This window comes from Nicotiana tabacum, chromosome 5 (assembly GCF_000715075.1).
Source record: "Nicotiana tabacum cultivar K326 chromosome 5, ASM71507v2, whole genome shotgun sequence".
NCBI lineage: Eukaryota > Viridiplantae > Streptophyta > Magnoliopsida > Solanales > Solanaceae > Nicotiana > Nicotiana tabacum.
The window spans coordinates 16,566,393-16,638,481 of NC_134084.1; the positions used below are offsets into that span (position 1 = coordinate 16,566,393).

Here is a 72,089-nt window from a genome sequence, read left to right on the forward strand (position 1 = left end):
GGTGTGCTTATTGGTTTAGCAAGTACCATGCTAGTCTTGGCAAGTAATTCTGCAGCCTACTTACTTTGATTCAGATGAATGCCTACAGTAAAGTATGTGACCTCGATCCCTGAAGAAGTACAGAGGACCAATGTCCTTCATAGCAAACTCTTTCTCTAGTTCACCAATGATTTCTGAAATTGGTGCAGTGTGACTCCCTGTGACAATTATATCATCAACATACAGAAGGAGAAAGATTGTGCCTCTTTAACAGTGCATCATAAAGAGTGAGGAGTCTGCCCTACTACACTTAAACCTAAGGTGAAGCAAATGTAGATTGAACCTATCAAACCAGGCTCTAGGTGCCTGCTTAAGGCCATACAATGATTTCTTTAGAAAGCACACACTGTCAGGATGTCTAGGATCTTTAAAACCTGGTGGCTGACTCATGTACACTTCCTTTTGTAGATGTCCATGCAGAAATGCATTCTTTACCTCTAGTTGCCTGATACACCAGTGAAGACTCACAGCTACTAAGGTGACTACTCTTATAGTGGTTGCTTTAATAACTGGACTAAAAGTTTCTTCAAAGTCTACTCCTTCAAGCTGTGAATATCCTTTGGCAACTAGTCTTGCCTTGTACCTATCAATGGATCCATAAGCCTTTAACTTGGTTTTAAACACCCACCTAGAGCCAACTATATTCATGCCAGGTGCCTTGGGTGAAGTGCATTACTCTCCTTTTGCATAGCTGCAAGCTATTCTGGTGAGCTAAGTGCCTCATTTATAGTCTGTGGCTCCTTAGCTGTTACTAGACACATGTGTCTCACTGGCAAGTATTTTTATTTCTATCTTGTCACCATGTGATGCTCTTGTGCATTTGATGTGTGCTCTGCTGGTTCTGCATCATTAGTAGGTTCTGCTTATGTTGGTATAACTTGTGTATCCTGACTAGGATCAGTGTTGAACCAATGAGACAAGTCAACTTCAAGATGAATTCCCTGTGGATCATAAACTGAAAACACATTAGAGTCAGAGGATGCATTATCCTTAGCTGAGCTGTTTGGTTCTTCACTTGATCCAGTGGACTGAGGTTCAGCAGCCGTATCAGTAGTGATGTGATCATCTATTCCTACAAGAACTGCTGCTAAAGGAGATTTAGCAGGCTCAACATTGTGGTCAATTGTTGGCGTAGGCTTAATAGTCTCATCAAGAGCATCAACTAGAGAATCAGCAAGAGCATCAACTGGAGAATCAGGTGTGGACTGATCACTTGGTGGTGGTGCATTCACATCAGCTGTGGCTGATCACCTTGATCACTTAATGGTGATCCATTAAACACTTCCCCTGAATTAGAAGAGTCCACATTTGAGCTTGAGATATCCTGCAACCTGGAGAAAAACTCATAGAAGGTAGCAATAGGAGTAGAATTACTTGAACTGTTTGGTGGTGCATCTGGTTGCACATAGGGTAATGTGTTCTCATCAAAGACCACATATCTTGAGAGAAACACTCTCCTGGTAAGTGGGTGGTAGAACCTACAACCTTTATGAAGGTTACTGTATCCAATAAACACACAAGGATAGGTCTTTGGAGAGAATTTTATTTTTCCTTTCAAGTAAGGAAAACACATGCATCGAAAGACTTATAGACTATTATAATCCAGATGCTCTCCAAAGAGCTTAAAGAATGGAGTTACCATTTGTAACATTGACGAAGGCATTATGTTAATTAAGAATACAACTATCAAGAAGGTTCTACCCAAAGATATTGTGGAAACTTTGCATGAAACAATAAAGTCAGACCAATTTCTACTATATGTCTGTGTTCCTCTCATAAACTCCATTCTGCTCAGGTGTGTGAGGACATGATATATTTATAACAATTTCATAGTTTTCTAGATGTTCAAAAAATGCAGTGTTGTTAAATTTACCACCTCCATCACACTAAAAAATCTTAATAGACTGTGTGAATTATTTTTTGACCATTTTTTGAAACTTAAAAAAAGTGTCATAGAATTCAGATTTCCTTCTTAGTGGATAGAGCCAGTCATATCTTGTACAGTCATCAATAAACACCACATAGTATTTCATATGTTGAGATGATTCAACAAGTGTTGGACCCCAAAGGTCACAGTGAATTTTGAGCAAAAGCTCTTTTTCAATCTTATTTATCAATTCAAATGGAAGCTAACATCCTTTCCCTAACTAACAACTAACATAGACAATAGGGAGTTTATTCCAGTACTTGACATCAATACACTTATTACTACTAAGAATCTTTAAAGACTTTAAACTAGGGAGTCCTAATCTAGCATGCCAAATACTGTCTGTATTCTTCCACTCCTTCGATGCAGATAGGGCGTAGAAGTTATTGTTCTCCAGTGCATATAGGTTATTCTTCTTAGATCCTTTGGGCAGAAGTCTCCTTGAGCTCTTGTCCTTTACAACAAAATCAGATTCATCAAACTCAAGTGTACAAAAATTATCCTTAACAAGCTTACTAACAGACAACAATTTCTTTTTAATCTTAGGAACAACAAGAATTTACTTGACATTAAGTCCAGATATTGTTGTATTGTCAATATGTGTGATATCAAGTTTAGAGCCATCTCCAACTATTATCTTATCAGAACCATTATAAGGTTGAAGGTTTGACAAATCACCTGTTGAATTGGTTATGTGACTGCTTGCACCAGAGTCAACATACATAGCTTCATCTTCAGCCTATGTATTCTACAGGTAAACAGTAGAAAAGGCCAGTGGCACATCCTCTGTAGCCTGGTAGGCTAGTCCCACCTGTAGAAGCATTTTAAAGCTGTGTGGTTGTTTCTTCCACATATTTGACAATTTTCCTTGCCCTTTGGTTGAATTTGTAGTATTTTAAGTAGCTTGATTAATTTGAATGTTGCCTTGTACCGCAGGTCTGAAACCTCTTCATCTTGAGGAGAAGTTTGAGTTCCCTCTTCTGTTAGAGTAACCCTCACGACCTCTTCCTCTTTGAGCAGCAAAGGCCATATTGTAGCCTTGTTGAGCCATTTCTTCTTCATCTTCTCTCATGTCAAATCCTCTAAGAGCATTGACAAACTAGTTCAAGGTAGGATATGGAACCTTTCCCCGGATGACAGTCCTAAATGTCTTGTACTTTGGACCAAATCCTCTAGCAAAGTTGATCACTTTACTGTCCTCATAAACTGGCTTGTGTATGGATGAAAGACCATCACATATTCCTTTGAACTCCTTCAGATATTCATCAAGTCTTTTGGTTCCTAGTTTGATGTTCTACAGTTGTTGCTTAAGTTGAAATTCCTTGTCTTTTGGTTGCCTGCATGTATGTTTCCTCCACGCATTCCCACATTTCTTTGGCAGTTGAACATCCCACAATGAGATACATGTTTTACTCAGTAATTGTAGGAGAGATCCAATTCCTCAAGAGCATATATTTCCTCCCAGTTAGTGTTGTCATCACTTTTGTCGACAACCTTATCAGCTCCAGCAGAGGTGGATGAACTGTTTGTGTCTGGCTTGCCTTCCTTGATCTAGTTTATCACCTTCATTACGTGAATCAACTAGAGTATTTGTGTCCTCTAGATTAGATAGTTCGATAGTTTCAACTTAACTGGACATGAGGCAAACAGATGATGCAAGAAAGTAGGTGATAGACACAAATGGGTTGAGGGTGTTGTTATGGCCATATTTGATCTTGTTTCTGGTGTGAGCAGCGTAGCTTCAGAAAGCTCTGATACCATGCAGAAAATCACAAGATTGGGAAAGAATTATGTTCAGCAACCGTGTGTTTTCACATACAAAGCCACAAGTGACTGCATTTATACAAGTCACAAACTAAATGAAAAACTAGGTTAAGTGATAGCTATTACAAGATGACTTATGGGCTTAGAGTTCTACTACATATATGACTACTACATTGAGTTAACTACAAACACTACAATACAATCTAACCATCCTTATCTCATGTAGACTTATCTTTATCATGATCAGCTTATTCAACACTTCCACTCAAGCTAGTGAGTGGTGGAGTTACCTCACCTAGCTTGCTTCGAAAACTTGCAAACATCTGCTTAGTCAATGCCTTAGTGTGAATGTTAGCTAGCTGGTCTTTGATCTAACAAACTTTTTGAGAGCTGACCACTAGCAACCTTTTCTCTAACAAAATGATAGTCCATCTCAACATGCTTGTTCTTGCATACATTACTGGATTGACTATCATATATAGTGCACGCAAGTTATCAAAGAACAATGTTGGTACAGTTTTTGAATGAACCCCAATGTTATTGAGAATGTAGGTTATCCATGTCATTTCAGTTGCTATCGAGGCCAGTGCTCTATACTCAGCTTCTGCACTAGACCTTGCCACTATGTTTTGCTTCTTGGATGTTCAAGATAAACAATTAGCTCCTAGGTAGATTTTGTAGCTTGTAGCTGATCTCCTAGTCATAGGGCACCCTCCCCAGTCTGCATAAGAGAAACCATATAACCTGAATGGTAACAGAGACAAAATTCTTAGATCATACTCAGTTGTGCCCTTCACATATCTAAGTATCCTTTTTACAGCTTGGTAATGAGTGTTGTTTGGACTTTGCATGAATTGACTTACCAAATTTACTGTATGATCTATGTTTGGCCTTGTGAGAGTTAAATACTACAGACTGCCAACAATACTCCTATATAGTGAAGCATCCACTGGATCATCTACAACTTCTTGTAGACCATGCTTTTGTGCTAGAGGTGTGCTTATTGGTTTATCAAGTGCCATGCTAGTCTTGGAAAGTAATTCTGCAGCATACTTACTTTGATTCAGATGAATGCCTCCAGTAAAGTATGTGACCTCGATCCCTGAAGAAGTACAGAGGACCAATGTCCTTCATAGCAAACTCTTTCTCTAGTTCACCAATGATTTCTGAAATTGGTGCAGTGTGACTCCCTGTGACAATATATCATCAACATACAGAAGGAGAAAGATTGTGCCTCTTTAACAGTGCATCATAAAGAGTGAGGAGTCTGCCCTACTACACTTAAACCTTCGGTGAAGCAAATGTAGATTGAACCTATCAAACCAGGCTCTAGGTGCCTGCTTAAGGCCATACAATGATTTCTTTAGAAAGCACACACTGTCAGGATGTCTAGGATCTTTAAAACCTGGTGGCTGACTCATGTACACTTATCCTGTAGATGTCCATGCAGAAATGCATTCTTTACATCTAGTTGCCTGATACACTAGTGGAGACTCACAGCTATTGAAAGAACTACTCTTATAGTGGTTGCCTTAACAACTGGACTGAAAGTTTCTTCAAAGTCTACTCCTTCAAGCTGTGAATACCCTTTGCCAACTAGTCTTGCCTTGTACCTTTCAATGGATCTATCAGCCTTTCACTTGGTTTTAAACACCGACCTAGAGCCAACTTTATTCATACCAGGTGCCTTGGGCACCAGTGTCCAGGTCTTGTTTTGGTGAAGTGCATTAATCTCCTTTTGTATAGCTGCAAGCCATTCTTGTGAGCTAAGTGCCTCATTTATAGTCTGTTGCTCCTTAGCTGTTACCAGACACATATGTATCACTATAAAGTATTTTGATTTCTATCTTGTAACCATGTGATGCTCCTATGCATTTGATGTGTGCTCTGTTGGTTCTGCATCATTAGTGGGTTCTGCTTGTGTTGGTATAACTTGTGTATCCTGATTAAGTTCAGTGTTGAACCAATGAGACAAGTCAACTTCAATCTAAATTCCCTGTGGATCATAAACTGAAAACACATTAGAGTCAAAGGATGCATTGTCCTTAGCTGAGCTGTTTGGTTATTCACTTGATCCAGTAGACTGAGGTTCAGCAGCTGCATCAGTAGTGATGTGATCATCTATTCCTGTAGGAACTGCTGCTAAAGGAGATTCAACAGGCTCAACATTGTGGTCAATTGTTGGTGTAGGCTCAACAATCTCATCAGGAGCATCAACTGGAGAATCACGTGTGGACTGATCACTATTGATACCCAATTTTTTCTTATAAATTTTAAATATGCATAAATACCTTTAAAATAGCATATATATATATGTATATATAAGCATGCACAAGGCTTTTATTATTTTTTCCATAATTTTAAGGGTTTAATTTGATTTATTTTCTCCCATTTTATCCATAAAATCCCCAATAATTATTTCCAAAATTATTGTTTTGATAATTCATTTATTTTATTTCTATACTTATGCAAAATATGACTAATGTAATTTTTATGTATTTTTCAATTACATTTAGTATTTTTTAAGCTAAATTGCATATAATTGCAATGTTAGCTCATTTTAAGGTATAATTATATTTTATATGCATAAAATGGGTCCCTATATTTTTAAAATATTAATTATGTATTTTAAATCATTTTGGAAACTTAAATTATTTTCCAAAAAATACCGATTATTTTTATAAATTAAAATAGGGAAAAATTGGCTATTTAAATAATAGTCAGATTTGGCTTTCAATTGTAGCCCAAATCGGACCAATCCCCAACCCAATTTCCTAATTAATAACCCGACCCAGGCCCCAATTATCCTTACCCAACCCAAGCCATTTTAAATCCTAGTCGTTGATCTTTAGATCAACGACCCTCATTCCTCATTTCCTTTTTAATTTCCAAACGACCCCTAACCCTACTCATTTTCCAAATCCCCGTCGCTTTCAGATGCTCTCATCTCCTCTCCTCTCTCAAACCTAACCCTAGACTCCATCAATCACCTCCTTCTCAAGTCATCTCCGGCGACCATCCTTTCAACCCAAGCCTCTAATGAGTCTCTCATCGCCTTGGTCATCATCTCTAAGACCTTCAAGGGTCCTGGGCTATGCTGATTTGGACCTAGGGTTTCTGTTTCTATTACTCATGGCTTCTCCGATGTGATTTTGGGAAAAATCACACCTTATATGTTACGATCAGTGAAGTCTGCAACAGGTTCTTTTGATTTCTATTTGGGTTTCCCTTTGAAACCCTAACTCTCTTCTGAATCTCTCATATCTGTATTATTTTTATATTTTAAGCGTGTTTCCTTCTATGATTTGCTATTTTCGAGCTTCTTTTGAAAGATCCTCTACTTTAAACTGTTTTTACTTTCTTTGAAAACTAGGGTTTCTCGGAGTTCCTTCTACGCTTGTTTTAACCGATTTCTTTATGATTAAACCTTTTTCCTTGCTTATTTTAACTGATTTTATGCTCCTACTACTTTTTAACTCGACTCTGTTAAAGCCCTAATTTTTAAGATTTTCTTTGCTTTGGTTCTGTGTGCTAGCATGATTTTCTTTGCTTTGGTTTTATGAGTTAGCATGATTTTCTTTGCTTTGGTTCTGTGAGTTAGCATGATTTCTTTGCTTTGGTTCTGTGTGCCAGCATGATTCTCTTTGCCTTGGTTCTATGTGTTAGCCTGTTTACTTGGTTCTTGTTGATCTCTTGTGGTCATCATGCTTCGAATGTATTTTACTGAATTCCTAGCCTACTTATGTCACTTCTGTGTGACTATGCTCATTTTGTTTGTTCATCTCTTGCTTCTTTCTGTCAATATGGATAACCTTGCATTTGCTACGTTTGTTGATCTCCTCCATTTATATGTCGAAAAATGTAGAATCACGACTCCCTCTTGATTGATTCTGACTTCCTTAATTGATGGCTTGATTGCAAGATTTTCTTTCAAAATCCTAAAATTCTACTCGTCTGTTTAAATTAACTGATTTCATTACCTTATCTGAATGATACTTTGTTTTACTGAGCCTTTTCTTAATTAGGTTTTTTCTGAATTTAGTCCTAATCGACTACTCTATGCTACTGAATCTTGAATCCTTCCTTATTTAGTCATGCACTGATTTTTTTTCTTGCCTTATATGATACTGAATCTCCCCGTTTGATTTGATTTCCTTAGCTTAAGGGAGTACTTCCTTGATTCCCTGATTGATTGATTCTGAGTTCTTAAATTAGTATACTACTATGATTTTTACCTTATTTCACTACCTACTTTCAACTATAAATACCCTAAGTCTTTCATTAACAAGCAAACACAGGGTTTTCAAAAACTACCTTTCTTACTAAAAATCCCTGCCCTCCGTCTCTCTCTTGTGTTGTTTGCTACTATTAGCCGGCTGAAAGCCAAGGCTAATCATCTGTGCTCATTGGTTTTTTCATTCTGGTTACTTCTATCTTCACTGGTATGTCCTAATTTAATTTAAAGCATCAGCAACAACATGTTTCTCTTTTTGTTTCAGTTTCTCTTATTTCTAGTCTGCTTCTACTTGTGGTTCTGTTGTGAAACTTGTAGTTGAGTTATATTACTAGCATGCTATTATGTCTCCCCTTCAATTTAGATTGATGTATTCCCTTATGTGTGTTTCAAAACATGTCTTGTCAATTGTCTTTTATTTACCATCTTATGAATCCCAAATCCATATCCCCCTCTATGTGATCATGTTCTCCCTGACTGATTTGTGATTATGCCAGTTTCAACTATTTCTGAGCATGTCCAAACCAGTCCTAATACTCTTGCTGGGGTTATGTGTTTGCAGTCAAATGTTTGTGTATCTCCAAACCCTTTGACCTCTGTGTGACTACTGAATTCATTTGGATTTTGTGTGTGATCCTATCCTGAAGTGCTTGATTTTGTTTACCACTCCAACCTCTTTCAAACAACCTCTATTACTTTACTAATTGCTTTCAAAACAGACTTTTAAGTCCAGTCTTTAATAAACTTCTTTCAACCTGTGTCCTGTACTTTCACTTCACTCTTAGTTAATAAGTTCTGCCCCCTCTAGTATGTGTACTGCCTTGGGATCCTCTTGAGAGCCCTATGAACTATGGCATACTGAGGCTGGCCTTTTCACATTGCATTGGTTCAATGCTTGGTTACTAAGTCTAGGTGTAAGCATTGCCCAGGGTCCTTGAGACCCTTAGGGAACTTTGATGCACCTAGACTCTGATTTGTCTATGGAAATGAGGCTTGTAAGACCATTGGAGTCTTTGGGAAACTTCGGCCTAATTGCAGGCTCCCTATAGAATAGCTTCTTGATTTTCTATTCATTTATGTAATTTATTCATTGGCCTGTAATAACTTGTAAACAAATATTTGGGGTATTTAGTAAAAGGGTGTGTAGATGTATACTTTGTGGGGTAATATGGGTAGAAATCCTACTCTTAGGATTTTACTTTCAAATCTTCCTGCTTTACTCAATAGAAAACATGTTCATAGGGTTTTACTTTTGTTGAATTTGATTTTGTTTGCATAATAGAAATCATGCCTATAAGGTTTCATTTCCAATGTCGTTTATATCAGATAGAAACCATGTTCATAAGATTCTGCATTTGTCATGTTAGAGAGCATGTTTCTAGGTTTTCAAACAATCATGTCTTAAATCAATTCAAGTATATATGACATGCCTGTAGGACTTAATTTCGATTCAGTTCTAATAAGTCTTTCCATATGTTACTGCAATTTGACTAAAACCAGTAATACGCCTAGATACCATGCCTATAGGGATTTCTATTCGCAATTATGTTGGATAATATAATTAGCCTAATAAATCAATATCATTACACCGAGTTCATCTTTCAAAACTAGTCTTAGTAAGTGTCAACATTTCCTGAAACAAGTCATTTCAAAATTGCTTTAATCCCGTTAGATATCCTGCCTATAGGTATTAAAAGGGTCTATTTCGAAAACCTGTTTGCTTCTGCATTAATATAGACACAATATACTGTATATAGGCAAGCCTTAGGGCATTTTCAAAACCTGCATTTCCCTAAAGCTGTTTCTGTCATTTAACATTTCTAATTCTAATAACTTTAAAAAGAACCACCAGGCAACTACTAGGTTATAACTTCTGGCTCTAAAAAGTGGTCTGTTTCTGCATAATCACTTAGAGATCATGCTTTAGGACTTTAATCAATAAAAACCTTAACTGTGCTTGAGACGTGCTACTTGTATATTTGTTTGAGGAGGAAACTATGAGCCTCTTACTTGCTCCTATTATGTGAAAGTCCTAAATTGTTTGATTGTCGCCTTAGAGTTTTCGCCTTTCTAAACCTTAGGGGTGTGTCTAGAACTACTTATAGGTAGAGGTACTAACTCCCTCTGGGACTATTAAGAAGGGACGAGTAGCAGCACGCAATAGGTATTAGTGACCAAACACTCGCTTTGCATGACCAATAAGGGGATGGGAAGGGTAGGCATAGGATATGATGACTACACGTTAATGTCACGTGTAGCCCCTCATTAAGGAGTTATTACCGGACATTGCGTGGGGTGATCCTATAGGATAAACAACCTAGATCCCTCCTTACCCCAAATCCTCTCCTTATTTAAAACTTTGTTTTTTTATAACTTGTTCAAACCTCTATTTCACTATTTGAATTGTTCAATGTGCTTTACAAACAACTTATTTGATTCGAATACTTGTATGGGCTAATTTGTGAATATAAGTTCGGTCGGAACCCACATTTGTGGACCAAGAGGGGTGCCTAACATCTTCCCCTCGAGGTTACTTCGATCCCTTACCCTAATCTCTGGTAATACAAACCAACCCAAGAGTTAATCACTCCAGATGCCCGAACGAACCATAATCCGTTAGGTGACGACTCTTTAAATACCCAATTCCCAAAAGGAAATGAGTCATTACACCCCGTAAATGTCGAAACCCGAACTTCTCTTCGTGGAGGGAAAAAGGGGGCGCGACAATCACTTGTGGTGGTGCATTCACATCAACTGTAGGATGATCACCTTTATCACTTAATGGTGATCCATTAAACACTTCCCCTGAATTAGAAGAGTCCACATCTGAGCTTAAGGTATCTTGCAACCTGGAGAAAGACTCATAGAAGGTAGCAATATGAGTAGAATTACTTGAACTGTCTGGTGGTGCATCTGGTTGCACATAGGGTAATGTATTCTCATCAAAGACCACATGTCTTGAGACAAACACTCTCCTGGTAGGTGGGTGGTAGCACCTACAACCTTTATGAAGGCTACTGTATCCAATAAACACACAAGGGTAGGTCTTTGGAGAGAATTTTGTTTTTCCTTTCAAGTAAGGAAAACACCTGCACCCAAAGACTTATAGATTATTATAATCCGGATGCTCTCCAAAGAGCTTAAAGAATGGAGTTACCATTTGTAACATTGATGAAGGCATTCTGTTAATTAAGAATACAATTGTCAAGAAGGTTCTACCTAAAGAAATTGTGGCAACTTTGGATGAAACAATAAAGTCAGACCATGTCACACCTCCTTTTTCCGCACCCGAGGGGGCGCAAGGGAGTTTCTTCCAATTAAAGGACAATCAAAACGGAATTGGTTTAATTATTTCAGAGTCGCCACTTGGGAGATTTAGGGTGTCCCAAGTTACCAATTTTAATCTCGAATCGAGGAAAAGAATGACTCTATATTACAGTCTGTGTACCAAAAATCCGGATAAGGAATTCTGTTAACCCGGAAGAAGGTGTTAGGCATTCCCGAGTTCCATGGTTCTAGCACGGTCGCTCAACTGTTATATTTTGGCTTATTTATCTGATTTTAAATACAATATGAACTTATGTGCAAACTTTATCTTTCAACCGCTTTTATCATTTACTGTTATTTTTATCAAGAATTGCAACGTTATAAAATGTATCTCGAATCGCGTTACAATCAATGTACCCGTGGTCATCGACACACTTTGACTCCGTTGAGATTTGGATTTGGGTCACATCAATGTGCACCCGAGTTTAAGGAAATTAAATTATTAAAGACGCGCTTAAAGCGACTAGCGTATTTATTTTGGGTAGGACCGTGAAATTTTACTAAAACGGTCCATCCCGAAGTCTAAACAATTTTAAAGCAAATATTTACTGAGGGCCCCGCAATTTGTATTTTTATTTGGCGAAGCTCATCTCATTCTTGTTTTTTAAAAGGAATTTGCGACGTCATGGACATACATTTCGAACCACGTCACAATCAATGTACCCGTGATTAGAAACATATTTCGAATCCGTTGAGATTTGGATTTGGGTCACATAAATGCGCACCCGAATTTAAGAAGGTAAAATTATTAGGTACGCACTTAAAGAGACTATCGCGTTATTATTCTGGGAGGGTCGTGAGATTTGCTAAACGACCCACCTTGGGGACTGAATGCTTCAATATATACATTTAACGAGGGCCCCGCAATTTGTACGTTTTTCTTTATTTTTGTCGAGGCTCATCTCGTCCTTATTTTAAAAGGATATCCTATAGCAACTACGTTTCTTGTCGCGTTTGTCTCTACTAGTTGAAAACAGTAGATAGTCCTAGTTAATTATGTGCTTGCAAGTTATCTATAACAACATTCAGAAAAGCTTGAAAATCAGAAATGAGGCTGCGTGTACAGTCAGCCGAACAAATAATCACGGGCCCAAATCCAGCCCATGCGTAATAGGCCAGACCTGGGCCGCTGGTCGTTCGATGCGGGCCCGCCTGATCTGTTTTGACCTGGGCTCGACCTTCATGAGGTTGAGGCCCTGAATTTGTGTTCTTTGTTTTAAAGGTGCGGTTTATTAATTATAATAAGGCCGTTTATCAAAAGAAATGAACTTAGCTAACAATGGATGGCTTCATGCTTAGCATGTATTAAAGAATATGCTACACGATTAGACTAAGTCTAAGATACAACCCAACGCATTGAGAATACTTTTAACTAGCAGCATACGTATACAAACTGATATTCAATTACCATGCATTGATATCTACTAGGCGTGCAAGCTACTTCCAGCATCCAAACAAGAATAAAATTATTCTACATTACATGATATTTAATGCAACAATCTATGTATAAAAAGACATTCTTCAGGTTTTCTCATTTGTATTCATCCTCAATTTTCCAATTACATCTGAAAGTGTATTAGGTGTGTACCTGGTATAGAGAACAAAAGAAGAAAGGAATGGTCAGTCGGGCAGTATGCCACAAACACAGCAGCAGCAGATACACAGCAACAGCACAGAAACAAGCCAACAACCAAAAGTGTTTTCCACAGTCCACAGACAACCAACAATAATTCCCAAAACAAAAGAAACCAGCAGATAGTCGAGCACCAAACAAACAATCCCAGGAAAGAGTAAGGAAACAACAGGAGGGACAAAGTGTTCAATGCAGCAGACCAACAATTTGACAATCACAAGCAGCTCAGTCAGTGCCAAAGAAACAGAACTTGGCCAAGACAACTTGACCAATATGAACTCTTATATAGCTCTCAGACAGTGTTTGGTTACAATGTTTTACTGAAACTCTCTTATGTTTTCAGTCTTTTTCTTTAAACTCACAAAAACCTTTCTCTAGACTAAAAATTCCAGCCTCAAGACTCAAAATTCCCCCCTCTCTTATGTTCTGAAATAGCTTATTTATAAGCTAATCGACCTAGTGCAGCTAAGCTGCCTGCCCTGCCAATTGGCAGACTGCCCATACCCTTTAAGCCCCATGCCTAAGCATCTTTTGATGCCAGCCCTTTGTTCCCCACACCTGGCTTTCTTTAATCAAGAGTTATGGGTTTATTTTAGTATTCATTTTAAATTCCCATGCTCTTATGTCTTGTTCCCCATTGGCACTAGGTTAATCATATTTTAATTACCACTTGACATATTCTGAAATTATCCCCTAATCAGACCCTGTCTCATGCCAAGATTACCCTTATACCTTGCATATTACTGTATTATCCTAACTCTTAGTAGTTAGTATATAAACCTCTCTGATTTCAGCCAATACCTGACTACCAGCTAATTAAACTCAAACTGCTTTCAGGCTGATTTGTTAGATTTCTAAAGCTAATTGCCAATTCTCTGCCTATGTTCAGGCAATGATTCAAACTTTAAGCAAACAGGGGTGCCAATCAAATGGTATGAGTTGGCCACATTGGGAGCCAAGCCTGACCAACTCACAACTAATTGATCCAATATGCAGTCAAGGGTGTACACTATAATCGACGTGCTACTATATCAGGCTTACAAACAACATCATAAAATAAAAGAAACAGGCACAATAATCGTACTGAAATGCAGACTCCTGATTTTTCAATCTTTCAAGTGAATTCAGTTGACGACACTTATTTAGATGGCTATACAAACTATAATATACAGCAAACAACCAAATAAAACCAACAAACACATTCATCATTAACTTAAAACATACACACATGGACAGACGAGTCACAAAACAAAACAAACCAGAACATGAACGACAGGTAGATTTTAGGAGGACAAAAGAAAAAGGAAAAATACCTCAGGGAAATGAAACTAAGATTGACACAAGCTCGAACTCGGGCCAGGTGATTTTGGGGTCTAACGGACTTTAACCGAAGCGTTCTCAACTGAGAACACTTCGGTAAAAGTCTGCTAGGCCCTGATCCTGCCACTGATTCGGACAAAACCCATAGATCTGAATCCTAGGGCTCTTGAGGTTCGATTTGGGAACCGTTCAATTCCAGTCAGATTCGAATGGAACCAAAGCCACTCAGGGGGTGAGGGAGGTCAAGAGGGGCTGTGGTGTGAGTTTGGGGTCAATCGGTGTAGATCTAGTTTTTGCTCGAATCTTCGTTTGAAGATTCGAGAAGCTACGGGTTGATTCGAGGTGAACGGTTAACGGATTTGTGTTCAGGGTGGTTGGGTGCATCGGGGATATTATTTTGGTGGTCATCGGAACTGTGGTTACCGGGCTCACGGGGGAAAAACCTAGGCTGCTAGGGGTTTGAGAGGAAAGGGGTCCTGGGGAAGATGGTGAACAGTGGCTGAAGGGGGGGTGTGGCTTGGGGCGTGGGGGTAAGGGGTCGGGTTTATATACGGGGAGGGTGACTCAATCCTGGCCGTTGGATTGATCACAATCGATGGTCAGGATTGGGGAGGCTTATCAATACGGTGTCGTTTTGGTTAAGTAGGGGGTCGGTTAAAATGGGAATGGGTCGGGTCATGAGGGCTAATAAGGGCCATTGGATAAATGGAGATGAATGGCTCAGATTAACCGTCCCTGAAACGACGTCGTTTGGGTTCGTACTTGGACAGGCCTAGTTTGGACCGGACTTGTGCTGGTTTGGGCCCATTCTTTGTTTCATTTCCTGGGCCTAACCCGATTTTCCTTCACTCTTTTGATTCTTTTTTTTTTCTTTTAAACAAAAATGAAATAATAATAAACTAATGAAATTAAAATCAACAACAATGGAATATTTTCACACAATTATCACAAAAATATTTAAGTAAGTTAAATCACAACCTAGAACGAACGATGCACATATATTTATATTTTTTGAATTTTCTTTTAACGACACATATTTTTTGTATTTTGTTTGATAATGACTAGATGCGAAATGGACAGACCTACAAATGACTAATAACACATGTCACGGAAAAATCGAAAAATTGTACAGCGAAGTCATTTGTCATTATTTTCTTTCTTTTGGAGCGATTGTTCGCGAAGCAAAAATCACGTGCTTACAGCTGCCCCTCTTTGCCCGAAGACATGAATGGTTTTCGCGCAAAGATAAAGCGGGCGATTTATGCTCGTCCGAGTACTCCGTGTGAAGCATTTTTTGAAAAAGATTTGACCGAACCTTTGCTTCAGAGGTTTCCTACATATCCTGGGCTGAACAGGAATCAGGTCAATGTAGTTCGGGAAATTTTGGTAGCTGGGACTACCGTGTGACTGTAGTGCTTGCTGTTGTTGTGCGCTGTTGTATGCTGCTGTAGGATGCTACTGCTCACTGATCTCCTTGCTACATTGTTCTTGAAAGGAAAAACAAGAAGTTAAGCTAGAGTGTGAGATCTCTTCTATCTTCAACTTGTTCTCGTTGCCTTGTTTTCTTGTCGGCTTACGCTTTCCTCTGATTGCCCTTATTTTGTGAAATTGGGAGATGATGCTGGTCCTTCGCCTTTTCTGAATGCCAGTTTTCATCACTTCGCTTGATTTGCTGGGAACATGGCATTCTTCCTTAAATCTTTCAATGGTTTCTTCAGTGGTATGGCTTTTCATCAAAATTGTTATATTGGGCATGCTACAACGTTCCCAAACTGCTTCTTTTGAGACGCGTTCCTTTTTCCTTTTGAATTGCACGCTTGCCTCTGCAGTTGTCTGCTTCTTGGTGCTGGGGACTTTATTGTATACTGCTTGGGGGACCTCTGTTGTAACCTTCCGTCTTCAGGCGGGGTTACTGATTCCAAAATCTAGAACTTAAAAGTATTCCCGCATTATACTGGTGGGCGACCTAGAACTTAAATGTATTCCCGTATTATACTGGTGGGCGACCTAGAACTTAAATGTATTCCCGCATTATACTGGTGGGCGACCTAGAACTTAAATGTATTCCCGCATTATACTGGTGGGCGACCTAGAACTTAAATGTATTCCCGCATTATACTGGTGGGCGACCTAGAACATAAATGTATTCCCGCATTATACTGGTGGGCGACCTAGAACTTAAATGTATTCCCGCATTATACTGGTGGGCGACCTAGAACTTAAAAAGTATTCCCGCATTATACTGGTGGGCGACCTAGAACTTAAATGTATTCCCGCATTATACTGGTGGGCGACCTAGAACTTAAATGCATTCCCGCATTATACTGGTGGGTGACCTAGAACTTAAAAAGTATTCCCGCATTATACTGGTGGGCGACCTAGAACTTAAATGTATTCCCGCATTATACTGGTGGGCGACCTAGAACTTAAATGTATTCCCGCATTATACTGGTGGGCGACCTAGAACTTAAATGTATTCCCGCATTATACTGGTGGGCGACCTAGAACTTAAATGTATTCCCGCATTATACTGGTGGGCGACCTAGAACTTAAAAAGTATTCCCGCATTATACTGGTGGGCGACCTAGAACTTAAATGTATTCCCGCATTATACTGGTGGGCGACCTAGAACTTAAATGTATTCCCGCATTATACTGGTGGGCGACCTAGAACTTAAATGTATTCCCGCATTATACTGGTGGGCGACCTAGAACTTAAATGCATTCCCGCATTATACTGGTGGGCGACCTAGAACTTAAAAAGTATTCCCGCATTATACTGGTGGGCGACCTAGAACTTAAATGTATTCCCGCATTATACTGGTGGGCGACCTAGAACTTAAATGTATTCCCGCATTATACTGGTGGGCGACCTAGAACTTAAATGTATTCCCGCATTATACTGGTGGGCGACCTAGAACTTAAATGTATTCCCGCATTATACTGGTGGGTGACCTAGAACTTAAATGTATTCCCGCATTATACTGGTGGGCGACCTAGAACTTAAATGTATTCCATATTGTTCCCCCGTTCTTCCGAGAAATTTTTTTGACAATCGGCAGAAAATTTTCTGCCCTGGTTTTGGTGACTTCCCTGGCGTTGCATCTTGCTGCCATCATCAATCCTTTGTTTTCCTACAGCAGACAAAAGGATTTAATTAGTTTTCATCGTGGTGGCAGAGGGTGCCTTTCTGGCGGATGATTTTCCTTTCTTCTCTTTTCTTGCTCTATGTCCCAATTGATTAGTGGGCAAAGTTGCCTGCTGGGGGCCTCTAGCCTGCTGGGGATTGGCTTTCAATTAATCCCCTTTTCCGCTTTATCTTTAAGCATATTCTGTGGGAGTCTGCTTTTAACTCCCGAAACCACTCCCTTTAGGAGCTCACTTCCTCCAAAATTGCCGGGCACGATCCCTGCATTGCCTGGGATCGGCTTCCAAAACTGTTTGTATTATCCTACATTGGATGAATTCCCCCCGGTTTCTGGTAGTAAGCTTTGAAAAATTCTTTTCAAGACAAATTTTAGGAAGAGAAAATAAAAGCTAGAAGGAGAAAATCTTTCTGAACCCATATTTGGTGGGTAGAAGAAATTCAGAAGAACTTATCTGGAGGACATGACTGGTTCCCGTGATCATGACGTGCACCATAGATTCCCGACCCAGTCTATTTGTATCAATCGATTTGCCCAGTGGTCTGACTTGCTGGGGATGATAAATGACTGTCCATTTCGTTGCAAATGTGGTAGCTTTTCTGATCTGTCTTGTCGCCTCATAGTGCCCTTCGAGGGGTTTTCACTAATGAGACTCTCTCTTTTCTCTCATCTCTTGGCGCCTTATGGTGCCTGTGAAGGTTTTCACCAATAAGACTCTCTCATTTCATAGCCCTCATCTTACATCGCCTCTTGGTGCCTGTGAAGGTTTTCACCGATAAGACTCTCTCATTTTATTTCTTTCATCTTACATCGCCTCTTGGTGCCTGTGAAGGTTTTCACCGATAAGACTCTCTCATTTTATTTCTTTCGAGGAATCGGGGCGTTGTAGATACGACCCTCTCTTCTGGAGATTCCTTTGACTATCAATTCATTCCCAGTCTTACGATCCTCTTCTTTGCTGGGGATCGGTGTATTATTCTCGGCCTCATTTGCCTGACTCGACATCTCTTGAACATTGATCGGGAGGTCTTTTGGATGTTGATGTCGGTTTTGGTGTGGGGTTAAAGAAAGGCTATAAAACTGAAAACAATTTGATGGGTGCTGTGCTACAACTTTTGGAATCAAACCTTTGTTGGAACTTAACATAACCTCTACCCCAGTTTTCTTGCTTGGGGGATTTATTTTTACACTTATGTTGCGCTACGTGCGTTACGCACTCTGTGCTTATTATGCACACTATGTACCTTATGCATCGTATATTCACTATGATGCATACTATGACCAAGTCGTGAGGCGCCTACGTATCCTCTTTGAGGAATCATGTCAAACGTAGTTCCCACGGTTTTGTATTTCTTATGATTTTATCTTCTTCTTTTTTCTTTTTCTTTTCATTTTCTTTCTCTTTTCTTTTTCTATTTTTTTTCCATGTCTTTTCCATTAGTGATTCCAAAAGAGGGGTATGAAAGAATTACTTAAGGCTCAAAGGGGGAAGCAAGGGTTAAAAGAGTTTGGATAGAAGAAAGAATTGCCTCCGTCATCTCATTATCCAACAAATGCCAAATACAAACAAATAAACCAAAAATTGCCATAATTAAAGAAATTACGCATAATATCTCTTGACTGCATCTGAATTGATAGCCATGTCGACACATCTACCCTCGACATCTGTCAAACACAAAGTACCGTTGGACAGTACTCTGGTCACGATATAAGGCCCTTGCCAATTTGGGGCGAATTTGCCTTTCGCCTCGACCTGATGTGGGAGGATCTTCTTCAATACCTGCTGCCCTACTTCAAACTTCCTGGGGCGCACCTTCTTATTATATGTTCTTGCCATTCTCTTCTGATACAGCTGACCATGGCACACTGCTGCCAATCTTTTCTCATCTATCAGGCTCAACTGTTCCAATCGAGCTTTGACCCATTCATCATCATTAATCCCGGCTTCAGCGACAATTCGGAGGGACGGGATTTCGATCTCCGCTGGTATTACGACCTCAGTTCCATACACCAACAAATAAGGAGTTGTGCCTATGGAAGTTCGGACGGTAGTGCGGTAACCCAACAAAGCAAAAGGTAATCTCTCGTGCCATTGTCTGGACCCTTCCACCATTTTTCGCAGTATCTTCTTGATATTCTTATTGGCTGCTTCGACTGCTCCATTCGCCTTGGGACGATATGGGGTGGAATTGCGGTGTGTAATCTTGAATTGTTGGAATACCTCTCTCATCAAGCTGCTATTAAGATATGCACTGTTATCCGTGATGATCACTTTTGGGATCCCAAATCTGCAGATGATATGGGAGTGAACAAAGTCCACCACTGCCTTCTTGGTTACTGATTTGAAGGTTTTAGCCTCAACCCATTTGGTGAAGTAATCAATGGTCACTAGGATGAACCTATGACCGTTGGATGCTGCCGGCTCGATGGGCCCAATGACATCCATGCCCCATGCCACAAACGGCCAGGGTGCTGACATCGTATGCAACTCTGTTGGTGGAGAATGAATCAAATCTCCATGTATCTGGCACTGATGGCACTTCCTCACAAAAGTGATGCAGTCGTGTTCCATGGTGAGCCAATAACACCCTGTTCGAAGGATCTTTCTTGCCAATACATATCCGCTCATGTGTGGCCCGCAAACTCCAGCATGTACCTCTGCCATAACCGTCGTTGCTTGACTGGCATCTATGCATCTCAACAATCCCAAATCCGGGGTTCTTTTGTACAATACTCCTCCACTGAGGAAGAAACCATTCGACAAACGCCGAAGGGCTCTTTTTTGGTCTCTAGAGGCATGTTCTGGATATATCCCCATTCTGAGGTATTCCTTGATATCATGAAACCAGGGTTCGCCATCTGCTTCTTCTTCTATGGCATTGCAGTAGGCGTGCTGATCACGGACCTGGATGTGTAGAGGATCAACATACATTTTGTCAGGGTGGTGCAGCATTGATGCTAAGGTGGCCAAGGCATCCGCAACCTCATTGTGAACTCTCGGGATGTGTTTGAACTTCACCGATCGAAATTGCTTGCTCAGATCATGCAAGCATTGTCGGTATGGTATGAGTTTTAGATCTCGTGTTTCCCATTCACCCTGAATTTGATGTACCAAGAGGTCCGAGTCTCCCAAGACCAAGACGTCTTGGACATCCATGTCAGCAGCCAAGCGCAGACCCAGAATGCAAGCCTCATACTCGGCCATATTGTTGGTGCAATAGAAGCGTAGTTGAGCTGTAACAGGATAATGCCGTCCTGTTTCAGAAATGAGTACTGCTCCTATTCCAACCCCTTTCGCATTTGCAGCTCCATCGAAGAAAAGCTTCCAGCCCGGCTCTTCAGGTAATTCCAACTCATTTGTATGCATCACCTCTTCGTCAGGAAAATACGTTCTTAAGGGCTCGTATTTTTCATCAACGGGATTCTCTGCCAAATGGTCTGCAGCGCCTGGGCTTTCATGGTTGTCCTCGTCACATAGACGATATCAAACTCTGTGAGCAAAATTTGCCATTTTGCTAACCTTCCCGTGGGCATAGGTTTCTGAAAGATATACTTCAATGGGTCCAAACGGGATATGAGATAAGTAGTATATGAAGACAGGTAGTGCTTCAACTTCTGAGCTACCCAAGTTAGGGCGCAACATGTTTTCTCGAGTTGAGTGTACTTGACCTCATGCACTGTGAATTTCTTGCTAAGATAGTAGATGGCCTGCTCTTTCCTTCCTGTGTCATCATGTTGCCCCAGTACACAACCAAATGAATTTTCCAAGACCGTCAGGTAAAGAATTAAGGGCTTCCCGGGCTTAGGCGGGACCAATACGGGTGGATTAGACAGATACCCTTTGATTTGGTCGAAAGCCTCCTGACACTCTGCCGTCCAACCTACTGCAGCATCCTTTCTCAGCAGCCGAAATATGGGCTCACAAGTCGCTGTGAGTTGAGCGATGAACCTGCTGATGTAATTGAGTCTACCCAGCAAACTCATTACCTCTGTTTTGTTCCTTGGCGGTGGCAAATCTCGGATGGATTCAATTTTGGATGGGTCTAACTCAATCCCCCGTCGACTGACGATGAATCCTAGCAACTTTCCTGATGGAACCCCGAATGCGCATTTGGCCGGGTTAAGCTTGATATCATACCTCCGGAGTCTTTGGAAAAATCTCCTTAGGTCTGCTACATGGTCCTCCTGGCGCCAAGATTTGATGATCACATCATCGACGTACACCTCGATTTCCTTGTGTATCATGTCATGAAACACAGCAGTCATTGCTCGCATGTACGTTGCCCCGGCGTTCTTTAACCCGAATGGCATTACCCGATAGCAGTAGGTTCCCCATGGCATAATAAACGTTGTCTTCTCAGCATCCTCCTCGTCCATTAGGATCTGATGATAACCCGCATAGCAATCCACAAAGGATCCGATCTCGCGCCCCGCGCAATTATCGATCAGGATATGAATGTTGGGTAACGGAAAATTGTCCTTGGGACTTGCTTTGTTGAGGTTGCGGTAGTCGACGCACACCCTGATTTTTCCATCCTTCTTTGGGACCGATACCACATTGGCCAACCACTCGGGATATCGAGTGACCCGAATGACCTTTGCCTGCAACTGCTTAATCACCTCTTCTTTGATTTTTACACTCATTTCTGTTTTAAATTTCCTTAGTTTTTGCTTGACCGGAGGGTATGCCGGGTCAGTGGGCAATTTGTGAACCACTAAATTTGTGCTTAATCCAGGCATATCGTCATATGACCATGCGACAACATCTTTGAATTCTATGAGAGTTTTGATCAATTCTTCTCTGACATGCGGCTCAATGTGGATGCTAATTTTGGTCTCTTGGACGTTATCAGCGTCTCCTAGATTTACAGCCTCAGTGTCATTTAGGTTAGGCTTGGGTTTCTCTTCAAATTGGCACAGTTCTCGGTTTATCTCTTCGAAAGCTTCACCTTCATCACATTCGGATTCATCATCACAAACGACCTCTTGCATCATTGAGTCGGTTTCAGATTGATTTATTAGACTAGGTCGAAGATCCGCTGTGCATGCCATGTCATTAGAACCAGTAAAAAGAGAACTGTTCAGAAAGAAAAAGAACAAAACAAAATTAAAATGGGACAAAAGAAAAGAACTTCATTAAACTTGCGGGATAAAAGGGTTCACACTTTTACAAAAACGAAAGTAAAATTTGGATTACACCCTTGAATAATCCGAACAAATAAACAAACGTAACATAAATCAAAGCCTACTACCAAGACTCCCCTCGGACAGGAAGGGGAGTAATTGTCCAATTGTTGGTCTTGGCCTCAGGCCCCACAAGCTATATCTCTGCTCTGCTGGAACCTTCTCCAGCTTCCACCATACTGACATCAGCGAATAGCCTCTCAAAACTCTGATTCAGGTCTTCATTTATACCGATCAAAGGTCCTAGAATCTTTGGGACCGGTGGCCCCTTGGCACTTGCTTTGACAAAAGACCTTGAGAGGCGTGGCACTGGTTTAGGCAGAAACCAGACCCTCTTCTTCATTTTCCGCGCTTGCTTTCTATCTGCTGTGGTTGGTTTGAACCCCAATCCGAAAGTTTCCAGATTTTTAGGAAGGGAGACAGGTTGGACAATCCCTTGAAGCTCGACTCCCAGGCCTTTTCCCGGCACAAATCCATTACCCAGCATTTCTGAGACCATCATGACTGTTGCGGCAGCTACCCTAGGGTGCGGGATGATTTCTCCTTCAGAAATTTTGTTGGCCGACCCTGTATCGAAAATCTGGTAGACCCAAGGACCTTTGTCATCAGCGGTCTCTATGAAAGGTACAATTGCTCCGCCCCTGGTGCACGTTGTATCCTCGCCGTGTAACACGACCTCCTGTCTTTCCCACTCGAACTTCACCATCTGATGTAGGGTGGAGGGCACTGCTTTTGCTGCATGAATCCATGGTCGTCCTAACAGCATGTTGTAAGATACTGTGGCGTCTAACACCTGGAATTCCATGGTAAACAGGACTGGGCCAATGGTCAGTTCAAGTACAACATCCCCTACAGTGGCTGTTCCGTTTTTGTCAAACCCTCGGACACAGATACTGTTCTTGTGGATCCTTCTGTGGTCGATCTTTAACTGGTTTAAGGTAGATAGCGGGCAAATATTGGCGCTTGAGCCGTTATCCACCAATACTCGAGTTACCACCGAGTCTTCACATTTGACAGCTAGGTATAGGGCTTTGTTATGCTCCGTGCCTTCCACCGGCAGGTCATCATCTGAGAATGTTACCCTGTTCACCTCGAAAATCTTGCTGGCAATGGTTTCCAGGTGGTTTACAGAAATCTCACTGGGTACATGAGCTTCGTTCAATATCTTCAACAGGGCCCGACGATGCTCCTCAGAATGGATCAGTAACGACAACATTGAGATCTGGGCCGGTGTTTTTCTCAGCTGTTCGACCACAGAATAGTCCTGTACTTTCATCTTCCTCAGGAACTCTTCAGCCTCTTCTTCGGACACAGGTTTCTTGGTTGCAACTGGGTTGGTTCTTCTTAGCTCCACCGGAGCAAAACATCGACCTGATCGAGTCAGCCCTTGCGCTTCACAACTGACTTCTTCCACCTGTTTTCCTTTGTACATCACCACCGCCTTTTTATATTTCCAAGGCACAGCCCTGCTGTCAATCATCGACAGCTGGACCACAGGTTTTATGGTCACCCGTTCTCTACATACCCCTTTCAACACGACCGCCGGTGTGGGCGGGATCCTTGGTATTACCAACTTGCTTGGCTCGGGTTTGCTTGTTATGGCGGACGGGCTCTTTCCCAATATCACTACCGGCTTGACGCCTCCTCCCTACGACTGTACACTCGTTCCTCCACTGGTTAAGCCTTCTTTCGGGACGGCTTGGATCATCATCACTGTTTGTGAGGGTTTTCTTAATTCTCCTCCCTCATACACCAACTCAATCATGTGAGTTTCGTGGTGCGCTGGCAGTGGGTTTTGGTTGATGTTAGGAGCCTCCGGTGTCTAGACCTCGATCTTATTGGTGTCAATAAGATCCTGTATGGCATGCCTTAACTTCCAGCACTTCTCGGTATCGTGCCCGAGCATCCCTGAGCAGTATTCACAACTGATTGATAGATCCAAATTCTGAGGTGGGGGATTTGGTTCTCGAGTCTGGACAGGACTAACCAAACCCAATTGCCGCAGCTTGTGGAACAAAGCGGTGTAGGTTTCTCCCAGCTCCGTGAAGGTTCTCTGCTTCCGCAACCTGTCATTCCTAGCATCTGGATTTCCCCGAAAGCCTACCCCTGAAGGGTTTCTATATGCCCTTGGTGGAGGGTAGGTATTTTGTGGTGGTGCACATATGTTCTGGGGAGTCGGCGCATGCCATTGTGGGCGAACCGGAGGCTGAGTGTATGCCTGGGCTTGGTGTACGGAACAATGTGGTTCTCGAGGTGGATAGAAATTTTGTGGTGGGTTGTATGGGTACTCTGACCTGTGAGGTCTGGGTTGGTTGTAGTGTGGCCTGCCAGCCCTGGACCAACTGCCTGCCTCGACCGTGGCAACCTCTTCTTTCTTTCTTCTCAACGCACCTCCCGTGCCGTTTTGAATAGGCTGAGTTGTGGCATTGAGTGCCGAATAGTTCAAGATCTTGTCAGACCTCAAACCCTCTTCTATCATGACCCCTATCTTGACCACCTCGTTGAACGATTTTCCAACTGTTGTTACCAAGTGACCAAAGTAGGTTGGATCTAGTGTCTGCAAGAAATAGTCCACCAACTCTCCCTCTCTCATAGGAGGATCGACTCTAGCTGCTTGCTCTCTCCAGCGGAACCCGAACTCGCGAAAACTTTCCCCGGGTTTCTTCCCAGTTCTTAATAATGTGAGACGGTCAGGAACTATCTCGAGGTTGTACTGGAAATGACCTGCAAAAGCCTGGGCCAGATCATCCCACGTGTACCACTTGCTGGAATCCTGCCTGGTATACCATTCTAGTGCAGATCCGCTCAAACTTTGGCCGAAATAAGCTATCAACAGCTCATCCTTGCCGCCTGCCCCTCTCATCTTGCTACAGAATCCCCGTAAATGCGCCATGGGATCACCGTGCCCTTCATATAAATCAAACTTAGGCATTTTGAACCCAGCCGGGGGTTGGACGCCTGGAAAAGGGCACAGATCTTTGTATGCTACGCTGACTTGGTTGCCCAGCCCGTGTAAGTTCCTGAAGGACTGCTCCAGGCTTTTGAACTTTCTCATCACTTCATCCTGTTCAGGGGCCTTAGCCGGCTTTTCAATCTCTGCCGGCACTTCCACATGTGGATTGTAAGCTTGGGGCTCGGGTGCATGGAATGTAGGCTCAGGGGGATAGTATTGTGTATCGTGAGCCTGAAACAATGGCTCACTGGTCGTTCTTTGCAAAGGGGCTGATGTGGGTCCCACAAAGATGGGAATATTGGGTGTTGGGAGAGGTTGATGGGGCGGTGGAGCTTGGGAATCATGAGGGCTTCTTTCTTGATGATAAAGAGGATTTAGACGGCTTGTGGAAGGGCCAGAGTGAGGGTATTCCGGCATGTGTCCCAGTGTTTCGGGGCTCTTTTGTGTTTTGGCTAGGGCTAGCTGCATTGCATTCATCTCTAGTCCCATCCTTTCAATCTTTTCCATCGCTTCTTTTAGCAACTGGCTCATTGGCCTTTCTTCCTCATTACTATTCTCTGAAGTAGTCATGCTTGTACCGGTCCTTTGGATCTGGTTTGGTAGGAGTGTGTTGCCAGAGTTCTTTAACAACTAACTTGTCTGGATCGGACAACAACAAACTTTGTTAGCGTTAGATTTTAACAGATTTGATCATAACACATAGAGGATGCAATGCACCTAGGCAGTTAATCGTTTCTACATGATTTGCCTCAAACAACATGCGTCATCTCGGTTCGCTCATTCGTCCCTTTTTAAAGTACTTTGGGAAACCCTGTGTTTTATTTTATTTTGTATTTTCTTTTTTTTTTCTTTATTAAAAACGGTCGAATCTTACGGGGATTGCCTACGTATCACGTCCCCGCGTGAATCAGACCAGGCGTAGTTCTGCCATGAGGCTAACATTTATAAAAAGAAAATGAACAAAACATTACATTTGAAAACTTTGTAAAAACAATGTCTTGAAACACACACATTCAAATTGAAATAAAAAGATACAATTCTTAACATCTCATAACGTGCCCCACTTTCCACTTGTATTGTAAATTATTGGATCATTTGCTCAAGGCGGGGCTTGACCCGGATGACCTCCCAATGTTCGATACATCCTTTCCAACTCCACTGCTAGATGACGGGCAAAGGTGGGTGCATGCTCGGTAAACCTTTCATAATCCATTCCTTGGCAGTTTACATAACTTTGAGAGGTGTAGACCGCCAGGTCGTGGATCTGTGCCCTGAAATCTTGGAGATGTTGGCCTTGATTCTGCAATTGCTGCTGGCGAGTGGTGGCTATATCTCGGATACGGCCTTCACGATCTAGGGCTGACTCTAATAGAGCTCGGAGTCTGGCCTGCTCTAATCTCATCTGCGCTCTCTCTCTATCAGTGTCCGCTTGTTGATGCTCTCTGTACCTTCTTGCCTCTTCTAGTTGTGCACGAAGTTGGTCTTCTGATCGTATCCAATGGTCTTTTTCCTTCTTGAATTGTGCCTTGTCTTTCTCGGATTGCCTGTTTTGGCGTTCTTTATCAGATCTGGCTTCTTCGTTTAATTGTTGGATCCTTTCTTTTGCTTTGCTCAACGCCATTTCTTTTGCAGCAAAAATGGAATCATAATCCTGCATTCTTTCAAAAAGATTGGCGATGGTTTTTTGATCCTTCCAATTCCTCATTGGCGTTTCAGAAGCCTTTTTCATTTTCAGAAATCGAGCATGAAGACTTTCATTCTCACAGGCTAGACTCTTCTTCTTGCCTTCAGCTTCCTGTGCTTGCAAATCCTTCTCCAGACTGAGGTTCCTTAGATTTTCCTTTAGGGCATGGATAGTTGCTTTGTACCCCTTCTCTTTTTCTCCCCAGATCAACCGCTCTTGGATTTTATCATTAAAGTTTTGAATATGGGGTCTTTTAGTTGGCCTTCTCAACTCAGGTTCGGGTACATCATCCACGCGAGACCGTTTCTCGAACCACCTTGCATATCCAGGATTTATCTCACCCTTTGTAGTGTCTGGGACTTGAGTATCGCTTTTTAAGTATCGACATCCATTCCACATCTGCTGAAGTAACGCCTCAGGAATAGTGGCCTCTGGGTGTAATTCGATTTCTTGCGTACTCAAATCTTCATCATCAGGAACTACTTGATATCTTCCTAGTTGTCTTAGGACTCTCAATGGCGCGTATGGCTGGATGCTTCTCAATCCCAATAGTAGCAGATAACTATTTGAGTTTGACATATGTATCACTTCCCTCATCGGTAGCCATCCCAGAGTCCATTCAATTTGATTTGCCGTTAGAGCCCTTAGCCGAGATACCCATGCTTCTATCCCTTCTGGAACCTGATAATTTTTCACTCTTTCCTCATAACCCTCGATGTAATTATCGTTGCTTGGCCCATACTGTATGATCTTGGGCTGTGGTTGGAGATGTTCAATTAACCACATTTGCAACAAAATTTTGCATCCTTCGAAGACTTTCGCTCCTGCTTTACATAAAGTTAAAGCCCGATAAATGTCTGAGAGAATGATGGGGACAAGGGTGTGGTTTCCTTGGTGGTGAGGATTTGCACAACCTTTGCGGTGCGAATATCAATTGTTCGCTCTTTGTTCGGGAAGACCATGATTCCTAGAAAAGCCACCATGAAGGCGAAGCGACGGTGAACCTGCCACGCGTCTTTGTCTTGTTTGTTAGTAAGGCCTTTCTCATGAATTTCGAACCCATCTGACTTTTCGAACCTTGAATACAAAAAGTTGAAAGAACAACATCCGTTGACGACATTGCTTTTCCTGATTTGACTGCTGATGTTCAGAAGACCGAAGAATCGATGTACCGAGGGAGCCTTCGTGAATATCAAGCTTTGATTCCTTAAACTTCCGTCAAAACCAACATATCCAGCTACTTCCTCCAATGTAGGAGTGAGCTCGAAGTCAGAGAAACGAAAGACATTGTGAACAGGATCCCAAAAAGTTACTAATGCCGCAATCAGATCATCACGGGGTTTAACTTTCATAATGTCCGGGAGATTTCCCAAATGCTTGATGACCCACTTTTGACCATCTTCGCCTAATTCACACCACCACATTTGAAGCTGGAACAGAAACTCTTCTGTATTTGCGGAGGAGGGATTTTGTGTGGTGCTCATTTTGTATCTGAAATTCAATTTAATAAAGTCAAGACTCATTTCGAAAACATACTTTTATCATTTTCAGTCAAAAAGATTTAAAACTATTCTTGGGAACTTTTCAAACTATTTTCAAGATTAAATACCTTTCAAGATTAAATACCTTTATTTCAAGATTTGAAAACTATATTTTATTTTTTATTATATATATAATTTTTTTTTAGTTATATATAAAAAAACCCATTTTATTCCTCAGCTCTTACCATGATTTCATTTAAACCGGTCAGCAAGCATGTTCGAGGCAAATGAATGCACATATAGCAAGTAGGATGCATCAGGATGGTCTTTTTATTTCGGGTTCACCTGTCTTAGACAGACCCAACCCCTGTGTTGAGTCCCCTAAGTCAAATGCACGTGATGCAAATAAACGTTCCTACTAGGGATCCGGTACATGGCTGAGTTATTCTAAGTGTAAAACCTGAGGTTGATTGTTCTAAACCTGGCTTACCCAAACAGACAGTTTGAGCCGAAGCGGGGGCAACGTACCGGGAGCACGAAAGTCTGCCCGACCTAGTTACTTGTCCCAACTCCGTCTTATTTGGTATGACTTTAACAGAAAGGTGGGTCACGCGCATGTGTACACCATAAATTCAGAAGACTCAGAAAGAAAGGGGGTTTCGTAACAGTTGTATACATTCACAATTCAAATAATATTAAAGCGGTAAAAGCATCATTTAGCACATTAGGCATACATCATGTAAAAATCAGATAATAAATAAAGCCAAATAATCACAATTATCCTAAGCTCGAATTCTTAACCCTGAACCAGTGGTTCTGGGTTCTGATTATCCCCAGCAGAGTCGCCAGAGCTGTCACACCTCCTTTTTCCGCACCCGAGGGGGCGCAAGGGAGTTTCTTCCAATTAAAGGACAATCGAAACGGAATTGGTTTAATTATTTCAGAGTCGCCACTTGGGAGATTTAGGGTGTCCCAAGTCACCAATTTTAATCCCGAATCGAGGAAAAGAATGACTCTATATTACAGTCTGTGTACCAAAAATCCGGATAAGGAATTCTGTTAACCCGGAAGAAGGTGTTAGGCATTCCCGAGTTCCGTGGTTCTAGCACGGTCGCTCAACTGTTATATTTTGGCTTATTTATCTGATTTTAAATACAATATGAACTTATGTGCAAACTTTATCTTTCAACCGCTTTTATCATTTACTGTTATTTTTATCAAGAATTGCAACGTTATAAAATATATCTCGAACCGCGTTACAATCAATGTACCCGTGGTCATCGACACACTTCGACTCCGTTGAGATTTGGATTTGGGTCACATCAATGTGCACCCGAGTTTAAGGAAATTAAATTATTAAAGACGCGCTTAAAGCGACTAGCGTATTTATTTTGGGTAGGACCGTGAAATTTTACTAAAACGGTCCATCCCGAAGTCTAAACAATTTTAAAGCAAATATTTACTGAGGGCCCCGCAATTTGTATTTTTATTTGGCGAAGCTCATCTCATTCTCATTTTTAAAAGGAATTTGCGACGTCATGGACATGCATTTCGAACCACGTCACAATCAATGTACCCGTGATTAGAAACACATTTCGAATCCGTCGAGATTTGGATTTGGGTCACATAAATGCGCACCCGAATTTAAGAAGGTAAAATTATTAGGTACGCGCTTAAAGAGACTATCGCGTTATTATTCTGGGAGGGTCGTGAGATTTGCTAAACGACCCACCTTGGGGACTGAATGCTTCAATATATACATTTAACGAGGGCCCCGCAATTTGTACGTTTTTCTTTATTTTTGTCGAGGCTCATCTCGTCCTTATTTTAAAAGGATATCCTATAGCAACTACGTTTCTTGTCGCGTTTGTCTCTACTAGTTGAAAACAGTAGATAGTCCTAGTTAATTATGTGCTTGCAAGTTATCTATAACAACATTCAGAAAAGCTTGAAAATCAGAAATGAGGCTGCGTGTACAATCAGCCGAACAAATAATCACGGGCCCAAATCCAGCCCATGCGTAATAGGCCAGACCTGGGCCGCTGGTCGTTTGATGCGGGCCCGCCTGATCTGTTTTGACCTGGGCTCGACCTTCATGAGGTTGAGGCCCTGAATTTGTGTTCTTTGTTTTAAAGGTGCGGTTTATTAATTATAATAAGGCCGTTTATCAAAAGAAATGAACTTAGCTAACAATGGATGGCTTCATGCTTAGCATGTATTAAAGAATATGCTACACGATTAGACTAATTCTAAGATACAACCCAACGCATTGAGAATACTTTTAACTAGCAGCATACGTATACAAACTGATATTCAATTACCATGCATTGATATCTACTAGGCGTGCAAGCTACTTCCAGCATCCAAACAAGAATAAAATTATTCTACATTACATGATATTTAATGCAACAATCTATGTATAAAAAGACATTCTTCAGGTTTTCTCATTTGTATTCATCCTCAATTTTCCAATTACATCTGAAAGTGTATTAGGTGTGTACCTGGTATAGAGAACAAAAGAAGAAAGGAATGGTCAGTCGGGCAGTATGCCACAAACACAACAGCAGCAGATACACAGCAACAGCACAGCAACAAGCCAACAACCAAAAGTATTTTCCACAGTCCACAGACAACCAACAATAATTCCCAGAACAAAAGAAACCAGCAGATAGTCGAGCACCAAACAAACAATCCCAGGAAAGAGTAAGGAAACAACAGGAGGGACAAAGTGTTCAATGCAGCAGACCAACAGTTTGACAATCACAAGCAGCTCAGTTAGTGCCAAAGAAACAGAACTTGGCCAAAACAGCTTGACCAATATGAACTCTTATATAGCTCTCAGACAGTGTTTGGTTACAATGTTTTACTGAAACTCTCTTATGTTTTCAGTCTTTTTCTTTAAACTCACAAAAACCTTTCTCCAGACTAAAAATTCCAGCCTCAAGACTCAAAATTCCCCCCTCTCTTATGTTCTGAAACAGCTTATTTATAAGCTAATCGACCTAGTGCAGCTAAGCTGCCTGCCCTGCCAATTGGCAGACTGCCCATACCCTTTAAGCCTCATGCCTAAGCATCTTTTGATGCCAGCCCTTTGTTCCCCACGCCTGGCTTTCTTTAATCAAGAGTTATGGGTTCATTTTAGTATTCATTTTAAATTCCCATGCTCTTATGTCTTGTTCCCCATTGGCACTAGGTTAATCATATTTTAATTACCACTTGACATATTCTGAAATTATCCCCTAATCAGACCCTGTCTCATGCCAAGATTACCCTTATACCTTGCATATTACTGTATTATCCTAACTCTTAGTAGTTAGTATATAAACCTCTCTGATTTCAGCCAATACCTGACTACCAGCTAATTAAACTCAAACTGCTTTCAGGCTGATTTGTTAGATTTCTAAAGCTAATTGCCAATTCTCTGCCTATGTTCAGGCAATGATTCAAACTTTAAGCAAACAGGGGTGCCAATCAAATGGTATGAGTTGGCCACATTGGGAGCCAAGCCTGACCAACTCACAACTAATTGATCCAATATGCAGTCAAGGGTGTACACTATAATCGACGTGCTACTATATCAGGCTTACAAACAACATCATAAAATAAAAGAAACAGGCACAATAATCGTACTGAAATGCAGACTCCTGATTTTTCAATCTTTCAAGTGAATTCAGTTGACGACACTTATTTAGATGGCTATACAAACTATAATATACAGCAAACAACCAAATAAAACCAACAAACACATTCATCATTAACTTAAAACATACACACATGGACAGACGAGTCACAAAACAAAACAAACCAGAACATGAACGACAGATAGATTTTAGGAGGACAAAAGAAAAAGGAAAAATACCTCAGGGAAATGAAACTAAGATTGACACAAGCTCGAACTCGGGCCAGGTGATTTTGGGGTCTAACGGACTTTAACCGAAGCGTTCTCAACTGAGAACACTTCGGTAAAAGTCTGCTAGGCCCTGATCCTGCCACTGATTCGGACAAAACCCATAGATCTGAATCCTAGGGCTCTTGAGGTTCGATTTGGTAACCGTTCAATTCCAGTCAGATTCGAACGGAACCAAAGCCACTCAGGGGGTGAGGGAGGTCAGGAGGGGCTGTGGTGTGAGTTTGGGGTCAATCGGTGTAGATCTGGTTTTTGCTCGAATCTTCGTTTGAAGATTCGAGAAGCTACGGGTTGATTCGAGGTGAACGGTTAACGGATTTGTGTTCAGAGTGGTTGGGTGCATCGGGGATGTTATTTTGGTGGTCATCAGAACTGTGGTTACCGGGCTCACGGGGGAAAAACCTAGGTTGCTAGGGGTTTGAGAGGAAAAAGGTCCTGGGGAAGATGGTGAACAGTGGCTGAAGGGGGGGTGTGGCTTGGGGCGTGGGGGTAAGGGGTCAGGTTTATATACGGGGAGGGTGACTCAATCCTGGCTGTTGGATTGATCACAATCGATGGTCAGGATTGGGGAGGTTTATCAATACGGTGCCGTTTTGGTTAAGTAGGGGGTCGGTTAAAATGGGAATGGGTCGGGTCATGAGGGCTAATAAGGGCCATTGGATCAATGGAGATGAATGGCTCAGATTAACCGTCCCTGAAACGACGTTGTTTGGGTTCGTACTTGGACAGGCCTAGTTTGGACCGGACTTGTGCTGGTTTGGGCCCATTCTTTGTTTCATTTCCTGGGCCTAACCCGATTTTCCTTCACTCTTTTGCTTCTTTTTTTTTTCTTTTAAACAAAAATGAAATAATAATAAAATAATGAAATTAAAATCAACAACAATGGAACATTTTCACACAATTATCACAAAAATATTTAAGTAAGTTAAATCACAACCTAGAACGAACGATGCACATATATTTATATTTTTTGAATTTTCTTTTAACGACACATATTTTTTGTATTTTGTTTGATAATGACTAGATGCGAAATGGACAGACCTACAAATGACTAATAACACATGTCACGGAAAAATCGAAAAATTGTACAGCGGAGTCATTTGTCATTATTTTCTTTCTTTTGGAGCGATTGTCCGCGAAGCAAAAATCACGTGCTTACAATTTCTACTATATGTCTGTGTTTCCTCTCAGAAACTCCATTATGCTCAGGTGTGTGAGGACATGATATATGTCTAACAATTCCATAGTTTTAATAGGTGTTCAACAAATGTAGTACTGTTAAATTTACCACCTCCATCACATAAAAAATCTTAATAGTCTTTGTGACTTATTTCTCGACTATCTTTTGAAACTTAACAAAGGTGTCATAGAATTCAGATTTCCTTCTTAGTGGATAGAGCTAGGTATATCTTGTACAGTCATCAATAGACACCACATAGTATTTCATATGTTGAGATGATTTAACAGGTGTTGGACCCCAAAAGTCACAGTGAATTTTGATCAATTGCTCTTTTTCAATCTTATTTCTCAATTTAAATGGAAGCTAGCATCCTTTCCCTAACTAACAACTAACATAGACAATAGGGAGTTTATTCCAGTACTTGACATCAATACACTTATTACTACTAAGAATCTTTAAAGACTTTAAATTAGGGAGTCCTAATCTAGCATGCCAAATACTGTCTGTATTCCTCCACTCCTTCGATGCAGATAGGGCATATAAGTTATTGTTCTCCAGTACATATAGGTCATTCTTCTTATATCTATTGGCCAGAAGTCTCCTTGAGCTCTTGCCCTTTACAACAAATCAGATTTATCAAACTCAAGTGTACACAAATTTTCATTAGCAAGCTTACTATCTGAAAACAATTTCTTTTTAATCTTAGGAACAACAAGAATTTCCTTTACATTAAGTCCAGATATTGTTGTATTGCCAATATGCGAGATGCCAAGTTTAGAGCCATCTCCAACTATTATCTTATCAGAAACATTATAAGGTTGAAGGTTTGACAAATTACCTGTTAAATTGGTTATGTGACTGCTTGCACCAGAGTCAACATACATAACTTCATCTTCAGCATGTGTATTCTGCAGGTTAACAGCAGAAAAGGCTAGTGGCACATCCTCTGTAGCCTAGTAGGACTAGTCCCACCTGTAGAAGCATTTTAAAGTTGTGTGGTTGTTTCTTCCACATATTTGATAATTTTCCTTGCCCTTTGGTTGAATTTGCAGTGTTTTGAGTATCTTGATTAATCTGGATGCTGCCTTGTCCTGCAGGTCTGAAACCTCTTTATCTTGAGGAGAAGTTTGAGTTCTCTCTTCTGTTAGAGTAACCCTCACGACCTCTTCCTCTTTGAGCAGCAAAGGCCATATTTTAGCCTTGTTGAGCCATTTCTTCTTCATCTTCTCTCATGTCAAATCCTCTAAGAGCATTGACAAACTTGTTCAAGGTGGGATATGGAGCCTTTCCCAGCATGACAATCCTAAATGTCTTGTACTTTGGACCAAATCCTCTAGCAAAGTTGATCACTTTGCTGTCCTCATCAACTGGCTTGTGTATGGATGAAAGACCATCACATATGCCTTTGAACTCCTTCATATATTCATCAAGTCTTTTGGTTCCTAGTTTGATGTTCTGCAGCTATTACTTAAGTTGAAATTCCTTGTCCTTGGTTGCCTGCAGGCTTGCTTCCTCTAGGCACTCCCACATTTCTTTGGCAATTGAACATCCTACAATGAGATACATGCTTTCCTCAGTAATTGTAGCAGAGATCCAACTCCTCAGGAACACATCTTTTTCCTCCTAGTCAGTTTTGTCATCACCTTTGTCGACAGCCTTATCAGCTCCAGCAGAGGTGGACGAACTGCTTGTGTCTGGGTTTCCTTCCTTGATCAGGTTTGTCACCTTCATTACCTGAATCAACTGGAGTATTTGTGTCCTCCAGATTAGATAGTTCGATGGTTTCAACTTAATTGGACAGGAGGCAATCAGATGATGCAAGGAAGCAAGTGATAGACACAAAGGAGTTGAGGGTGTTGTTATGGCCATATTTGATCTTGTTTCTGGTGTGAGCAGCATAACTTCAGAAAATGTTGATACCATGTAGAAAATCACAAGATTGGGAAGGAATTATGTTCAGTACTGTGTATTTTCACATACAAAGCCACAAGTGACTACAGTTATACAAGTCACAAACTAAACGAAAAACTTGGCTAAGTGATAGCCATTACAAGATGACTTAGGGGCTTACAGTTCTACTATATGCATGACTACTACATTGAGTTAACTACAAACTCTACAATGCAATCTAACCATCCTTATATCGTGTAGACTTATCCTTATTATGATCAACTTCTTCAATATGCACATTCATCTCAACATCCTCATTTCAGCTACTTTCATCTGCTGGACATGGGAGTTCTTGACGGGAGTCACATTTGATATATAGAGGTTTCCTAACCTATTGTTTTTGTAAAATTTTGATGTATGACTAGATCATTGATTAAGATATCATTACATTCACTACTTGCAAAAAAGTTGGGCGGAACTATGCTAGAGATCAACATTCAATTTGTTTAGTCACCTCAGCACACGAGGCGAAGGCAAGATTAGAACAAGGAAATTCAAAAATGGCACTCTAAAATGTAAACAATTGGGAGTTAAATATATGATCGAAAATACTTTTTAACCTACTTTTGGCACAACACTAAAATTACAATTTCTTGTGTTAATAAGATTCAACAATCAATTTATATACATGTAAAAGATTTTCACATATATGCACATTATACATTATATTTTACAACATTTCACAGTTAATTTCTTTAATATTCAGAATACACCAAATATTGGTACTAGTAAATATTCTAGAAATATTAGTTTCCTGCCCTTTGGCATTATAGTTACAACTCCACTAATACAATTAGTGATTTAGATGTATCATGCAAATTGTTCGTAATCCTATATATTCACCTACGATTGTCAAAATCTTTGCTTACGTTCAATTGAAGTTAGTTCATAGAATACGTTGGGTGAAACATAGTGGAAAATGTACATATAGTTACGACGTTATTCGTATTAACGAGTCCAATTAATTTAATCATAATAGTTTCACTATACAACATTGTTAAAAAAATTTAGGATTAATTTAAGAGGAACTTAAAGATTATGGATTCCTACAATGATCTCAAACTAAAGCTATTGAGTTCCGGTGAACTAGTGTGTAATGCTTTTAGATCCGCCTACTTAATATTTCAATGACTGTAATTATCTATTATAAAAATCTAAATTTGCCAATAATAGAATATTAACAGCAAAATATACTCATGAAAAATATACTACGCTAATAACATTTTCTTAGACTAGTGCTATGCGGTGTTTTATCGGGAAGTATTTCTCTGAGTAAATTCGTAAATAATTAAGTATTGAACTAAGTGAACTCTACAACTTTTATGGAGTGCAGGTGCCACTATATAATATTAAATTAATTTTAAAAAATGCGCACATAAAGTACCTAGTTTGGCGGAGGACAATGAGTTCATGTGCCCTATAATTTAGGCTATAAATCGCCGTTGCCCATGGGGTATAGTTACATTATATTGTAGTACTTGCATAACGAGTTTTGTGATAAAATTCTAAATAAAAAGGAAGTTAGAGTACATATCCTTTTTTTTAACAAAGTTTATATAATACTTTTACATTATCAGGTTAAACAATTATCTGGTGTATCGGTTGTACTTTTATAACAAACATGATATGATAACTTGAAAAATAAAGAAAATAAGTTAAATTACATTAACAACGTAAAATCATTTATACTATCAGTTTGTATAAATTAGACTGTTTAGCAAGCAGTGTCGAAACTAGAGCTGAATTCAGGATTTAAGCTCTGTCGATTTAACTTTTATGGTTATTAGTATTGAATCCACTATATTTTAAAGTTGCGAGTTCATATATATTACTCTTATAGTTTTAGTGAATTTTTACATATATTTGTACTCCACGTCAAAAGTATTGGATTCAAATAAACTCGTTACCGTAACATTGGATCTGCCACCGTGTACCTCAAGATACATAGTTGGTGAGAGCTTCTCAGACACACTCTTCCATTTCTTCTTTAAATTCTGAAGCAAGAAACACTTCTTCTCTTGTCTCTCAAACCCTAAACTTCTAGCAAACCTTTTAGCAATAAAGTTATACAAAACCCTAAATTCCATTTCCTCTACATGCAACCCATCAAGAAAATATATATATTTCTTGCAACACATAGCAAACAACAAACTTTATTAGCTAGCTAGGTTTTCCTCTTTTTGTGCAACTTTTCACATATTGTTTTTCGTGTACCAACTTTTTCTAAACAATTTTCTTATTTGTTTTTCTTACTAGTTTATTATATAAAAATTTGAGTTCTAGGGTTTCTGTTAGAGTTTTAAAATTCTAGGTTTTGCATCAATTATAAGTAACTTATTAAAGGACCAAAAAATTAAAGAAATGGAATTAAAAGTGAATAAAGAAGAGAGTAGTCTACCACCAGGATTCAGATTTCATCCAACAGATGAAGAGCTTATAACATATTATCTTGTGAATAAGATTTCTGATGCTAGTTTTACTGGAAGGGCTATTGCTGATGTTGATCTTAACAAATCTGAGCCATGGGATCTTCCAGGTAATATATACAAAACCTTAGCCCTTGAAATTTAGTTTCTAATATTTTTTTGTGCATTTAGCAATGAAATAGGCCTAGCTAGTCCATTTTTGGGTGCATGTACATGGTCCGAAGTGGTTCAATTGAATCCCTTTCGACAAAAAATTATACTGTATATATAGCTAGGGAAACATAAATTGTTGATGATCTACTAATATAAGGGGATTAGTCTTCCCGTGTACGTACGTAGTGTAAAAGATGGTTCAAAATTTTGCTTCGATCGTAGGTTGATTCGTATGTGTTACACTCTAATATTTATTTTTCAAATCTCCTTGTTAGAATTCATGGCTTCACACTACTAAATAGACCAAATAGGGTGATCACCCCTAGAAAAATGTATGTCATGTCTATGAGAAATTTCCAGAGAAATGATGGGCATAAAAGAACAAGTTTAGATCTTTCCCTCCATTTTATAGTTTTTTGTTTTTACTTTCATTTTGGATAATAAAAGGGTTTCAAGTTACTCTTTTGATGTGGTTTATTTGATTAATCTTTTCCACAATTAAATCCCCAAGTATACAATCAAAAATTTTAAAACATATTTCCTTGACAAGATCTATAGGAAAATCTTCCCGTAAACTTGTTTGGGTTTTTTTTCGAGGGGTTATTTATTACGGATTTATGTGTAGTTTTATTTTAATGTTTTATAACAATAAAAAGAGTTAAAAAGTTTCCTTCTTCTCTTTTCTTCTTCAAACCCAAACGTTTAGTGAACACCAAATTAGGCTATTATCATTATTCTTGTACTACCGATTGAGCTTTCTTAATAAGTTATCAACAAATTAACTCTCACGTTTCTCGTCGAAAATTCTGATGTAACTTAATATCCATTATAAAAGAGTTACTACACTATCAGGTCATCGAAAATATAACTACATGTAAATTACCCATAATAAATGAGATTAGTAATCTAAAAAATAAAAAAATTAACCTACTATAAAATGTTAAAATACACTCATGGTGTAACCTTTTTTTATGTGCATACTTCCTCTGTTTCAATTTAGATGTCACATTTCGCTTATCAAGAATTTTGACTAAATTATGAAGCTAAATTAGATTAGTTCAACTTAGTATTTTAAAATTAAAATTTAGATATTCAAAAACTATATGAAAAGTACTGTAAGTTGTACTTGTTTCCCACGTCAACATGATAAAAAATATATTTTAAAATATTGGTCAAATTTCACATAGTTTAACTCTCGATAAGCGAAATATGTTATATAAATTGAAACGGAGAAAGTATAAGTTAAATGCAATATTTTTAACTCCATAATTTTCATGTGAAAATTACAGGTAAGGCAAAAATGGAAGGAAAAGAATGGTATTTCTTCAGCCTTCGTGATAGGAAATACCCAACTGGAGTTAGAACAAATAGAGCTACAAATACTGGATATTGGAAAACTACTGGCAAAGATAAGGAGATATTCAATAGTAAAACTTCAGAATTGGTTGGCATGAAAAAAACATTGGTTTTCTATAAAGGAAGAGCTCCAAGAGGAGAGAAATCAAATTGGGTGATGCATGAATATAGAATTCGATCCAAATCCTCTTATAGAACAAACAAGGTATGATATAGTTATATTTTCCCTTCTTATACTAATAAATTTGTGTGTTTAAGTTCTATACACTGATAATAAAAAAATATTTCATATTGTTGGTGTCTATAATTTAAACTCATTAGATTTATATCCTTTTCTTCACTTACATCTATTAATTTTGTCATGTTAATGTGTCCATGTGTTATCCTATCTCTGAAATTATATATATTGTCGTTATAAATAAATTTTTTTACACTAAAAATATCATTCAAAAGATATCTATATGTAACCCTTAAAAAAAAATTGTAATCTTGAAAATAAGACAGGTTGCCTGCTAATAATAATAACAATAATATATATATATATATATATATATATATATATATATATATATATATATATATATATATATATATATTGTAAAAATACTTAAATAAAAGTGCATATAACTTAAAACTCTTATAGTTACTGTTTAAGTTCTATAAACCTATACTGTAAAAAGGACAATTAATACTTAATATGCTACCTCAGGATAAACTACACCAATAGTGTAAATTATTACATTATAATATAAATTCATTAGAACTATATCCTTTTATTCTGTTACATCTATTAATTTGGTCTGTGTTAAAGTGTCCATGTGTTATCCCCCTATATGTTTGATATTTGAACTTTTATTTTGGTGCAGTGGTTTTCTTGAGGAATTGGAATCCCTTGGAATCAAATAATCAACTAAGTCACTTTAAGTTGTTTCCAAATTTTTATTCATTAAAAGTTCGTTAAATCTTAAACAAAATCTACATTGAAAAAATAGATTGCTTTTCCAAATATATACATTTTGGAAAGTATAAAATAAATATGCAACAAAAGGACTTACATTTAGAAAACATTTCAATAAGAAACCTTTTTTACGCTATTATTTTGACTTGTTATAGCTAGTTACCTGCTTTATTTTTCAGGGAATTATTTCCATTTATTATAAACGATTACAATGTTATTATCTTTTTGCATGATGACCTGATCGTATAAAAATCTTTTTACACTGTCAGCAAGACGAATGGGTGGTTTGCCGAATTTTCCAGAAGAGTGCAGGAATGAAGAAGTACCCTACTAACCATTCAAGGACAATAGTTAATCCCTACTCTTTGGAGATTAATCAAAATGCAATATCCTCACAAATGATGATGCAACCTGATCATGGCTTTCAATTTGCAATGGGAAGAAATTACATAAACCATGCATCTAATTATATGAACAACTTTCCAATTCAACACCAAATGAATTACAATATAGGAGGTAGTAGCAGTGGTGGCGGAGGAGGAGGAGGAGATAATTTTTTTACTATTTCAGGCTTAAACTTGAATCTTGGTGGTGGTGCCGCCGCCTCGTCTCAGCCAGTTTTAAGGCCAATGCCGCCACCGCCGCCACCACCACAAGTTATGAATATTCAACATGAAGTGACTTCTTCTATGTTGGATAATTGTGCAATTACAAGTGAGGCAGGTTATGGGGCAGAAATGAATAGTGCACATTATTGTGCTGATTTGGACAACTATTGGGCTACTTATTGATCAATAAGGAAGAGGAGTTGTCAAATTGTAATGTGTTAAATTATGTTGTTTAGTATTTGTGTTAGGAACTAAGTACTTTTTTCTACTTAATTAGGAAACAAAGTTGTTACTATATGTTTATTGAGGAGTGTTAGTAGTACACATGGCAAAGCCATCTTGCTAGAGTCTGAATGAATGACTTCAAATTTGTAGCTTTTGTAGCTTTCTTGCATAACCTTTATATTGTAAGAATTGAAATTAGTAGTTCTTGGCCTATATTCGCACTTAAACATTATATGGTCGTGTGGAGAGCTACTGAAAGATTGTATGGCACGATAAAGTTTTGCGACTATACCATTCTTGGCGACGGTGATCGCCGACGAGATGATGAACGCCCCTTAGCAAATATATAGTTTCAGCGTACAACAACTATATTCGAAAAAAAATCTCCCTTTTGAAATATTATTTATTATAATTCATATTTTAGAGTTTGCCAAATCATTTTGGAGCGACGAAGTTACCAGGAATTCTCTCTAGTGTCTGCTAAGATGCTCCAGTCTTTGCTTGACGCTATGATGTGAATAACCCCCTCCCCGCTCCCCCCTCCCGATTTTCTCAATGATTAGAGATGTTACTGGCACTATAACTCTGTCTTTAACATATCAATTAAAGGGTATTTCTTATCATGGTGCGCGATAGAGAATGGGAATGGAAGAAATGAGAAGGATATTATGGTATGTTTTATGCACAAAATAAGTAGTATCATTTGTCATATTTCCTTTCTTCCAAATCATTCATCCAAAAAATGGCAACTCAGATAAGCAATTAAGTTGACATCTATGTTATTTTTGAAGGTTAAGATGTTTTCTTTTGACATCAGTTATAATCTTAAAGTAGAATTTTTCACCAGTTTCTCAAACTTTTGTCTCTCGCTGCACTAAAATAATTCACTTCAAGGTTCTATATAAAGAGTAATGAACGTCCTAATTGAATAATTGATAATTAAATGCACTTGACGGTGTGATGACCCGATAGGTAGTCTAGAGTTTTAGACCTTAATTCAGTGTTCCAAAGCCTCCAAGAGCTTCTTTAAACCTTGCTCGATTTACGTGTGCAGCCCGTGTATTTTTCTGAAAGGTTTTTATATTAAAAATTGATAAAATATGAAATTTTGCCTTAAAAATTTATTTGGGATGACTTCGATCAACGTTTTGAGTAAACGGACTTGGATCCATATTTTGACGGTCCCGACAGGTCCGTATCGTGATTTGGGACTTGAACGTATGCCCGGAATTGAATTCGGAGGTCCTAGCTTGAGTTATCGCTTTCTGTCGAAATTTAAAAGTTTAAAGGTTTAATGACTTTAAAGGTTTGACCAATGTTTGACTTTGTTGATATCGGGTCCGTATTTTGGTTTTAAAATTTGGTATAGGTCCATTTCTATGTTTATGACTTGTCTGTCAAATTTGGTGAAAAACGGAGATAGTTTGATGTGATTCGGACATCTGTTTGTTAAAATAGAAGTTCTACAGTTTTCTTAAAAATTTCATTTGATTTGGTGTCTAATTCATAGTTCTTGGTGTTATTTTGGCGATTTGATCGCGCGAGCAAGTTGTATGATATTTTTGAATTTGTGTGCATATTTGGTTTAGAGCCCCGAGGGCTCAGGTGAGTTTCGGATAGGCCACAGAGTGAGTTTGGACTTAAAAAGTGGTGTTCTTTAGTTCTGATGCAAGCCTCATACCTCGCAATTGCGAGGTCAGGCTTCACAATTGCGATGAGTCAGGCTCACTGGCAGGTTCACAATTGCGAAGAATAGCTGGGCATCACAGGTTTGCATTTCCGAACAATTACTTCGCAATTGCAAAGTGGGACTGGGGGAAACTTGTTCGCATTTGAGATCAATTGGGTCGCATTTGCGGTATGGCCCAGTTCGCATTTGCGAACAAGTCATCGCAAATCCGATGATAGCAGAAATGTTGGGACTTCACATTTGCGAAGAAAATCGCGCATTTGCGGGGTTCGCAAATTGCGAACCCTAGGTCACAATTGCGATATCTGCGCTTGATCAAAAGCTGAGTTAGACGAAAATTTTCTCATTCTTTCAGACTTTCAAACCTATAGAACTCTAGAGGCGATTTCTCTAAGAGCCCTTTCTTCCCGAATTCATTGGTAAGTGATTCTAACCTATTTTCTTTCAATCTTTCATTACATTTCATAAGATTTCAACCTAAAATCTAGGATTTTCATGGTGAAAATTGGGAGTTTGGGTAGAATTAGGGATTTTTGTAAAATTAAAATTTAGTCCTCAAATTGAGGTCGGATGTCGAATCAAATTAAATAACCGGGCTCGGGGGTGAATGGGTAATTGGGTTTTGGTTCGAATTTCGAGTTTGGACCAAGCGGATATGGGAGTTGACTTTTTCAATAATGGCCTAAATTGAATCTTTTGCAATCGTGGGTAGTTCCTAAGGCTTATGTTGAATCATTTGATTGATAATTTGCTAGATTTTATTGGTTCGGAGGCTTGTTCGAAAGGCAAAGATGTGGTTGAGCTTTGAGTTGATTTTTGGAGCAAGGTAAGTGTCTTTGGTTAACCTTGACTTGAACAATTAGGACTTGTTTACCTATTTGCTACTTGTTTAAATGCCGAGTACAACGTATATACGTGTTGACAAGTACTTATGCGTTGTTGTGTTAAAGCATGTGGGTGGGACTTCTTTCTCGTAATTTATTTTTCTCTTTGATCATGATATCCATGCTTAGACTAGTTATTATTAAATTGATCCTTATTTCCGCATTTATGGGCTATCTGTGATAATTGAGAATTGTTTCTGAAGTTGAGGTTGGTATTTGTGAAACTATTGTTGACATAAGACTTGTTCTTGCTGATTCTATCTCCATATTGTTATATATTTATTGTTACATGATAAGGGAGAGAGTTAAAGTACGAAGGGTGATGTTGTGCCGTATTTGAAAGTTAAAGCACGAAGGGTGATGCCGTGCCGTATCTATTGTTTCATGATGAAATTGAGAGTAAAATCACGAAGGGTGATGTCGTGCCATATTTATCATTTTATGGAGAGATTGAGAGTAAAAGCACGAAGGGTGATGTCGTGCAGTTTCATTCATTATATTATTCGTTTTATTGACCGCTTCTTGTTATCATTCCCTGTTGCAGTTACCGTATTTTGTACCACTTTCGCAAGTCCCCTCCAATAGTACATGTTTAGCCTTTATTTGTTGTTATGTGGTACACATATTGTTATCTGTACAGGTTTAATTATGTGGGTGTCTTGTCATAGCTTCATCACTGCCTTGTCGAGGTTAGGCTCGACACTTATGGAATACATTGGGTCGGTTGTACTCATACTACACTCTGCACTTCTTGTGCAGATTTTGGTACTGGTCCCAGCTGTCCTTGAGGTGCATCATCTCAGATCAGCTTACTTGGAGACTCGAGGTAGATCTGTTGGCGTCCACAGACCTTGAAATCCCTTTCCATTTCCCCTATTTACTGCTCTTTTCATTCGAGATAGTTGTACTTATTTCAAACCTCATTTGTAGAGACTCTAGAAGCTCATGTACTTTTGACTTCAGATCTGGGTTGTACTTAGGTATTGTTGGTTATTATGCCACTTCGTATTTTGTTTTATTTCCATTTCAGTTGACTGGTTTTACTTATCGAATTGATTAAAATTGGTTTAAGGATTCTCTAACGTTGGCTTGCCTAGCAAGTGAAATGTTAGGAGTCATCACAATCTCAAAAGTGAAAATTCCGAGTCGTGACAGACGGATCAATGTCTAGGTACAATACCATAAGAACAACTCTAATTCTTTTCGGTTAACTACAACTTTGATGGTAGAATCGTGCTCTGAGCGAAAAATAATGTAGTGAATTCAGAATTTACCCGCAATTATCAAAACTGCCCTTATGAGCTTAAGGAATCATATTAAATATGGATATAAATTTTAAACAAACCAAATAAAAAAAAGTTCATTATTAAGTATAAAACTGGATTATGCCCTCTGTCCTTAACTGTGTTATCAGATGAGACTGCGAGGCCAACACGGGGCAATAAAAGTGGGGATGTTGAGAGTGGGATTTGAACCCACGCCCTTTCGGACCAGAACCTTAATCTGGCGCCTTAGACCAACTCGGCCATCTCAACATCTGTTACTGTAGATGTTACATTTTTAAATTATCATAATGTACAATCCTTATAATCTGATAATCTGGTATTATCATAAGTACTTTTTTTTTTTTAACAATATCATTTTTATAAGAACAACGTAAAATAAAAAAATGTGTATAATTAAAATGATAAAGTTGAAAAAGAATTATGCTAAAGAGAAGGTTTTCAGTTTTTCACATCTCTAGGTAAAATTGAATCTGAAATCTTTATGTCTTAACTTATTATGATTTTTTTCTTCTCATCAAACTTATCATTGTTCAACTGTTAATGAAAATGGTCCAGTTGAATCAAGCAGTTTTCTTAATGTAAATGTAACGTCTCATGTGATAAATTTTATCTAGAAATATATCAGGAGCTTTAAAAGGATAAAACTGGTTCTTGCTATTGCGAACTAAAAGCAAAATTTTGGTCCCAATAAAGTAAAAAACATATATAATCTCGAAGAAGGAAAGTGTAGTAAACTTTAGTAGAATTAAAAGACAGTATAATTTTTTTTTTCCTACTCGTTCGCTGTAATTTGACTAGCTTCGACAAATTACTCAATAAGTGAATCACACGCGATATGTAAGCGTGATTCTTGACTTATGCATCTAGCTAGCAAAAAACAGACATATATCTGGCTCGTTAAACATTAGAGAAGAAAAACTCCTAGCTAAGACATCTGGAACCTATGTTACGCAGATTTTTCAAAATGTACGTATTCGTGTCGGATCTTTAAAAAATACCTTATTTTTGGAGGATCCGACAGGCACCAAACTACCTTTTTGAAGAGTCCAAGCAATATAGTCTCGAATTGTAAAACTATCCTTTCGACTTGTAATATCCAATAAAATAAACCTGTTTAATTAATATGCTGATCAAACTATATGATCTAATATGATGAGAACCAATTTTCTTTTTCTAAGAGTGGCATAAAGAAGGGGTGCTTTGGCTAAATTGATAAAGTTGTTGCCATGTGACTCGGAGGTCATATCTTCGGACCGTGAAAACAACCTCTTGCTTAAATGTAGAGTAAGGCTGCGTAAAATAAACCTTTATGATCCGATCCTTCGCGGAACCCTGTGTATAGCGGGAGCTTAGTGCACCGTACTGCCCTTGAGCAGCATAAAATCGTAAGTTCACATTCAGAGTGAAGGAAAATCTTGCAAGCAGTGGTCATATAATATGGAGGAAAAGGGACAGTACATGGTGTCTCTTGTCAAATGGTTGGTAGGTGGGGAAAATGTTTTGCTTATTAATCACTACAAGTTATTACTTTATGATTAGCCAAATCAATATTTAAGTGCATTTTTAATGAATTGAGTGAGCTTATTTGAGGTTTTTGCTCATACATCAGTTATTTTAGTAAACCTTTACATTCTGCTTCCTTGCATGTGTTACTTGGAGAGTAGATGAAAAGCAGAAAGTTGTAAATAGTTTTCCTTTTCTCTTATTTGATATGCAAGGTTGAAAAGAAGAGAATAAGAAACTAAACCAAATAATAATAATAATAATTTTTATTTGGAACTCGTCTTTTACATGAGTTGAGCTTAAATAAAAAAAGTAAAAATTTCATATAGCAGATCCCTATGAAAATAATAATATTCTTTTTTTGTTGGCTGGCGCCATTGCCGGGACTTAACGGTGTTATCAAGAAATACAAAAAATTCTTAGTGTAGTCAGTTTTCTCTATTTTCAGTCCATACACTGAAATTTTAACGTTTGTTGACTTGGTTGCACAGGTGCATGCCTAAAAACTCATAGAGAACTGGTGAAGTGTTTGAAGCATTATCAGATCCCGAGAAAGTTTTCAAGGCCTTGAATCGGGCCAACCGGAAAAACAAACAACAATAATCAACTCAACAACCTGAACCAGACATGGCAGAGCAGGTAAACAACAGAGACAACAACGGGGATAACGTGTGGTAGACCCAGCTGCGCAGGTAGTGGCGCCTCTAGTGCCAGAGGCTCCTCTATATGACGGGGCGCAACCCACAACAGAGAATTTGGCCACAACGATATTAGTCCCGCAGATACATGCCGGATCTTTTCAAATCACAAACAACATGATGCACTTGTTGCAAAATAAGAGACTATTTTCGAGGTCGTACATTGAAGATCCTCAACAGTACTTGAAGAATTTTTTGTCAATCTGCAAAACTCAAAGGCAACTCAACGTAACTCAGGAAGCAATAAAGCTGTTGTTGTTTCCATTCTCAGTGACAGGAGCTGCCCAGACTTGGCTAAATTCACTCCCTATTAATTCCATCATGACTAAGGAGGAGTTAGTCAAGCAGTTTGTGAATAAGTTTCATCCACCCAACAAGACTGCTCAGCAAATTGATGAAATTTTAAGCTTCAGACAGAAACCAATGGAAACGCTGAAAGAAACATGAGAACGATTCAAAGTGATGTTGGTTATATGTCCGCACCATGGTATTACAGATCAGATGTTGGGGTAGCAGTTTTACATGGGTATGACAGATAGCGTGAAGGCTAATGTTGATGCTTCAGCGGGTGGAGCATTCTTGAGCAAAACATGGAGAGAAAGCCAGAGCCTGCTTGACAAGATGGCACAGAATTCGGGGGGGGACAACCAGGAATGCACCTATCACTCCAGTAGTTCACTCAGTGTCCTTAGATCCATCCAACATTGTTGCTGAAAATATGGCCACCTTAATGACACAAATGAGCATACTCACCAAAAAGGTGGAAGAGTCATGACAGAAGCAGCAGGTGCACATCGTAGATACAACCAATAGGGGCTTATGCACATCTTGCATTAGTCAGCCAATTGGTAGCCAGTAGAATGCAGAAAGTGATCATCATCATTATCCTAAGGACATGAATTATGTGTCTAATTATGGGGGCCAGAGATAGGGTGGTCAGAATTGGGGCCAACAGAATCAGCCATACAGGCTAGTCCAGCCATAACACAACAATGGAAATATGGGAGGCATGTGACCTCACAATAATGTGACGCCCTACCAAAGACCACATGGATACAACAATCAAAATCAACAGCAGGGTTATCATCCTCCTCAGCAGCAACATGGTGGGAGACAGGAAGATGGGTTTGCTAGACTCGAGGCAATGATACAGCAGGTTATTGGGTCGAATGCAAAAATGAGTGAAAGAGTAGATGCACATGAGTCAGTGTTAGTTTGTATGAGTCCAAATGGGCCAGATTTCGATGTCTTTAAATAATCGTCCTCATAGGACATTGCCAGCAGACACTCAGGTAAATCCAAAAGATCAAGGCCCGAAGCAGCTGATAGCAGTGAGTTTACGTAATGGTAGAGAATTAGACTTGGAGCAAGAGAGGGCTCGAGAAAGCAGACAGGCTGAGACACTTGTACTAGTGCCCATTGAGCTAGATGATTCAACGAAACTAACAAGGTGACAGTACAGCCTGCTGAGGAAGAAACCAACATGCAGATTGAGGCTGAGAAAGAAGCTAAGACAGCCCAGGAACCGGTAATTAAGGTGGTGTCTGACAAAGAGAAAACCCAAATCATTGGGAAGAAGAGACCTCCAGCACCATTCCCATAGAGGCTGGCCAAATACCAGAAAGATAAACAATACAAGAAATTTTTGGAGATGCTGAAACAAATCTAGGTAAATATTCCATTGATTGATGCTTTAAAAGAGATGCCTGGTTATGCTAAAATGATGAAGGACTTGATGTCCCGAAAATTCGACTTCCAAGATTTGGCCACAATGACTCTAACTCAGACCTGCAGAGTTGTGGAGATTAGACCAGTAGCTGAGAAGTTGTCTGATCCAGGGAGTTTCACAATTCCCTGCACCATTGTTAACTTTGCCTTTGCCAAGGCACTTTGTGATTTGGAGGCTAGCATAAATCTTATGCCCCTGGCGATTTATAAAAGGTTGGGGATTGGAAGAGATAGACCCATGTCTATGTTGTTGCAGCTGGCTGATAAAACTGTGAAAAGACCCTCTGGTATTTTGGATGACGTGTTGATACAAGTAGGGAAATTTGTGTTCCCTGCAGATTTTGTGATTCTAGATTGTAAGGTTGATGAAGAAATTCCCATAATTTTGGGAAGGCCGTTCTTGGCCACAGGGAGAGCTCTCATTGAATGTGAAACCGGGAAGCTCAAGATGAGGTTGAATAATGAGGTTATAACATTCAACGTGCAGAAATTTATGAGGCAACCAAGTGAATTCACCAATTGTTCTCTTATTGATGTCGTGGATGTAATCGTGGAAGAGGATGATGAGACATTGACTATTGAAGATCCTCTTGCTGCATGTCTTGTGAATTTAGATAAGGTGAACATGGAAGAATTAACAGAATGGGTGCTGGCTCTAGAGTGCAGAGGGTTTTGGGAGAGAACACTTGAATTCGAGCCCCTACACTTAGGAAACAGAGAAACTTCTCCAACCAAGCCATCCATAGAAGAACTACCAAAGTTGGAGTTGAAGCCACTGCCCGCCCATCTCAGGTATGCGTTCCTAGGACCTAAATCCACTTTACTTATTATTATCTCATCAAGTATGTTAGATGTGCAGGCACAACAGCTTTTGCAGGTACTCAAGGAGTGCAAGGCTGCCATTGGGTAGACAATGGCAGACATTAAGGGGATCAACCCGGCATATTGTATGTATAAAATTCTACTAGAAGAGGAGCACAAACCTTCCAGGGAGCACCAAAGAAGGTTAAGTGGTGAAGAAGGAGGTGATTAAGTGGTTGGATGCGGGAATCATTTTTCCCATCTCTGACAGCAACTGGGTTAGCCCGGTGCAATGTGTTCCTAAGAAGGGTGGTATGAAAGTGGTCAAAAATGATAATAATGAGTTCATCTCTACCAACACCGGCCACATTCCAAAGGTGCATGATGGCCATATTCATTGACATGGTCGAAGACATAATGGAGGTGTTCTTAGATGATTTCTCAGTAGTGGGAAACTCATTCAATGAGTGCCTTACAAATCTGACCCGAGTGTTGAAAAGATGTATTGAGACTAACCTGGTACTTAATTGGGAAAAATGTCATTTCATGGTACAAGAGGGCATAGTCTTGGGACATTGGGTATCAAGCAAGGAAATCGAGGTGGATCGTGCTAAAGTTGATGTGATAGCAAAGCTACCACCCCCACATCAGTCAAGGCAATCAGGAGCTTCCTCGGGCATGTCGGTTTCTACCGGCGATTCATAAAAAACTTCTCAAAAATTTCCAACCCTCTCTGTAAGTTGTTAGAAAAAGATCACCCTTTCATGTTTTCTGATGATTGCAGGGTAGCATTCGAGGAGTTGAAAAAGAGGCTAGTCACAGCACCCATCATTGTTATCCCCGACTGGGAGAAACCATTCGAACTCATATGTGACGTTGGTGACTATGCAGTGGGGGCAGTGCTGGGAAAGCAGAAAGACAAGCTAATGCACCTAATTTACTATGCCAGTGGAACGTTGAGTAGATCCCAGTTGAACTATACTGTGATTAAAAAGGAGATGCTGGATGTAGTGTTCGCATTCGACAAGTTCAGATCATACTTGATTGGATCTAAGGTAATTGTATATACTGATCATTATGCTCTTAGATACTTGATTGAGAAGAAGGAGTCCAAACCGCACCTGATTCGTTGGGTGTTGTTACTGCAAGAGTTCGACCTAGAGATTCATGACCGTAAGGGCACAGAAAACCAAGTCTTTAATCATCTATCGCGACTTGAAGGAGCTGAAAACTCAGTTGAGGTAGAGGATATTCTTGAAACCTTTCCAGATGAGCAGCTACTCGCCACAAGCCTTGAAGAAGTGCCATGGTATACAGACTTTGCAAATTACCTGGCAAGCGGTATAGTTCCCTATGACCTTTCCTCTGTGCAAAAGAAAACGTTTTATCGTGACTGCCACATGTATTACTGGGATGAACCTTATTTGTTTAGAATATATGTTGACAATATGATCCAAAGGTGTGTCCCTAAGATAGAAAAATCTTCTATTTTGCAGGCATGTCACGCATCGGTATATGGCGGACATTTTGGAGGAGTCAGGACGACAGCAAAAGTGCTAGAAGTCGGGTTCTACTGGCCAACAGTGTTTAAGGATGCACATCAATGGGTGAAGGGGTGTGATGAATGTTAGCGAACTGGGAACATTTCCCATCGCCATGAGATGCCCATGAACCCAATTCAAGAGGTTGAAGTGTTCGATGTATAGGGGATAGACTTCATGGGCCCCTTCGTCAGCTCTTTTGGCAATAAGTACATACTTGTTGATGTAGATTACGTGCCTAAATGGGTGTAATCTGCAGCACTTCCCATCAATGATGCAAGGGTGGTGGTGGAATTTTTGAAGAAGAATATATTCACCCGTTTTGGGACCCCGAGAGCTAATATCAGTGACGGAGGCACTCACTTCTGCAATCGAGACTTCGAGAAATTGCTAGCAAAGTATGATGTGTGCCACAAAGTGGCAACCTCATATCATCCTCAGACTAGCGGACAGGTCGAAGTGTCGAATAGAGAGAAAAAGAGTGTGTTGACCGAGACTGTCAACGCCACAAGAACTGATTGGGCAAAAAAACTAGATGATGCACCCTAGGCCTATAGAACCGCTTTCAAAACATCAATTGGTATGTCACCATATAAGTTGGTGTTCGGGAAGGCCTGTTAGTGGAACTAGAACATAGAGCTTGGTGGGCAATGAAACATCTAAATCTGGACATGGAAGTTGCGGGAACAAATAGAGTCACAGAATTGCATGAGCTAGACGAGTTCCGATTTCTTGCTTTTGAGAGCACGAGGTTGTACAAGGAAAGAATGAAGAGGTTGCACGACAAGAACATTGTTGAGCGAAATTTCAATCCCGGAGACATGGTGTTTCTTTATAACTCAAGATTAAGGCTATTTTCGGGTAAACTCAAGTCACGATAGTCTGGACCATTTCGAGTGGTCGAAGTGTTCCCTTCAGGTAATGTAGAGATTGCCTCACAGAAAGACTCTCATACATTTAGAGTCAATGGGCAAAGATTGAAACTATATGTGGGCATGGATGAATCCAAGGAAGTGTCAGCGATCCATCTGACTGAACCTTAGAGGTCGAGCGAGCCTTAAATGCGCTCATCTGAGTCGTGCCGCGACGTTAAATCAGGCACTGTGTGGGAAAACCCATGAGTTCTTTTGTTTTCTTTTCTTTTGTTTGATGTTGTACCAGATGTGTAGGAAACTAACATCCTAATAAAAAAAATCTTGCAACTGCGACCGCGGTAAATGACGAGTATTCTATTTTAGGATTGCTCGATCCACCGCGACCGCGGTGGGACCGCGACATGACTCCGGTGAAACGCAAACATTCTGTTTTACCCCCGTTACTCACCGCGGCCACGGTGATTCATGACAGGTCTTTTGCCCAAGTAAGTCACATTTTAAAAAGATTTTTTTTATTTTCTTTTCTTCTCCTCTTAAACACTCAAAATCACCCGCCCCACCCCCACTTTCCCCATTATTCTCTCTCTCTACAAGCCCTAAACTAACATCTCTCTCTCTTTCTTTATCTTCTTCTCTTCTCCAAGCCCTAACTCATTCTTCTCATACACACACACACACACACTTCAACAAGACCTCATCTTCCATCAATCTCAATTTCTACAAGCCCAGGTATGTCAAACTTCTCCTCTACCTTCTTGTGATTCTCTATTTTGCATTTTTCATGTTTGAAATGTGTAGTATTTATAATTAAATTTTGCTTTTGATTTTCTTTTCTGTTTTTAGTGGGTTATTTGCACAATGTTGTAGAGAAGAGTGTGGTTTTGTTGTGTAATTAATTGTAGTGGGGTGGAATGGTAAGTGAGAATAGTTGATTTGAGGGGATGAGTTTATGCTTCCATGGGGATAGGTGTGTTAGATTAGAGACCATACTCACAAGGTGTTTGTGAAATTGCCCCAATGGAGTTATAATGGCCAATGTGACCATGGTGGTGGTGAAGTCTGAGTAACCACCCAAGGTTCACACAACCTAAGCCCTCACTAATAGGAGCCTCTGTTTTTGGCAGGCACACTGCATCAATCCAGAAAGATATGTACCACAGGGTCCTCCGCTAGTGGACTTGGCAGTTCTTCTAGAGCTCGGGGTCAAGCTAGTGCGGAACTGTTTGACCATATTAGGTTTGTTTCCAAAACAGCTCAGGATAGGTTTAACGCCAAGGCATCCAAGAAATTGTTACCTGAAGTACATATTGACCAACAAGCCTTGCAAGCGGAATGCCCAAGTATTTTTGCAGAGTTGAGGAGGTATTAGCTGGACATCTTCTTTGATAAATCGGAGGAGGCAAATGTACTTATGGTAAAAGAGTTTTACACAAACTTCCTAAAGCATATTGATAGGGTGGTCACAGTACGAAACACCCGGGTGAATACGTCTCTTGAGGCTATCTGCCGAGTGTACCGGTTGTCGGTATTCACTGGGGATATAGATTATTACTAGGCTACTCACCGCCCAACTATCTGGTGGGCACTGATTCTTGAAGCAATATGTGTGGATGACAGGGAGCAAATATGGATAAAGCACCGAATTACACCGAACTCCCAGTCTCTCAATTGGGAAGCTAAGTTTTGGCTCACAATTATCAACAGTCGTTTATTGTCCTCCAGCAACACTACCGATGTCAATGGGCCAAGAACAACGACTATATACTGTTTTATGACCCACCATGATTTTGATGTGGTCAAGCTCCTTCATGATGAGATGTTTATTCTCTCCCCAGAAGTACTCAAAGGGTTTTGCTTCCTCTCTTTAGTTACCAAGTTATGTCGTGCTGCACGAGTTCCTGAAAATCCCATAGTAGATGGGAAATTGCAATTGAAAACCCCATTCCAGGCTAGCAAAATCACAGTTGGGAGAGAGCCGGTAGTGGTGGTCGATGATGATGATGATGATGATGAGGATGCTGAGGACGCTGCCGACCCACTGTAAGCACGTGATTTTTGCCCTATATGAGAATTACTCCCAAAAAAATCAAAAATAAAATGATTTTTCTTTGGTGTGCAATTTTGTGATATTTTGTGATATTTTGAATAATTATTTGTATTTGTCTGTGCGTGTTTATTTGCTAAATTAATAAAAAATACAAAAATATGTCGCATTTTGCATGTAGGATTTAATTCTACAATTGATAGTAATTAAATTTGTTTTACAAAAATTAAAAATTACAAAAATAGGCATCGTTTGCATTTTTAGCATTTAATGTCCAAATATACAATTTTATGCTTAATTAATACTTAATTGTGCGTTAATTGTTATTGGGAGTTAATTTGCGCTTTTATAACTTAATTTAGTTCTTAATAATAGTTTAAGTATTTTTATAATTTAGTTTTAGAAAAATAAAAGAAGAAAAGAGAGCGAAAATATAAAGAAAGTCGGAATTGGGCCTCTTCTTCAATTTCAAGCCACAGGCCCAAAAAATGGCCCAATCTTCCCTACGACCCAGTCCATTTCAAACTGGGTCGACCCAGTCCATAACCCAAAAGACCCAAACCCCTTTGTCTTACATTTTACAAAACAAAACAAAACAAAAAGAAGACAAAAACCCTAAAAGAGTTAACCCATCCGCCACCCCTCCTATTTGCTTCATCTTCTCCAACCTCCAAACCCCACCTCCCATGGCTTCCCTTTGCCTTCAACCTCAAGCAGCCATGGCTACACACACACTGTTGCAGCGTCAACCTTCTCCAAACAGACCCAACAAGCTTCACCTCATCGCCTTCTGAGCTCCCTCGTCGCCATCGATGCCTCGTCGATTTCATCATGCTTCCTCCTCGCGTCCAGCCATTGATGCTACTGTTAACGCAGTTGTGCCTGTGTCGTCACTTCATCTTCTTCGTCCAATGAACAACAGTCCAGCTACTTTTTCTTCGTGTTCGTCAACGCTCGTTGCCATGGCTGCTGTCGCGACTGCGTCTTCTCTTCGTCGATCGCGGCTATCGCCGCTACTTCCGAGCACGTCGAGCTGCTGCCATGGTCGACCAGCTGCTCCTGTTCCGAGCACGTCAACTGCTGCCCATGTCCAGCTGCGACGAGCAACCATGGCTGCTCCGAACGGATGTCGCCGTTGTTTCTCCTTAACCTCCATTGCTACTGCTTCGACGTTGTTTCAGCCGAATCCTTAAGTTCGAGTTCGTCGTTGGTTAGTCGTTCGTCGTTTCAATCCGGTTAGTAGTTTTGAATTTTATTTTGTCCATTTTCGTTTTTATATTTCTCAAAGTTAAAATCATTAAATATTTGATTCTTGTTTTGTTTGTTCATCGTTGAAATCGTTTTTCTAGTTTGTTCATGTTCATGTGCTTTGGTAAAATTAATTTTCAGATTTCAAAATAGAAGTTTAATTAGTTGTTTTCATGTTTATTTCATGTTTGTATTATTGTTTAAGTGAATATTTGTTAGTTTAATATTTGTTAGATTCAAATTGAAATTTAATTAATTGTTTCTTCAATTTGTTTCATGTATTTGATGTATTTTCCGGAAATTGTTAATATTGTTAAGTTCAAGTTTAAATTCATAATTGTTTCTTCTTAGTTTTTGTTTTGTCATTTGCCTAAAAGAATTTAGTTGTAATAAGGGAAGTATGTTGGTTTTAGTCATTTGAATCCGTCGTTTTTATTTTTAGATTTAATTCATGTTCATATTATGTTTGTTTGATTTTGAATCCGAAATGTGTATAGTTTGATTTCTTGTTTACCATTTGTGATTATTTCTTGAATTGGTCTCATAATCTTGTTTAAAGTTTAATATAAGAATTGTTTGTTGTAATGTTGTTAGAGTGGATTTTAAGTTCAATATGATTGAATTTAGAAATCTAAATATACTTGTTTGTTGTTGTTGTTGAATCCGAAAATAGGATTGTTTGTTGCTAAAATATTGTTCAATCAAATTTTAGTTGTTCTTTGTTGTTTAATTTGCGTTCATGTGATTTGTTGTTGAAATGTTGAAAAAATCATGTTCATGTGATTTGTTGTTGAAATGTTGAAGAATTCATGTTCATGAAATTTGTTGTTTGAACATTGTTAGAAATTAATCATATTGTCTATATTTTGGTTAAGTTTGATTAATTGATGTGTTATAGCTGATGGGTAGTTTGGTAATTTATAGTACTTTCGGGGGTAAAATAGTAATTTGCAATAGGGTCGGAGGGGTAGTTTAGGAATTGTACATCTTGTAATTGTTTATTTGAAGTATGGGGGACAAAATGAAATGGGGTGGGTTGTGATATGGTTATTTAATATAAAGGGGGGACAAGACAAAATTTAGTGGGGGGGAATCTTGCATTATTTTATGTTAGGCATGTGGAACGAAATATAATGGGGTGGTGTGATATGTTTATTTAATGTAATGGGGATGAGTGGGAAGATAATGGGTTTGGTAGAGAAAATGGGTTGATTTTAATTGATTAAAAGATTTATGGGATTGGATATAAGTAGAAGTCTTGAAATCAGATATAGATAGACAGACAGAAAAAAAAGAGAGATTAGAGAAAAAAAAGGAGCTGAACATTTATTCCGAAAAAACATTGAAACTCTCAAGAAAAGAAAAAAAAACCTACAAAGAAAATAAAAAAAAAGTTGAAAATTTGAAGAGAAAGTAGTACACACCTGATAAATATTCTGGTATACAGGTGTAGAAATTAAGGGTTGAAGATTAACTAGCCTTTCAAAAATCTGAAAATTTCCCTTGGTTTCTGTCCATTATTTTCGGCATTCCTGGATTTTATTTTGAATTTTTCAAATCTGTCACTGGGATTTTCGTTGACTGGTTATTGCTGGTTATTGTTGTTGTTGTTGTGTTACGTATTACGTTGCTGACTTTCTTCTTCTTATATTGACAATATCAGGTACACAACTGTAATTTTGGCATTTTGTAAGCTGAAATGAAGAATGGAGTGTTAAATTTTTAATTTAGTTTAATTTTTTTTGTATTGTATTTAGGTTATTCATGTATTATTATTCTGTAAATCACTGTCATTTGGCATAACTAGGCATATTATAGCGACATATTAAATAACGCCTTAACCAGATTATTAGGAAATATATTTAAGCCTGATTACTAATTAAAACTGTTTAATAATAAAAAATAGAAGAAATAACGTAAAAAATGGCGTTATTGAATCAGTTTGGCAAAAATTGACTAAGTTCCTTATTCATAAGGTTTTTCGTCAACGATAAGTTAATCGGAATCATGTAGTTAATTTCAGTTAAAACATGAATTAGTTTGCGAATCAAGTATTAGGACATGATGTGAATTAAAACAAAGTTAGTTAAGGTTAAATTGTTTAATTTTTTAGAAATATGGTTTAGTAATCAAGTTTTTTTTTTCTTTCAATTTTCAGTATTTGTAAATAATTAGTTTCAATAAGCTTAAGTCTTACTAACAATTTGAATTTTAATCCAACTATGGGATAATTAGTTTTTTTTTTTTTTGACAATTCCATGTTGTATTTATGATTATAATTTTTATTACTTTCTGTTAATATTTGTTTTTCTCTTCTATTTAATATGTTATTTTCAAGAATGTAGATATTGATTTTATATTTATAGACAAACTTAGTAATAATAAAAAGGTAGTCATTAAAGGATATTCTTAAAATAAGGAAGGATTTCGCTAAAAATAAATAGATGTAAATAATACAAAAATTTACAGGATTCTCCAATCTCATTTATTTATTTAATTATTTTAAAAAAAATTACTTAGAATTTGGGATGGATTGTTTAGTGAATTTCACTTCCTTCCCCAAAGATAATGACGCGCTAGACTCTTTAGGCGCGATTTAATTAATTTTATCTTCTTAAACTCGGATGCGCATTTCATGCGACCCAAATCTAAACCCTAAAACATTGAATAAAAATGTGTTCCGGATTGCGGGTGCATTTCATGTGACGTAATCCAAAGACATGTTTTAAACGATGTTCACAATTTTTTTATTTTTTTTTTTAAAAAAATAATAATAATAATAAAGTGGTAAAAAGTTAAAATTGGCACATCGGTTCATAATTGTATTAAAATCAGATAAATAAGCCAAATATGACAATTGAGCGACCGTGCTAGAACCACGGAACTCGGGAATGCCTAACACCTTCTCCCGGGTTAACAGAATTCCTTATCCGGATTTCTGGTACGCAGACTGTAATATGGAGTCATTCTTTTCCTCGATTCGGGATTAAAATTGGTGACTTGGGACACCCTAAATCTCCCAAGTGGCGACTCTAAAATAAATAAATAAATCCCGTTTCGATTGTCCTTTAATTGGAAAAAACTCCTACGCCCTTCGCGGGGTCGGAAAAAGGAGGTGTGACAGCTCTGGCGACTCTGCTGGGGAACGGACCCAGAATCTCTGGTTCAGGGTTCAGAATTTGAGCTTGGAATAATTGTTGTATTTGGTTTCGTTTGATTTTGTTACATGATCTGTGCTTAATGTGCTAATTAACTGCTTTTACCGCTTTGATCTTATGTGAACTGTATATAAGCTGTGCCGAAACCCATCTCCTCTCTGAGTCTTCTAAATCATGAAGAAGGGTGCACTTCGTGTGACTTCTTTTCTGTATAGTGTCTAAATTCCCAATTTAGAACGAGGTTGGATAAGTTGCAAAGCCGGTGAAACTTCTGTATTCCCGGTATGCTGCCTCCCCCTCGGCTCGAGCTGTCCGCTCGGGTAAGCCAGGCCTAGAACAAACACCCAAGTTCTGAACCTAGAATAACTCAGCTTCATGCCGGATCCCTAATAGGAACGCTTATTTGCATCATGTGCATTTTGACTTAGGGGACTCAACACAGGGGTTGAGTCCGTCTAGGGCTAGCAACCTGAAATAAAGACCATCCTGATGCATCTTATTTGTTTTATGTGCATTTATTTGCTCGGTCTTGCATGTTGACCGGCTTCTGAGTCTCGGGAGTGTAAATAATAATAATAATAATAAAATAAAATAAAAATAGCAAGTGGAGAGTTAGATGATTAATTTAGAAAAATTAGTGTCCAAGTACTGTCGAAATGCTGCCGAAATTTTGAAAAAAACATATATATTTTTACTTTTAGAATTGTTTGTTTGCCTAGAAAGCAGAAAGTGTGTAGGAATAAGTCTTTTATTTTAATTTGCTTTATTTTCAAAAAAAAATGAAAAAGGAAAATAGTTTTTTTTGCTATAAAAGGAAAAGGAAAAAATTTGTTTGTTTTCAAAAATTAGTTAGTTTATAGCCTGAACTACGCGGGTCTGATTCTCACCGGATGTGAGATCAGAGGCAAACCTCTTTGGTTTCGGCTCACCGTATTCAAAAAAAAATCCAAAAATATTTAACATTACTCACTTCTTTAGAAAGTTTTTCTTTTAGACCTCAATTTTTTTAAAAAAAATAATAATAATATTTCCTTTTAATCTCAAAATCCCAATTATTTGTTTAAAAGATATTCAAAAGAAAATTCAAAAATATTTTTTTTCTGTAGTATTTCTTTCATAAATTCAGAATAATAGTTCAAAAATATTTCCTTTCTCCTTAAAAGTTTTTTCAAAAAAAAAAATTAAAATCCAAAAAATATTTCTTTAGAATATAGATAGTTTTTAAGTCAAATAAAAGTTTTTCCTTCTTTAATCACTATAATAAATGTGCAGGATGAGCACAAGTCAAAATGAACCATTCTCAGTCTGTAGCGAGGTCCCTTTGCAACTCCACATGTGGTGGAATGATATGGAAAGAGATAGTATAAAGATAGTGGAAAGAGTTTTGGGGGGTTTTGTCGATCTGTTGAATATCAAGCCAAGGACAGATATCATCGAGGCTCTAATACCGTTCTGGGACCCAACACGCAACGTGTTCCGTTTTGCTGACTTTGAACTTTCACCTACACTAGAGGAAGTCGCCGGATATGCGGGGTTGAATGGGAAACTAAGAGGGAAGTATTTACTTTCACCAAGACCAGTATCTCCGCATGCGTTCTTGGATTTGCTAAGCATTAGTCGGAAGGTGCAGAATGATGATTTGTCGAAGGGATGTTGTACTCTCCAATTCTTGTATCAACGGTACGGAATTCCTCAGGGTTTGGAAGAACCAAACCTCGGATTAATTCACATTGGGAGCAGAATCAAGTGGGAAGCAAGACGTACTTTGGCATTTATCACAGCATTTCTGGGAGTTGTGGTCTGTCCCCGCAAAGATAAAAAAATAGAGATAGGCCTTGTAGGGATGGCCGATGTTGCAATCAAAAGAACCGACAGTACTGTGGTTCCTTTGATTTTGTCCGAAATCTACCGAGCTTTAACTATATGCCGAGAAGGAGGCAAGTTCTTTCAGGGATGCAATCTGTTACTCCAGCTGTGGATGCAAGAACACCTCCATCACCGAGTGGGATACATGAACCACGAGTTGACTGAGAGAAACTGCATTAGCGGCTTTGAGAAACGAATGACAGGCGTCATATTTCCCGAAGGCGTCGAAGCATGGCTTGCACAATTGAGGTCAACAACAGCCGACCAAGTTGAATGGGCATTTGGGTGGTTGAATGATACTGAGGTAATATACATGGCGGCCGAGGAATGTCATGTTCTTTTGATGGGACTTCGTAGCATCCAGCCATATGCTCCTCATCGGGTACTGCGCCAACTAGGAAGATTTCAGGTAATTCCCACTAATGAGGATCTAAGCAAGCACGCCATTGAGTTGAGTCCAGGAGTCGTGTTCCCCGAAGGAAAAATTAGAAAGTTGTGGCACGAATGTAGATTCCTTGAACCCAAGACTATGGTTCGAGAGCTGGCTAAGGGTGAGGTAGACCCAAAATACGATGTTTGGTTCGGGAAAAGGTTCCAGATTCGTCAGAGGCCTGCTAAAAGAGCTCACGTCCAACAATTTACGGATGATTCGCAGGAACAGTGGGGCTGGTTAGTGAGAGAGGAAGGATACCGGGTTGAAATCGGGAAGGTGAAGCGACAAATTGAAAGGCTTATGTTTGAAAACAACGTTCAAGTAGCCTCAGAGCAGGGTGAAAAGAACAAATTAGCCAAAGAAAACCAGGCACTGAAAGCCCGAATTCGCCAAGTCGGTAAGAGTGATAGCGACCGACAGAAACGTCGCTCTGATGAAAGGTTGATAGCGGAATTGAGAAATCAAGTCAGCAAAAGCCGAGAAGACTTGGAGAGATCCAAGGCTTGTATAACAAGAATGCGGGTCAGGTGGGCCACAGTTACAACATCACGGAGAGAGCACCTATGGCAAGTAAAAAGGGACTACAAAATAAGTGTTGTGACATTGAGAGAGATAAACTCCATTCTCAATAATCGGGTCCTCAAACAATCCCGGGATGGTAGAACAGATAGAAAACGCTGCTATGAGTCGATAGCCCGGATGGAAGAACAAATGGAGAGGTTCCAAGATCAGCTCATTGACAATACTCGAATATTGGGACTAAAGAATCAACGGATAGAACAGCTGTGCATAGAGAGGGATAGAATCAGGGGTAGGATCAATGAGATAGGGCGCTATATCACCACGAAGTGCCTAACATGTGAAGAGATGCCCCGTGATATCCTTTTTGCCTCAGTCATGGGTTATGTCCACCGGATCATGGAGGAACTAAAAAGCTTGCAAAGAAGCCTGGCCCCCAAGCCCGCGGAAAGGCCGAACGATGTCTCACGGGCACCAAAATTCAAAGCTTTAATGTATCCCTAGTTCAATCTTGCACTTGTTTGTTTTTCGAGTCTGTTGTCTACCCATATGTTTTTTTTTCAAACATTCTCAAAAAAAAAAAATTATATATATATATGAAGTCTGTATTTTTTTGTGATGGCTTTTAATAGCATTATTTTGAGTATTGTAATAGCATTATTTTGATTAATAAAAAAAAATTGTCTTATGGCACGAACTACGCTTGGTCTGATTCGTGCGGGGTCACGATACGTAGGCAATCTCTATAGGATTCGACCGACCTATAAAAAAAAAAGAAGAAAAAATATATATTTGTCAGAGCAAAAATAAGCCGGGATGATGCATGCGGTCAGAGAAAAAGCATGTTAGAAATGATTAACTGCCTAGGAGCATTGCATTCCCCTAACGTGCAATTACAATATCTGTTAAGACTCTAACACTGACAAGTTTGTTGTTTTTCCAATCAATATCAGTTAGTTGTTAGAGCGTACTGGCACCGTACCATTATCAAACAAGATCAAAAGGTCCTATACCAGAAAGCATGACTGGGTCAGACAACAGCGTTGAGTCAGAAAAAACGGCCAATCAGATGCTGAAGGAAGCCCTGGAGAAAATGGAAAAAATGAGGCTAGAAATGAATGAAATGCAGATAGCCTTAGCTAGAGCCCAGAAGGGGAAAGAACTACCCGTTACTCCTACCCTCCAACCAATACACACGCCGGAATACCCCTCTCCCGGTCCTTCAACAAGTTTCCCAAGCCATCACTATTATCAGGGAAGAGAGGCTTATGATTCCCAAGCTCCACCACCCACTCAAAACCCTCCTCCACCAAATGTTCCCGTCTTTGTGGCACCTCCCCCAGCCCCATTGCACAGATCATCTAGTGAGCCACTGTTTCAGGCTCACGATACACAATATTACCCCCTGAACTCACATTCAAAGCACCCGAGCCACATACCTATAATCCCCACTTTGAGGTCCCGGCGGAGATTGAAAAGCCGGCTAAGAGCCCAGAGCAGGACGAGGTGATGCGGAAATTTAAAAGCCTGGAGCAATCCTTCAGGAACATACATGGGTTAGGTAACCAGGTCAGCATGGCTTACAAGGATTTATGCCCTTTCCCTGACGTTCAATTACCAGCAGGGTTCAAGATGCCCAAGTTCGATTTATACGAAGGGCATGGCGATCCTATGGCACATCTACGGGGTTTTTGTAGCAAAATGAGGGGAGCAGGGGGCAAAGATGAGCTATTGATAGCTTACTTTGGCCAGAGTTTGAGCGGGTCGGCATTAGAGTGGTATACAAGACAAGATCCGAGCAGGTGGTACACCTGGGATGACTTGGCACAGGCTTTCGCAGGACATTTCCAATACAACCTTGAGATAGTCCCAGACCGTCTCACATTGTTAAAGCTCGAGAAGAAACCCGGAGAGAGCTTCCGGGAATTTGGGTTCCGATGGAGAGAACAGGCAGCCAGAGTTGATCCCCCAATGAGAGAAGGAGAAATGGTGGATTACTTCTTACAAACTCTCAAGCCAACTTACTTTGGTCACTTGGTGACGTCAGTTGGCAAATCATTTAATGAAGTGGTGAAAATGGGAGGTATGATAGAAGAGGGACTTAAGTCCAATAAGATCCTGAGTTATTCGGCAATTAAGGCAACAACTCAGGCCATTCAGAGCGGCACGGGAGGTGCGCTCGGGAAGAAAAGGAGAGATGAGGTCACGACATTAGAGGCCAACAATTGGTCCAGATCTAGAGGTCCTTCCCCTCATTACCAACCCAGACCCCATCGTCTAAACTACCCACACATTCCAAATTACCCTTCACAACCCTACTACCAACCACAAGAATAACATTTCACCGTCCATCAAGCCCAGACATACACCCAACCTCCGGTTCGCCCACAATGGCGCGCGCCGGTTCCCCACAATACATACCCACCTCCACATAACACATACCCACCACCACAAAACACTTATCCACCACCAAGAGCCTACAGGAACCCTCCAGGGATGGGTTTCAGGGGAAATCCGGCCTCCAGAAATGAAAGATTGCAGAGGCAAAGAACTTTCACTGAGTTGGGGGAAACTTATATTGCCTTGTTCCACAAATTGAGGCAGTTGGGTTTATTAAATCCTGTTGAGCCTAGATTACCAAATCCCTTACCCCAAAATATGGATCACTCGGTAAGATGTGAATATTGTTCGGGAGCTCCCGGACATGATACCGAGAAATGTTGGAGGCTGAAACATGCAATACAAGATCTTATTGATACCAACAAGATCGAGGTACAGGCACCGGAGGCACCCAACATTAACCAGAACCCATTGCCAAAGCACCCTGAAGCCCACATGATCGAGCTTGTGCACGAAGGAGGGGAGCCGAAGAAACCCTCACAGACAGTGATGATGATCCGTGCCACTCCGAAAGAAAAATCGATCGATGAGGAAGCAGGGGTACAGTTGAAGGGGGAAGATGTCAAGCCAGTGGTGATATTGGGGAAGAATCCATCTACCGCTACAAGGAAACCAGAACCAGCCAAGTTGGTAATAACGGGAGCATCATCTGCACCCGTGGTTGTTGTGAAGGGGGTCTGCAGGGAACCGGTCATCATAAAACCAGTAGTCCAAACACCAGTGATTGATAGCAAGGTCGTGCCTTGGAAGTACGAGAAGGCAGTGGTGATGTACAAGGGACAACAAGTGGAGGAGAATAGTTGTGAGGCGCAGGGACTGACTCGATCAGGACGGTGTTTTGCTCCGGCAGAGTTGAGAAGACCCAATCCAGCTGCAACAAAGAAACCTGTATCAGAAGAAGAAGTTGAGGATTTCTTAAAGAAGATGAAAGTGCAGGATTACTCCGTGGTCGAACAGTTGAAGAAAACATCGGACCAGATCTCACTGCTATCATTACTAATCCATTCGGATGAACATCGTCGGGCCCTGATGAAGATACTAAATGAAGCTCATGTGCCCAACGAGATTTCTATAAATCACCTGGAAACGATTGCCAACAAAATTTTCGAGGTGAACAGGGTAACATTTTCATATAATGATCTGCCAGTGGAGGGCACGGAGCATAATAAAGCTCTCTACCTAACTGTCAAATGTGAAGATTCGACAGTTACTCGGGCATTGGTGGATAACGGCTCAAGTGCCAATATTTGTCCATTATCCACCCTGAACCAGTTGAATATCGACCACGGAAGAATCCACAAGAATAGCATTTGCGTCCGAGGATTTGACGGAAATGGAACAGCCATCGTGGGGGATATTGTACTTGAGTTGACCATCGGTCCAGTCCAGTTTACCATGGAATTCCAGGTATTAGATGCTACGGTATCTTATAACCTTCTGTTGGGACGACCGTGGATCCATGCAGCCAAAGCAGTGCCATCCACCTTGCATCAGATGGTCAAGTTCGAGTGGGATAGACAAGAGGTCGTGTTGCACGGCGAGGACACTGCATGCACCGTAGAAGGCGCCATTATACCCTTCATAGAGACCAATGATGACAAAGGTCCCTGGGTCTACCAGATTTTTGATGCAGTGTCGGCAAACAAGATCCCCGAGGGTGAAATCATTCAGCTTCCTAGGATAGCTTCCGCAACGGTTATGATGGTTTTAGAAATGCTGGGTAATGGGTTTATGCCAGGAAAAGGCTTGGGAGCTGAACTTCAGGGAATTGTTCAACCTGTTTCCTTGCCCAAGAATTTGGAGACCTTTGGGTTGGGGTTCAAACCGACTGCGGCAGATGTAAAGCGAGCGCGGAAAATGAAGAAGAAAGTTTGGTTTCTTCCCAAACCTGTGCCACGTCTCTCAAGATCTTTTGTTAGAGCAAGCGCCAAGGGGTCACCGGTCCCGAAAGTTCTCGGGCCATTGATTGGGATTGACGGGGATCTGAATCAGAGCTTCGAAAGATTGTTCACTGATGTCAATATGGTAGAAGTCGGAGAGGGTTCCAGCGGAACAGACATACAGTTTATGGGGCCTGAGGCCAAAACCAACAATTGGACGGTTACTCCTCTTCCTACTCGGGGAGAGTCCTGGTAGTAGGCTTTGATTTTTGCTTTCTTGTTTTTCAGATTATTCAGGGTGTAATCCAAATCTTATTTTGTCTTGTAAAAGTGTGAACCCTGTTACCCCGCATTTTAATAAAATTCTTTTTCTTGTCTCATTTTAATTTTGTTTTATTCTTTTCTCTTTCTGAACAGTTCTCTTTTTACTGGTTCTAATGACATGGCATGCACGACGGATCTTCGACCTAGTCTAATAAATCAATCTGACTCTGATTTAATGATACAAGAGATCGATTATGATGATGAGTCTGAATATGATGAGGATAAAGCCTTCGAAGAAATAAACCGAGAACTATGCCAATTTGAAGAGAAACCCAAGCCTAATCTGAATGACACCGAGGCTGTAAATCTAGGGGATGCGGATAATGTCCGAGAAACCAAAATCAGCATCCACATTGAGCCTGGCATCAGGGAAGAATTAATCCAAGCACTTATTGAGTTTAAAGATGTTTTTGCATGGTCGTATGACGACATGCCGGGTTTAAGCACCAAGCTAGTGGTTCACAAATTGCCCATTGACCCGGCATGCCTTCCCGTCAAGCAGAAACTGAGGAAGTTCAAGACAGATATGAGTGTGAATATTAAAGAAGAAGTAACCAAGCAGCTGCAAGCAAAGGTTATTCGGGTCTCTCGATATCCTGATTGGCTGGCTAATGTGGTGCCAGTACCAAAGAAAGATGGGAAGATCAGGGTATGCGTCGACTACCGTAATCTGAACAGGGCAAGCCCAAAAGATAACTTTCCATTGCCCAATATCCATATCTTGATCGACAATTGCGCTGGGCGAAAAATCGGCTCCTTTGTGGATTGCTACGCCGGGTATCATCAGATTCTGATGAAGAAGATGCAGAGAAAACAGCTTTCATTACGCCATGGGGGACTTATTGTTATCGGGTAATGCCATTCGGTTTGAAGAACGCTGGGGCAACGTACATGAGAGCAATGACTACTGTGTTCCATGATATGATACACAAAGAGATCGAAGTGTACGTAGATGATGTGATCATCAAATCCAAGCGTCAGGAAGACCACGTAGCAGACCTTAGGAAGTTTTTCCAAAGACTTCGAAGGTACGACATTAAGCTCAACCCAGCCAAATGTGCATTTGGTGTTCCATCTGGAAAGCTGTTAGGATTTATCGTCAGTCGGCGAGGCATTGAGTTGGATCCGTCAAAGATCAAATCCATCCAGGAATTGCCTCCACCGAGGAACAAAACAGAAGTAATGAGTCTGTTGGGAAGGTTGAACTATATCAGCAGATTCATCGCTCAGCTCACAACAACTTGTGAACCCATCTTTCGATTGCTGAGGAAAGATGTCGCGATAGAATGGACGGCAGAATGTCAGGAGGCATTTGACCAGATCAAAAGTTATTTATCCAATCCACCTGTATTGGTTCCACTTGAGTCGGGGAGGCCATTAATCCTTTATCTAACGGTCCTGGATCATTCGTTTGGTTGCGTGTTGGGCCAACACGAAATCACAAGAAGAAAAGAGCAAGCCATCTATTATCTCAGCAAGAAGTTTACAGTCTATGAGAATAAGTACACTCAACTTGAGAAGACATGTTGTGCTCTAACTTGGGTAGCACAGAAGTTTAAGCATTATCTGTCGTCACATACTACTTACCTTATTTCACGTCTGGATCCATTAAAGTATATTTTCCAGAAGCCTATGCCCACGGGAAGATTGGCAAAATGGCAAATATTACTCACAGAGTTCGACATTGTCTATGTGACGAGGACGACCATGAAAGCCCAAGCATTGGCCGATCACTTGGCTGAGAATCCTATCGATGAAGAATACGAGCCTTTGAGGACGTATTTTCCAGATAAAGAAGTGATACATATAGAGGAGTTAGAACTGAATGAGGAACCAGGGTGGAAGCTTTTCTTTGACGGGGCTGCTAATGCAAAAGGAGTTGGAGTAGGAGCAGTACTTATTTCAGAAACAGGACATCACTATCCTGTTACAGCTCAGCTACGTTTCTATTGTACCAACAACATGGCTGAATATGAGGCATGCATTTTGGGCCTACGATTGGCTGAAGACATGGAAGTTCAGGACGTCTTGGTCTTGGGAGACTCGGACCTCTTAGTACATCAGATCCAGGGTGAATGGGAAACACGGGATTTGAAGCTTATACCATATCGACAATGTTTGCACGATCTGAGCAAGCGATTTTGATCAGTGGAGTTCAGACACATCCCGAGAGTTCACAATGAGGTTGCCGATGCTTTGGCCACTTTAGCATCGATGTTGCACCATCCAGACAAAATCCATGTTGACCCGTTGTATATTCAAGTTCGTGATCAGCATGCCTACTGCAACATAATAGAAGAAGAAATAGATGGCGAGCCATGGTTTTATGATATCAAGGAATACCTCAGGATGGGGATATACTCGGAGCAAGCAACCGGAGATCAAAAGAGAGCCATTCGACGACTAGCAAATGGATTTTTCCTCAGTGGAGGAATGTTGTACAGAAGAACCCCAGATATGGGATTGCTGAGATGTATTGATGTAGGTCAAGCCACGATAGTGATGACAGAGGTACATGCTGGAGTCTGTGGGGCCCATATGAGCGGATATGTGTTGGCAAAGAAGATTCTGCGAGCGGGATATTATTGGCTCACTATGGAGCATGATTGTATCAGTTTCGTACGAAAATGCCATCAGTGTCAGATACACGGAGATCTGATTCATTCTCCACCAACGGAATTGCACACAATGTCCGCACCATGGCCATTTATGGCATGAGGCATGGATGTCATTGGGCCTATCGAGCCGGCAGCTTCGTACGGTCACAGGTTCATTCTGGTAGCCATCGATTATTTCACTAAGTGGGTTGAAGCCAAAACTTTCAAGTCTGTAACCAAGAAGGCAGTGGTGAATTTTGTCCATTCCCATATCATTTGTAGATTTGGGATCCCAAAAATAATAATCACGGACAATGGTTCTAATCTTAACAGAAACTTGATGAGAGAAGTATGTGAACAGTTTAAGATTACACACCGTAATTCCACCCCGTATCGGCCCAAGGCGAATGAAGCAGTTGAGGCAACCAACAAAAATATAAAGAAGATATTGAGGAAAATGATTGAAGGATCCAGACAATGGCATGAAAAGCTACCATTTGCGTTGTTAGGATACCACACTACTGTTCGTACTTCAATAGGTGCGACTCCTTATTTGTTGGTATATGGAACTGAAGCAGTAATACCAGCAGAAGTTGAAATTCCTTCCCTTCGAATTATCGCTGAGGCCGAGATTGACGATGATGAATGGGTCAAAGCCCGACTAGAGCAGCTGAGTTTAATGGATGAAAAAAGATTGGCAGCAGTATGTCATGGCCAGTTATATCAGAAGAGAATGGCAAGAGCATACAATAAGAAGGTGCGCCCCAGGAAATTTGAAGTAGGGCAACAAGTATTGAAACGGATCCTCCCACATCAGATTGAGGCAAAAGGCAAGTTCGCCCCGAATTGGCAAGGGCCGTATATTGTGACCAGAGTATTATCCAACGGCGCTTTACGTCTGACAGATGTTGAAGGAAGATGCGTCGACATGGCTATCAATTCTGATGCAGTCAAAAGATATTATGTGTAATTTCTTTTGTTGTTTATTTGTTTGTTTGTACGTAGTGTTTATCGGATAATGAAATGACGGAGGCAATTCTTTCTTCTATCCAAACACTTTTAACCTTTGCTTTACCCCTTTGAGCCATACTTATCTTTTATACCCCTCTCTTGGAATCATTAATGAAAAAATATGAAAAAATATATGAAAAAAAAACTTTTTGAAGGTCGCAAGAAAACAAAGGAGTCAGTGAACTACGTTCGACCTGATTCCTCAAAGAGGATACGTAGGCGCCTCACGGCTCGGTCATAAGGTAATAAAATAAAAAAAAGAAAAAAAAAATCAAAAGAAAAATCCCCAAGCAAGAAAACTGGGGCAGAAATTATGTTTCTAAATTTTGAAAAAAAAGAGTTTGATTCCAAGAGTTGTAATACTTTACCCATCAAAGTTATTTTGAATTTTATATCCTTTTCTTCTAAAACCTATATTGATGTCCAAAAAAAAGACCTCCCGATCAGTATCCGAGAGGTGTTAAGACAGGCAAATGAAAACCAAGAATAAAACGCCGATCCTCGACTGAATGAGGATCATGAGTTGAAAGAATTGATAGCCATAAGAATTCCCAGCAGAGAAAAATCTTATCGGCAACACTCCAATTCCAAACTGAGAAAATAAGATAAGAGAGTCTTCGGCGAAAACCTTCACAGGCGCCATAAGGCGACGTAAGCTGAGAAATACAAAATGAGAGAGTCTTATCGGTGAAAACCTTCACAGGCACCATAAGGCGACGGGAGTTGTGAGAAATGAGAGAGCCTTGTTAGTGAAAACCCCGCGAAGGGCACTATAAGGCGACATGATAGATTGACGGAAAAGATCCGCATTTTGCGAAGAATTGGGCACCTATTTATCCCCAGCAAGTGAAGACATCAGAAAGTTTGATCGACACAAATAGACTGGGTTGATTAATCCGGAATGCACAACATGATCGTTGGAATCGGTTATATCACCCAGATAAGTTCATTTTTTTCCATCATTTGTTCAGAAAGATTTTCTCATTTTTCTATCTTTTCATTTCTTTGTTTAAAAGAATTTTTCTAGAAATTTATGTTTTAAGGAAGGTCTTTCAGAGCTTACTACCAGTTGCCAAAATGGTACAACATAAAATGTGAAAAGGGCAATCCAGAGACAAGGCAATAAGACAAAAGACGTTGGTTGCCAGGCCGAATAATACTGTCCTAAAATGGCAAGGAAAGTACGGGGAAGAGCCGGAAAAAAACATGTTGAGGAAATTGTGGGCCAAGTTCCAAGACGATCCCCAGAGGACTCCGACCGAATATCGACCAAGCTCTGAGGTGGTCGGACAACACAGAATGGGAAGGGAAGAAAGGAAAATCCATCTTCGGCAAAATAACCTCCAGAAATTTTTGAGATACAAAATGGTGAAGGGATAAATGGAAAAATCATCCCCAGCAGAATGTTATCCCCAGCAAATAACATCATCCCCAACAAGTTTTGAGAACGCCGAACAGGAATAAGGGAAAGGGAACAATCATCCCCATCAGGAGTGACATGACCACTCGCCATATTTCAAAAAAAAAAAAACTAACTAAATTTTCTTTGATTTGAACAGGAAAATAAAGTGTTGATGATGGCCTAAAGATACTCCATAAGAAAGATCGCCAGAATTGGGGCAGAAAATTTTCTGCCACAAGTGGAAATTTTCTCGGAGAATGGAGGAAACAAATTCAAATTATTCTTTACCAATTAGGCGCCCACCAGTATAATGCGGGAATACATTTTATGTTTTCATTTCATGTTCTAGGTCGCCCACCAGTATAATGCGGGTATGCATTTCTCTTTTCATTTCATGTTCTAGGTCACCCACCAGTATAATGCGGGTATGCATTTATGTTTTCATTTCATGTTCTAGGTCGCCCACCAGTATAATGCGGGTATACATTTCTCTTTTCATTTCATGTTCTAGGTCGCCCACCAGTATAATGCGGGTATGCATTTATGTTTTCATTTCATGTTCTAGGTCGCCCACCAGTATAATGCGGGTATGCATTTATGTTTTCATTTCATGTTCTAGGTCGCCCACCAGTATAATGCGGGTATGCATTTCTCTTTTCATTTCATGTTCTAGGTCGCCCACCAGTATAATGCGGGTATGCATTTATGTTTTCATTTCATGTTCTAGGTCGCCCACCAGTATAATGC

At 39.8% G+C, this 72,089-nt stretch overlaps 2 protein-coding genes and 1 non-coding gene across 3 annotated transcripts; 2 read left to right on the plus strand and 1 right to left on the minus strand.

Annotated features, from left to right (window-relative positions):
* The first annotated feature begins 37,766 nt into the window (after positions 1-37,766).
* LOC107767967 (NAC domain-containing protein 92-like) lies at positions 37,767-41,667 on the plus strand. Its single transcript, XM_016587075.2, has 3 exons — positions 37,767-38,264; positions 39,597-39,868; positions 40,891-41,667. Exons 1-3 carry the CDS (start codon positions 38,090-38,092, stop codon positions 41,410-41,412), a joined length of 969 nt encoding a protein of 322 aa, XP_016442561.2. The 5' UTR covers positions 37,767-38,089; the 3' UTR covers positions 41,413-41,667.
* Positions 41,668-45,482: 3,815 nt separating this feature from the next.
* TRNAL-AAG (transfer RNA leucine (anticodon AAG)) lies at positions 45,483-45,563 on the minus strand. Its single transcript has one exon. It is a non-coding gene; the product is annotated as a tRNA-Leu (tRNA).
* A 3,723-nt stretch (positions 45,564-49,286) lies between these two features.
* On the plus strand, positions 49,287-50,153 carry LOC107767979 (uncharacterized). Its single transcript, XM_075252755.1, has one exon. It carries the CDS (start codon positions 49,287-49,289, stop codon positions 50,151-50,153), a length of 867 nt encoding a protein of 288 aa, XP_075108856.1.
* Positions 50,154-72,089: the final 21,936 nt, after the last annotated feature.

Excerpts from the sequence above, each read along its gene's own strand:
- LOC107767967 (XM_016587075.2), top strand. The coding sequence starts at position 38,090 with ATGGAATTAAAAGTGAATAAAGAAGAGAGTAGTCTACCACCAGGATTC. Across the intron at positions 38,265-39,596 it reads TGAGCCATGGGATCTTCCAG|GTAAGGCAAAAATGGAAGGA; the intron begins GTAATATATACA and ends TGAAAATTACAG. Across the intron at positions 39,869-40,890 it reads CCTCTTATAGAACAAACAAG|CAAGACGAATGGGTGGTTTG; the intron begins GTATGATATAGT and ends TTACACTGTCAG.
- LOC107767979 (XM_075252755.1), top strand. The coding sequence starts at position 49,287 with ATGACTCTAACTCAGACCTGCAGAGTTGTGGAGATTAGACCAGTAGCT.